Here is a 72,089-nt window from a genome sequence, read left to right as displayed (position 1 = left end):
TCTTATTGGAGATCTATGACTTAAGTCTGATAAATAGATTTTTCTTTATCCGATCGTCCGTAAAAAAAAAACATTTGTATATTTATATACAAGTTGCAATAATTACATAGAGTGGCTCGGCTCCAAAATTCAAAATCTCTTCGAGAGACGCATAAGATGACGGTACTGGGCCATAGTCATGCCCTGTTACATAAGTTCTCTAACTGCGAAGGGAGCTATTATTTTCTCCTTAGGGATAAATCGACTAAGAAGTTTATAAACTCGACATGAAAGTCTGAAATTTCGAGGTGTCGAATGATATAGAATGACACCACGCACCATTTTCAGCTTTAACAGGATCATAGTCAATGAGAGATTCTGCCACAGCATTGTATGGTGGTTGCAATGGGCGTGGACATATTGCCCTGCAAACCACTTATGTTGTATTCTCTCCGCTGGGGTAGGGAAATATAAATCCGCGAAATGGCGTGCGAGTCTTGCTCGGCTTGTTTGAGTTGAAGCGGAAGAGATGAGATGCTCGAAGGCAAATGCAATCATATCTTGAGACTGGGTGAGGTCGGGAATACCAGATAAATGGGGAACTTCCATCTATAAAAACAATTTCTTTGATTAAAATTTCTTCATTAAAGAAGCTTACGGAATGAAAATACATTATGAAAATGCTGTTTCTGAATTCTTATTACCAATTTCAGATAAGAATTTAATTATCTTTATTAGCTTTCAAAACCGCTCTGATACCAACTGTGAGATCCCTGTTCCCACCGAGCAACGGATTCGGGGTACTAGCAGCGGAAGTAGCACTTCTCGCGCGGGACAGGGGTCCCACACTCGGGGCCTCGCCCACGGATATCCGGACAAGAGACTAATCCGTCGGTTTGTCCAAAACCGAAACCGGAAAAACTTCCTTTACCCGGAAAGCACGGGCGATTCCACCAGGATAACTCTTTACTCTAACGTAGTCAAGATCATTACTGATCAAACTGATCTGACTGCACCTTTAACGGTACTTGGTCAAATCAAGGAAGAACTTGCACTTGGATCATTGGGATCAACGCTTTTTTCCCCATCAAGAGGCACAGCCGTTGATTCCTATCCATAGAACAATTTCTATCCGGGATTTACTTCATCTATCGTAATAATAGAAATTAAATCTCGATTTACGGATCCATCAGTCCAGCCTAACCCCATCCGATCCCATGGGTTAGCCAACCGCCCAACCACTGTAGTGATGGGATCCAATTTTGGAATTTGGTTAGGTTTTGTCCCGGGTACCAAGGAAAAGAGTTCCAAGGCCCCCTAGCCGGAAGTTCATGCAAACATAGAACTAGCCACACCACTTACACACCCAATATGAAATTGCCTTTTTCTTAGCATCAACTAACTTTAAAACAATCCTTTAATGAAACCATAGTACCACTGATCATAATCTTCCAATTTATCCGGTTGATTCATAATTTCCTATCATTCCTTCATCAGAGTATCTATGGCATCATTGGCAACTAGAACGCTCACCACCTGTCCACACAGGGGGCCTTTTCAATAGTTCCTAGCCCATAATACTCGGCAATATAATCACTTATAAAAATCAAGATGGACTCTCGTTGAAGATCAGCAAGATCAACCAACAGATCCATATAAAGAGCCATGGACTCATCCATTGAAGACCAGCAAGGTCAATCAACCAGATCCATGCCCGGTTTCACAAAACAACTCTTACTCCTTGTTCCAATATCTTCCACGACGCACGTGTGGGTATCTTCGGCGACCCAGAGCCCGAGCACCGTATGGTCAGCACCCTCTAGGATCCTTCGCAGGTGACCTAGCGCTTCACTCATAGGCCGCTTCCTTGGTCCCTCATCCACCGTACCGGAAGCTCACCATTTAAATCGAGCCGAGGCTGGTCAAGACCTCGATCGACCTTGCTACGCGAGACGTCCTCCATTGACTCTCCGTCAGCAGTTGCAACTTTAACAGTTAGGTCTTCATGACCTTAATCCACAAGATGGTCAAAATGCTTCCCCAGCATTCTTGACATAAAACAGTCATTTACAAACAGTCACAAAATACAGTTTCTAAATCAAACTCTCGTCTTTCCACATTATCCCTCCTTAGTCCACATTACTTATTCCACATTCCATTCAATGTGTACTCATTCTCATCCATTTCCTCATATCGACGACACATTAATTCACATTCACATTCATACATCCACATTTACATGGATACATCCATTTTCACATCCTCATTTATACATCCACATCCCATATCCACATTCATACATACACATCCATATCCACATCCATACATCCACATTCACATCCACATTCACATTCACATCCACATTCACATCCTCATTTATACATCCACATCCACATCCATATTCACATCCATACATCCACATCTACATGCATACCTCCATTTTCACATCCTCATTTATACATCCACATCCCTTATCTACATTCATACATACACATCCATATCCACATCCATACATCCACATTCACGTCCTCATTCATACATCCACATCCACATACATACATACATCCACATCCACATACATACATACATCCACATCCACATTCCCATTCACATCTATACATCCACATCTACATCCACATACATACATACATCCACATCCACATTCCCATTCACATCTATACATCCACATCTACATCCACATTCATATACATCCACATCCACATTCCCATTCACATCTATACATTCACATCTACATCCACATGCATACATACATCCACATCCACATTCCCATTCACATCTATACATCCACATCTACATCCACATTCACATCTATGCATATACATCTTCATGCATACATCCATTTTCACATTCATACATCCATACTCCTATCTCCACATCCACACATCCACATACATACATCCATTTCCACATTCCCATTCATGTAACCCCATATGTCTTCACATCTAATCTTTTACATCACATCATTTCTCGCCCTATCACAACCCATATACATCCTATTCTATCACATACACTTCTTACCTCATCCCATACACATCTTATCACATCCTATCACTTTCCATACGCATCTTATCAATTCTTATCACATCTCATACACCTCTTATCACATCTTATCACATTTCATATCTTTTTTTTTTTTAAAGAGAATTCTTATATTTAATATAAGATTTCTCTACACATTTATTTATACATAAATTCCATTTAAGGAGACTAACACTTTCGAAATTAAAATCAATCTTTTATGCATCTTCTTATGCATAAATTCAGTTTGGTAGGAAATTACACTTTTAGAATAAAAGAATTTCTCTTATGTATCTAAGTTAAGCATAAAATCCATTTATGAGAAAAATCACACTTTTAGTATAAAAAGAATATCTTTTATGCATACCTATATGCATGAAATCCAATATGATAAAAGTAACACTTTTGATATAAAATTTTTTTCCTTTATGCATACTTCTATGCATGAAAATTAAAAATGATAAAAGTAACACTTTTGATATAAAAAATTTTCCTTTATGCATACTTCTATGCATGAAAACTAAAAATGATAAAAGTAACACTTTTGATATAAAATTTTTCTTTTATGCATGAAAATTAAAAATGATAAAAGTAACACTTTTGATATAAAAAATTTTCTTTTATGCATACTTCTATGCATGAAAATTAAAAATGATAAAAGTAACACTTTTGATATAAAAATTTCTTTTATGCATACTTCTATGCATGAAAATTAAAAATGATAAAAATAACACTTTTGATATAAAAATTTATCCATTATGCATACTTCTATGCATGAAATAAAAATGGTAAAAATAACACTTTTGATATAAAAACTTATCCTTTATGCATGATATTAAAATTCAATTTCTCCATGATTGTAATGAAATTTTTTCAATTAATCTAGGATAATAATTCCTAGAATATGGTAGGAAGTCCTCTTTTTATGCTTTGAATGAGATTATTTTATGCATAATTTTTATAAAAATTTTGCCATAGCTCCGCTGCTATGACTGATAAATCTCAATTTTTCTAAGGGATAAAATAATCTCTAATTGGATTATTAATCCATAATGGATTGAATCATTAATATACATAAACTAAAAGCATAGAAAAAAGCCAATAATTTGGCCTCAAGCATAGCTTAATCTTGGGTTAAGGAAAAGCTTTATGAAAAGCTTGATTTGGATTGAGAATGGGTCATGAGTATGACCATTTCTTGAGTGAGAGAGGGAATTTACATAAAAATCATTAGAATTTAAACATAAATGAAAATTAACTTCAATAGCATTATGTAACTCTTCACTACTATTCAAACTTCATTAGCATTTTAAAAAAAACCATACCAATTAAACTTCTCAAGCTTGAGAGGGGTTGAGAAGAGAGAAACATTGAGAAATTATAGAAAGATCAATATTCACTAATTACCTTACAAATTGCTTGATTCTTTGTTCACGGTAGAGGCCCCCAACCAATCAATTGGTTAAGTATGTTGATGGAGCCACTAATGGGGATTGAAGAAAGAGGGAAGCTCCAAAAACTAGTGAATTATTAAATGAATTCACAGTTCTTGGCTTAGGTGGAGTAGAGTAACGATGCATAAACACTATATATTTTTCAACAAGGGGGAGGCTTCTATTTATAGGAAAAATTGAGCTCCTAACCAAACAAACTGATTCTAGAATTTTCTAAATCAGTTTGGTCAATATTTGACCATTTTTAGGTCAGTTAAGCTAACTTTTTGGAACTAGACTTAAATGAGGAGAGAGGAGAGATGAAATATCTCAATTTTTATGAGTTTAAAACTCATTCAAGCATGTGAAATATGCACCTCCTTTAAAGAACTCTCTTTCCTTACATATGTGTCATAATGGAATCATTTTAATATTGCTCATAGTTTTTTACTAATAAATCTTGTACATTTTCAACTCTTCATCTTATGTGAAATATGCACATCCTTTAAAGAACTCCCCTTCCTTACATATGTGTCATAATGGAATCATTTTAATATTGCTCATAGTTTTTTACTAATAAACCTTGTACATTTTCAACTCTTCATCTTATGTGAGCATTTAAGGGACTCCCCTTCCTTACATATGTGTCATAATAAAATCATTATTCCCAAAATATCTCATATTTTTAATATTGCTCATAGTTTTTTACTAATAAACCTTGTACATTTTCAACTCTTCACCTTATGTGAGCATTTACTCATTTTTGGGTATCTTCTTTTTTACAAATTGGATTTATCTACTCCCTACACATGGATTGATGCTATTGGCCCATAGGAACCTTAATTGGACCATAGTCTAAAGATTTCTGAAAATCTAGACCCTTAGACTAAGGTTCTTTATACCTATTTCCAATTAATTCCAATTGCACATTGGAAAATTCTTTTTGAATTTCTGTTTCAAGGGAACTCATCTGAATTATAAGAGATATTTTTCTATCCAAAAATATTCAAAATCTGAATATTCTCTCTCTAGAATATTTTCTCTCTCTAGTTAGAAACAAGGCCTTTATATTTCTGAAGAGGGGTTGATTACAGGGGAAGATACTAGACATCAAAAAGGGGTTGGGAGAGGAATCTTACAGATGTAATGCACTCATGAAAGGGTGCATTTACAAAATAACAAAAAATAAGGGTGAGCATTAATTGTATGGTCTCAAATCACATGGTTGGCATGAGATGATGCAAGTACGTACATAGCTGTATTTATTTTTGGGCACTCCTCGGTTTATGTTGTGTAGACTCTATATTGATCTTTTATTGTTTTCAAAAATTGATTGCATTGTTCATACTTCCAAATCAATTGGTGGGTGCGGAGAAGAGAAGGCTCGGAATGTCATCTATAAATTAGGTGGATTGGCGAGGTGAGTTCCAATCAAAACTATAGATTTGTGCATTTGGCATAACATATAGCTTTGAAATGATCTATTATTCTTTAATTTATCATTTATTCCTTTGTTGAATAGGTGGATAGTGTCAAAGGAGATTCATCCAGATTCCATTGTGAGAAGGCTCGAGCTGAGTTAATTGAGGAGGTATATATGATTGAAGAAAGCTTTCCAAGAAGCATACTCACAACTTAATTGCACCTCCTAGTAAATTTGGTGGATGAGGTGGCTATATGTGGTGTTGTTCATAGCCGGTGGATGTTTTTTCTTGAACGCTTCATGAAAACCTTGAAGGGATTTGTGAAGCAAAGGGCAAGGCTAGAAGGAAGCATGGCAGAGGGATGGTTGGTGCAAGAATCCCTCGTATACATCTCTGAATATTTGAACCAAATCGATCCATCTATGCCTAGATTCATGCATAACGATGAGGATGAACGAATGGTGTCACATGTGCCACATGAAAAAGGACGCATTCAAAAGATGGATGAGTCCATGCACAAAAAGGTCATTACATTTTGTCTTCTTAACACTTCTTGAATGGAAAAGTGGATTGAGAAATATGCAAAAAAGATAAGGACAGAGGAGAGAAGAGCATTTAAGAGTTCAACACAAAGGCACATGGCATACCCACCCAACCTACAGGCTCTACCAAAGGATTGCAATATTGAATGGCTGAGAGATGCCCCCGAGCAAGCCGAAAGGATGGGAGAGGAGATTACAAGAGAAGAATAGCCGAAAGGATGGGAGAGGAGATTACAAGAGAAGAATGGGAATATGCAAGGGGATGTGACTACCATGTAAGTAAAGATGTTTTGCTAAGATATATAATGTTGAATACTAAATTGCTTACATATAGACACATATACTTATACCTATACCTATATAGACACGTGTATTTAAAAATATAAATACAAATATCAACATAATTTAATTAATTTTGATTAAATTTCAATGTGCAGAGATGGGTGATAAGCTGTGGTCACTTTTAAATATATAGATAGATATATCATACACACATCGAAACACACACACACACACACACACACACACACACACACACACACACACACACACATGTATATACATATACATACATACATACATACATTTAATGGATTTAATATATATATATAAGAAACTCAATAAGTAAATGGTTTGATGGCGACAACTAATTGTGAGCTCCAATGCATCTAGGCGTGTGGGAAAGAAACCCCCAAACACTTGACTTCTCTTCTCCTTTCTCCTTTTCAAAAATTCTCCCTCCTTTCTCCACGTAAAGGGGTGAGGGCTCTTCCTTTATCTTGTAATAGATACCCTTACCCCAGTTATGATGAAAAGACACTTTTTTCTAGCCACATGCTTTGGTAACAACCTGTTATGGGCGACAGTGTACAGGCAGAGTGAGAGACGCACCATGCAAGGCCATGATAATCATCTGACTATTGACATGGCAATGGGGCTTCTGTCTCAGCAAGACAGTTGACGATGAGGCCCAACTTCCTCGCCCTACATGGTAATCGGCCTCCCCTCACCGGTAGACCAGTAGGAGAGCCCGCAACCCATATAATGCCGATCACAGGGGTGGGGGTTAAAAGAAGGGCACATCAGCCATGGAGCTTGCGATTTATCCTAACTCAATTTTCTGTGTCCACGGTGCAATGTGTGCCCAGAGTTTGCTCTCACAATCTTCCCTACAACATCTCCGTGTTGTAGCCGTTGGGGAAGGTGTAGATTAAACTCTATGCCTAGAGCTCAATATATAGATTAAGATAATAAGCTTTATGCATAGAGCTTAATCTATGCTCTAAGCTCTATGCATAGATTAAGTTCTATGCATAGAGCAATTAAGCTCTATGTATGAAGCTTAATTTATGCATTAAGTTTAAGCTAAGCTAATCTTAAATTTTGACACCCAAGGGTTAAACATAATAGAAGCAAACCTAATCATTAGGTCACACCATCACTTGTAGAGTGATGGATAGGAAAAGAAAGAGGATTAGCAAGGGGAAGGGGAAGGGGAAGGGGAAGGGGAAGGGGAAGAAGAACCATAAACAAATGCATTAGAATAAAACATAAGAGAAAAATACCTTCAAGAGCTTACACCATAACCATTTGGAGATGAAGAGAAAGAGTCTCATGAAGAGGAAGGGGAAGGAGAATATAAAGAGTAAAAATGCTTGTGAGGAAAGCTAGCTTGGTTGAAGTGAGGAGTCGGTGCAGGAACTCAAGGAAAGGAGTGGAGAAAATTTTTTTGGAAGAGAAAAATAGGCGTCGGCGATGTCGCAAGCTCAAAAAGTTAATTTTGTCAGCGTCGCTAAAAATGACGCTTAACGGCGCTTATAGTGACACTATGTAAATTTTAGAGAGCAAGCCTATGCATATACCATTGACACTACTAAATTTAGTGCATGTATTTATATTAACTGCACATTTTTTGTGCCTAGTATAGATGTCTTCTACTAGTTCGGATAGTGATGGGTCACCAACCAATTGGAGATCCAGAGTGGTTGTGAAGAAGAATCCCTTGTTCATGTGCAAGAATTTTTGTGTACGTGAACGTCGAGTGACATTCGAGCATATTAGAAAATGGGGATCGTTTGAACCAATGCCAACCAACTTGATGTTGCAAGCCAATTCCTCGGTTAGTATATAAACTTATGCCTTGAAATGTAAACTCGTGGTTTGCCGTATATAATGTTGAGTGTCATTTTTAAATATGGTTCATTAGGATGAGGAGGGCATGGACATTCGTGCACAAGTACTACACAATATACCTCATTATTCGATCATTGGGAGAAACTTGAGAGGAAGGAATACAAGCATTGTAAGGAGCACTTGGAAAGTGGAGCATGTTCAGTACATTTGGAAGACCCAAGATTTCCTTCACATGAGATAGAGGAAGAAGATGCCATGGAGGAGATGATCACTCACTTTTTTCAAAGCGAGGGTGACGAAGAGACACCTGACTTTGAAACACATGAAAGAAAGAATGTGTTACACACCATTGTAGGAGGATGCAAAGTACTCAACTTTGCAGGCATGCTTGGAAATCCTCAACTTACACAAACAACATATGGAGCGATAATAGTGTGAATAGCCTACTTCGGTTATTAAAGAAGATGCTCCCAAAACCAACAAACAATTTGATGCCCGCAAGAAGAAGTGATGCTTGAAGAATCCTTTCCAAGCTTGATATGGATTACACTCGAATCCATGCATGTCATAATGATTGTGTACTATTCAAGGGTACCTTTGCCAATGTCATATAATGTCCAATTTGTGGAGAGGATCATTACAGGAAGGATTTACAAGATGCAAAAATTCCCCGAAAGGTATTGAGGCACTTTCCTGTTATACCTCGCATTCAACCTATGTTCCGATGTGAATCCATCGCCGAGTTAATGACATAACATGTGAACCATTGTTCAACCGATGACATGATGAGGATTCCCTCACCAGCTTGGGCTCACATTGAGGATAGATAGCCATAGTTCAAAGATGGGTATGGATGGGGTGAACCCGTTTGGATTGAGGTATACACCATGGTCCACATGGCCTATTGTTGTTGTGAATCACAATATTCCTCCGTGGATGTCCATCAAGAAGGGTCATGTGTGATACTTGCACTTCTTATGCCCGGGAAGCACAAGGTAAAGAACATGGATGCATACCTTGACCCCTTGATTGATGAGCTCGAGCAATTATGGAGAGGCATAAGGGTGCATGATGTTTCTCGTCCAAAAACATGCCGCAATACAATGGTCAAGGATATCTTGATGTGGACTATGCATGATTTTTCGGGCTATACGGAGTGCTCAGGTAGTACGTCATACTCATAAATTAATTCTTATCTAAGCATGCACAAATAAATGATTCATTTATAACTGTAATGTATTATAATGTCTATTAACTTTCAGTTCTTACATGGCAATTTTGTAGGTCTCACAACTACAGGATATAATGCATGTCCAATTTGTAGTCCATCACTTATTTCCAAACAAGCACATGCACAAAAGAAAGTGGTGTATGATGAACATCATCGATTTCTTCCTCCAAACCACCTAGATTATGCTCCATCAGAGGTTTCTCCGATTATGATGAGAGGTGTGGAGTGGAAGACCATGTGGCATTTGCCTCCTACAATGCCATTGGAGGGAAGGTGGAGAGATGGAGGGTGACTCTCATCACAGCACCCGCGGGAATGAAAAGGTACTCAATCTTCTATCGTCTACCATAGTGGAGAGAGTTAAAAATAAATCATCTTTTGGTTCTTATAAATTGATTCTTATCTAAGCATGCACAAACCATTCATTTATAACTGTAATGTATTATAATTACTAACTTTCAATTCTTACATGGCAATTTCGTAGGTCTCACAACTGCAGGATATAATGCATGTCCAATTGGTGGTAGTCCATCACTTGTTTCCAACAAGCACATGCACAAAAGAAAGTGGCGTATGATGAACATCATCGATTTCTTCCTCCAAACCACCTAAATTATGCTCCATCAGAGGTTTCTCCGATTGTGTGATGAGAGGTGTGGAGTGGAAGACCATGTGGCATTCGCCTCCTACAATGCCATTGGAGGGAAGGTGGAGAGATGGAGAGTGGGACGAGAGATGGAGGGTGACTCTCATCACAGTCCCGCGGGCATGAAAAGGTACTCAATCTTCTATCGTCTACCATATTAAACAGAGTTAAAAATAAATCATCTTTTGGATCCAATGCACATTTTTTAAGAATGTGGCATCAATGATCTGGGACCATCTAATTGATAAAAAAGACACCCATGCAATAAGAGATGACTTAAAGGATATCATACACATGGAAAATGCATAGCTATCCAAGGGTAGTCAATGACAAGGTGATTTTACCAAAAGTGCCATGGAAGTTGACGAGGCAAGAGGAAAAAAAAGTCAAGAATCAAATTTCATCTTTTCGTACACCAACCGATGTAATGCACTCATGAAAGGGTGCATTTACAAAATAACAAAAAATAAGGGTGAGCATTAATTGTATGGTCTCAAATCACATGGTTGGCATGAGATGATGCAAGTACGTACATAGCTGTATTTATTTTTGGGCACTCCTCGGTTTATGTTGTGTAGACTCTATATTGATCTTTTATTGTTTTCAAAAATTGATTGCATTGTTCATACTTCCAAATCAATTGGTGGGTGCGGAGAAGAGAAGGCTCGGAATGTCATCTATAAATAGGGTGGATTGGCGAGGTGAGTTCCAATCAAAACTATAGATTTGTGCATTTGGCATAACATATAGCTTTGAAATTATCTATTATTCTTTAATTTATCATTTATTCCTTTGTTGAATAGGTGGATAGTGTCAAAGGAGATTCATCCAGATTCCATTGTGAGAAGGCTCGAGCTGAGTTAATTGAGGAGGTATATATGATTGAAGAAAGCTTTCCAAGAAGCATACTCACAACTTAATTGCACCTCCTAGTAAATTTGGTGGATGAGGTGGCTATATGTGGTGTTGTTCATAGCCGGTGGATGTTTTTTCTTGAACGCTTCATGAAAACCTTGAAGGGATTTGTGAAGCAAAGGGCAAGGCTAGAAGGAAGCATGGCAGAGGGATGGTTGGTGCAAGAATCCCTCGTATACATCTCTGAATATTTGAACCAAATCGATCCATCTATGCCTAGATTCATGCATAACGATGAGGATGAACGAATGGTGTCACATGTGCCACATGAAAAAGGACGCATTCAAAAGATGGATGAGTCCATGCACAAAAAGGTCATTACATTTTGTCTTCTTAACACTTCTTGAATGGAAAAGTGGATTGAGAAATATGCAAAAAAGATAAGGACAGAGGAGAGAAGAGCATTTAAGAGTTCAACACAAAGGCACATGGCATACCCACCCAACCTACAGGCTCTACCAAAGGATTGCAATATTGAATGGCTGAGAGATGCCCCCGAGCAAGCCGAAAGGATGGGAGAGGAGATTACAAGAGAAGAATAGCCGAAAGGATGGGAGAGGAGATTACAAGAGAAGAATGGGAATATGCAAGGGGATGCGACTACCATGTAAGTAAAGATGTTTTGCTAAGATATATAATGTTGAATACTAAATTGCTTACATATAGACACATATACTTATACCTATACCTATATAGACACGTGTATTTAAAAATATAAATACAAATATCAACATAATTTAATTAATTTTGATTAAATTTCAATGTGCAGAGATGGGTGATAAGCTGTGGTCACTTTTAAATATATAGATAGATATATCATACACACATCGAAACACACACACACACACACACACACACACACACACACATGTATATACATATACATACATACATACATACATTTACTTTCTAATGGATTTAATATATATATATAAGAAACTCAATAAGTAAATGGTTTGATGGTGACAACTAATTGTGAGCTCCAATGCATCTAGGCGTGTGGGAAAGAAACCCCCAAACACTTGACTTCTCTTCTCCTTTCTCCTTTTCAAAAATTCTCCCTCCTTTCTCCACGTAAAGGGGTGAGGGCTCTTCCTTTATCTTGTAATAGATACCCTTACCCCAGTTATGATGAAAAGACACTTTTTTCTAGCCACATGCTTTGGTAAGAACCTGTTATGGGCGACAGTGTACAGGCAGAGTGAGAGACGCACCATGCAAGGCCATGATAATCATTTGACTATTGACATGGCAATGGGGCTTCTGTCTCAGCAAGACAGTTGACGATGAGGCCCAACTTCCTCGCCCTACATGGTAATCGGCCTCCCCTCACCGGTAGACCAGTAGGAGAGCCCGCAACCCATATAATGCCGATCACAGGGGTGGGGGTTAAAAGAAGGGCACATCAGCCATGGAGCTTGCGATTTATCCTAACTCAATTTTCTGTGTCCACGGTGCAATGTGTGCCCAGAGTTTGCTCTCACAATCTTCCCTACAACATCTCCGTGTTGTAGCCGTTGGGGAAGGTGTAGATTAAACTCTATGCATAGAGCTCAATATATAGATTAAGATAATAAGCTTTATGCATAGAGCTTAATCTATGCTCTAAGCTCTATGCATAGATTAAGTTCTATGCATAGAGCAATTAAGCTCTATGTATGAAGCTTAATTTATGCATTAAGTTTAAGCTAAGCTAATCTTAAATTTTGACACCCAAGGGTTAAACATAATAGAAGCAAACCTAATCATTAGGTCACACCATCACTTGTAGAGTGATGGATAGGAAAAGAAAGAGGATTAGCAAGGGGAAGGGGAAGGGGAAGGGGAAGGGGAAGGGGAAGAAGAACCATAAACAAATGCATTAGAATAAAACATAAGAGAAAAATACCTTCAAGAGCTTACACCATAACCATTTGGAGATGAAGAGAAAGAGTCTCATGAAGAGGAAGGGGAAGGAGAATATAAAGAGTAAAAATGCTTGTGAGGAAAGCTAGCTTGGTTGAAGTGAGGAGTCGGTGCAGGAACTCAAGGAAAGGAGTGGAGAAAATTTTTTTGGAAGAGAAAAATAGGCGTCGGCGATGTCGCAAGCTCAAAAAGTTAATTTTGTCAGCGTCGCTAAAAATGACGCTTAACGGCGCTTATAGTGACACTATGTAAATTTTAGAGAGCAAGCCTATGCATATACCATTGACACTACTAAATTTAGTGCATGTATTTATATTAACTGCACATTTTTTGTGCCTAGTATAGATGTCTTCTACTAGTTCGGATAGTGATGGGTCACCAACCAATTGGAGATCCAGAGTGGTTGTGAAGAAGAATCCCTTGTTCATGTGCAAGAATTTTTGTGTACGTGAACGTCGAGTGACATTCGAGCATATTAGAAAATGGGGATCGTTTGAACCAATGCCAACCAACTTGATGTTGCAAGCCAATTCCTCGGTTAGTATATAAACTTATGCCTTGAAATGTAAACTCGTGGTTTGCCGTATATAATGTTGAGTGTCATTTTTAAATATGGTTCATTAGGATGAGGAGGGCATGGACATTCGTGCACAAGTACTACACAATATACCTCATTATTCGATCATTGGGAGAAACTTGAGAGGAAGGAATACAAGCATTGTAAGGAGCACTTGGAAAGTGGAGCATGTTCAGTACATTTGGAAGACCCAAGATTTCCTTCACATGAGATAGAGGAAGAGGATGCCATGGAGGAGATGATCACTCACTTTTTTCAAAGCGAGGGTGACGAAGAGACACCTGACTTTGAAACACATGAAAGAAAGAATGTGTTACACACCATTGTAGGAGGATGCAAAGTACTCAACTTTGCAGGCATGCTTGGAAATCCTCAACTTACACAAACAACATATGGAGCGATAATAGTGTGAATAGCCTACTTCGGTTATTAAAGAAGATGCTCCCAAAACCAACAAACAATTTGATGCCCGCAAGAAGAAGTGATGCTTGAAGAATCCTTTCCAAGCTTGATATGGATTACACTCGAATCCATGCATGTCATAATGATTGTGTACTATTCAAGGGTACCTTTGCCAATGTCATATAATGTCCAATTTGTGGAGAGGATCATTACAGGAAGGATTTACAAGATGCAAAAATTCCCCGAAAGGTATTGAGGCACTTTCCTGTTATACCTCGCATTCAACCTATGTTCCGATGTGAATCCATCGCCGAGTTAATGACATAACATGTGAACCATTGTTCAACCGATGACATGATGAGGATTCCCTCACCAGCTTGGGCTCACATTGAGGATAGATAGCCATAGTTCAAAGATGGGTATGGATGGGGTGAACCCGTTTGGATTGAGGTATACACCATGGTCCACATGGCCTATTGTTGTTGTGAATCACAATATTCCTCCGTGGATGTCCATCAAGAAGGGTCATGTGTGATACTTGCACTTCTTATGCCCGGGAAGCACAAGGTAAAGAACATGGATGCATACCTTGACCCCTTGATTGATGAGCTCGAGCAATTATGGAGAGGCATAAGGGTGCATGATGTTTCTCGTCCAAAAACATGCCGCAATACAATGGTCAAGGATATCTTGATGTGGACTATGCATGATTTTTCGGGCTATACGGAGTGCTCAGGTAGTACGTCATACTCATAAATTAATTCTTATCTAAGCATGCACAAATAAATGATTCATTTATAACTGTAATGTATTATAATGTCTATTAACTTTCAGTTCTTACATGGCAATTTTGTAGGTCTCACAACTACAGGATATAATGCATGTCCAATTTGTAGTCCATCACTTATTTCCAAACAAGCACATGCACAAAAGAAAGTGGTGTATGATGAACATCATCGATTTCTTCCTCCAAACCACCTAGATTATGCTCCATCAGAGGTTTCTCCGATTATGATGAGAGGTGTGGAGTGGAAGACCATGTGGCATTTGCCTCCTACAATGCCATTGGAGGGAAGGTGGAGAGATGGAGGGTGACTCTCATCACAGCACCCGCGGGAATGAAAAGGTACTCAATCTTCTATCGTCTACCATAGTGGAGAGAGTTAAAAATAAATCATCTTTTGGTTCTTATAAATTGATTCTTATCTAAGCATGCACAAACCATTCATTTATAACTGTAATGTATTATAATTACTAACTTTCAATTCTTACATGGCAATTTCGTAGGTCTCACAACTGCAGGATATAATGCATGTCCAATTGGTGGTAGTCCATCACTTGTTTCCAACAAGCACATGCACAAAAGAAAGTGGCGTATGATGAACATCATCGATTTCTTCCTCCAAACCACCTAAATTATGCTCCATCAGAGGTTTCTCCGATTGTGTGATGAGAGGTGTGGAGTGGAAGACCATGTGGCATTCGCCTCCTACAATGCCATTGGAGGGAAGGTGGAGAGATGGAGAGTGGGACGAGAGATGGAGGGTGACTCTCATCACAGTCCCGCGGGCATGAAAAGGTACTCAATCTTCTATCGTCTACCATATTAAACAGAGTTAAAAATAAATCATCTTTTGGATCCAATGCACATTTTTTAAGAATGTGGCATCAATGATCTGGGACCATCTAATTGATAAAAAAGACACCCATGCAATAAGAGATGACTTAAAGGATATCATACACATGGAAAATGCATAGCTATCCAAGGGTAGTCAATGACAAGGTGATTTTACCAAAAGTGCCATGGAAGTTGACGAGGCAAGAGGAAAAAAAAGTCAAGAATCAAATTTCATCTTTTCGTACACCAACCGATGTAATGCACTCATGAAAGGGTGCATTTACAAAATAACAAAAAATAAGGGTGAGCATTAATTGTATGGTCTCAAATCACATGGTTGGCATGAGATGATGCAAGTACGTACATAGCTGTATTTATTTTTGGGCACTCCTCGGTTTATGTTGTGTAGACTCTATATTGATCTTTTATTGTTTTCAAAAATTGATTGCATTGTTCATACTTCCAAATCAATTGGTGGGTGCGGAGAAGAGAAGGCTCGGAATGTCATCTATAAATAGGGTGGATTGGCGAGGTGAGTTCCAATCAAAACTATAGATTTGTGCATTTGGCATAACATATAGCTTTGAAATTATCTATTATTCTTTAATTTATCATTTATTCCTTTGTTGAATAGGTGGATAGTGTCAAAGGAGATTCATCCAGATTCCATTGTGAGAAGGCTCGAGCTGAGTTAATTGAGGAGGTATATATGATTGAAGAAAGCTTTCCAAGAAGCATACTTACAACTTAATTGCACCTCCTAGTAAATTTGGTGGATGAGGTGGCTATATGTGGTGTTGTTCATAGCCGGTGGATGTTTTTTCTTGAACGCTTCATGAAAACCTTGAAGGGATTTGTGAAGCAAAGGGCAAGGCTAGAAGGAAGCATGGCAGAGGGATGGTTGGTGCAAGAATCCCTCGTATACATCTCTGAATATTTGAACCAAATCGATCCATCTATGCCTAGATTCATGCATAACGATGAGGATGAACGAATGGTGTCACATGTGCCACATGAAAAAGGACGCATTCAAAAGATGGATGAGTCCATGCACAAAAAGGTCATTACATTTTGTCTTCTTAACACTTCTTGAATGGAAAAGTGGATTGAGAAATATGCAAAAAAGATAAGGACAGAGGAGAGAAGAGCATTTAAGAGTTCAACACAAAGGCACATGGCATACCCACCCAACCTACAGGCTCTACCAAAGGATTGCAATATTGAATGGCTGAGAGATGCCCCCGAGCAAGCCGAAAGGATGGGAGAGGAGATTACAAGAGAAGAATAGCCGAAAGGATGGGAGAGGAGATTACAAGAGAAGAATGGGAATATGCAAGGGGATGCGACTACCATGTAAGTAAAGATGTTTTGCTAAGATATATAATGTTGAATACTAAATTGCTTACATATAGACACATATACTTATACCTATACCTATATAGACACGTGTATTTAAAAATATAAATACAAATATCAACATAATTTAATTAATTTTGATTAAATTTCAATGTGCAGAGATGGGTGATAAGCTGTGGTCACTTTTAAATATATAGATAGATATATCATACACACATCGAAACACACACACACACACACACACACACACACACACACATGTATATACATATACATACATACATACATACATTTACTTTCTAATGGATTTAATATATATATATAAGAAACTCAATAAGTAAATGGTTTGATGGTGACAACTAATTGTGAGCTCCAATGCATCTAGGCGTGTGGGAAAGAAACCCCCAAACACTTGACTTCTCTTCTCCTTTCTCCTTTTCAAAAATTCTCCCTCCTTTCTCCACGTAAAGGGGTGAGGGCTCTTCCTTTATCTTGTAATAGATACCCTTACCCCAGTTATGATGAAAAGACACTTTTTTCTAGCCACATGCTTTGGTAAGAACCTGTTATGGGCGACAGTGTACAGGCAGAGTGAGAGACGCACCATGCAAGGCCATGATAATCATTTGACTATTGACATGGCAATGGGGCTTCTGTCTCAGCAAGACAGTTGACGATGAGGCCCAACTTCCTCGCCCTACATGGTAATCGGCCTCCCCTCACCGGTAGACCAGTAGGAGAGCCCGCAACCCATATAATGCCGATCACAGGGGTGGGGGTTAAAAGAAGGGCACATCAGCCATGGAGCTTGCGATTTATCCTAACTCAATTTTCTGTGTCCACGGTGCAATGTGTGCCCAGAGTTTGCTCTCACAATCTTCCCTACAACATCTCCGTGTTGTAGCCGTTGGGGAAGGTGTAGATTAAACTCTATGCATAGAGCTCAATATATAGATTAAGATAATAAGCTTTATGCATAGAGCTTAATCTATGCTCTAAGCTCTATGCATAGATTAAGTTCTATGCATAGAGCAATTAAGCTCTATGTATGAAGCTTAATTTATGCATTAAGTTTAAGCTAAGCTAATCTTAAATTTTGACACCCAAGGGTTAAACATAATAGAAGCAAACCTAATCATTAGGTCACACCATCACTTGTAGAGTGATGGATAGGAAAAGAAAGAGGATTAGCAAGGGGAAGGGGAAGGGGAAGGGGAAGGGGAAGGGGAAGAAGAACCATAAACAAATGCATTAGAATAAAACATAAGAGAAAAATACCTTCAAGAGCTTACACCATAACCATTTGGAGATGAAGAGAAAGAGTCTCATGAAGAGGAAGGGGAAGGAGAATATAAAGAGTAAAAATGCTTGTGAGGAAAGCTAGCTTGGTTGAAGTGAGGAGTCGGTGCAGGAACTCAAGGAAAGGAGTGGAGAAAATTTTTTTGGAAGAGAAAAATAGGCGTCGGCGATGTCGCAAGCTCAAAAAGTTAATTTTGTCAGCGTCGCTAAAAATGACGCTTAACGGCGCTTATAGTGACACTATGTAAATTTTAGAGAGCAAGCCTATGCATATACCATTGACACTACTAAATTTAGTGCATGTATTTATATTAACTGCACATTTTTTGTGCCTAGTATAGATGTCTTCTACTAGTTCGGATAGTGATGGGTCACCAACCAATTGGAGATCCAGAGTGGTTGTGAAGAAGAATCCCTTGTTCATGTGCAAGAATTTTTGTGTACGTGAACGTCGAGTGACATTCGAGCATATTAGAAAATGGGGATCGTTTGAACCAATGCCAACCAACTTGATGTTGCAAGCCAATTCCTCGGTTAGTATATAAACTTATGCCTTGAAATGTAAACTCGTGGTTTGCCGTATATAATGTTGAGTGTCATTTTTAAATATGGTTCATTAGGATGAGGAGGGCATGGACATTCGTGCACAAGTACTACACAATATACCTCATTATTCGATCATTGGGAGAAACTTGAGAGGAAGGAATACAAGCATTGTAAGGAGCACTTGGAAAGTGGAGCATGTTCAGTACATTTGGAAGACCCAAGATTTCCTTCACATGAGATAGAGGAAGAGGATGCCATGGAGGAGATGATCACTCACTTTTTTCAAAGCGAGGGTGACGAAGAGACACCTGACTTTGAAACACATGAAAGAAAGAATGTGTTACACACCATTGTAGGAGGATGCAAAGTACTCAACTTTGCAGGCATGCTTGGAAATCCTCAACTTACACAAACAACATATGGAGCGATAATAGTGTGAATAGCCTACTTCGGTTATTAAAGAAGATGCTCCCAAAACCAACAAACAATTTGATGCCCGCAAGAAGAAGTGATGCTTGAAGAATCCTTTCCAAGCTTGATATGGATTACACTCGAATCCATGCATGTCATAATGATTGTGTACTATTCAAGGGTACCTTTGCCAATGTCATATAATGTCCAATTTGTGGAGAGGATCATTACAGGAAGGATTTACAAGATGCAAAAATTCCCCGAAAGGTATTGAGGCACTTTCCTGTTATACCTCGCATTCAACCTATGTTCCGATGTGAATCCATCGCCGAGTTAATGACATAACATGTGAACCATTGTTCAACCGATGACATGATGAGGATTCCCTCACCAGCTTGGGCTCACATTGAGGATAGATAGCCATAGTTCAAAGATGGGTATGGATGGGGTGAACCCGTTTGGATTGAGGTATACACCATGGTCCACATGGCCTATTGTTGTTGTGAATCACAATATTCCTCCGTGGATGTCCATCAAGAAGGGTCATGTGTGATACTTGCACTTCTTATGCCCGGGAAGCACAAGGTAAAGAACATGGATGCATACCTTGACCCCTTGATTGATGAGCTCGAGCAATTATGGAGAGGCATAAGGGTGCATGATGTTTCTCGTCCAAAAACATGCCGCAATACAATGGTCAAGGATATCTTGATGTGGACTATGCATGATTTTTCGGGCTATACGGAGTGCTCAGGTAGTACGTCATACTCATAAATTAATTCTTATCTAAGCATGCACAAATAAATGATTCATTTATAACTGTAATGTATTATAATGTCTATTAACTTTCAGTTCTTACATGGCAATTTTGTAGGTCTCACAACTACAGGATATAATGCATGTCCAATTTGTAGTCCATCACTTATTTCCAAACAAGCACATGCACAAAAGAAAGTGGTGTATGATGAACATCATCGATTTCTTCCTCCAAACCACCTAGATTATGCTCCATCAGAGGTTTCTCCGATTATGATGAGAGGTGTGGAGTGGAAGACCATGTGGCATTTGCCTCCTACAATGCCATTGGAGGGAAGGTGGAGAGATGGAGGGTGACTCTCATCACAGCACCCGCGGGAATGAAAAGGTACTCAATCTTCTATCGTCTACCATAGTGGAGAGAGTTAAAAATAAATCATCTTTTGGTTCTTATAAATTGATTCTTATCTAAGCATGCACAAACCATTCATTTATAACTGTAATGTATTATAATTACTAACTTTCAATTCTTACATGGCAATTTCGTAGGTCTCACAACTGCAGGATATAATGCATGTCCAATTGGTGGTAGTCCATCACTTGTTTCCAACAAGCACATGCACAAAAGAAAGTGGCGTATGATGAACATCATCGATTTCTTCCTCCAAACCACCTAAATTATGCTCCATCAGAGGTTTCTCCGATTGTGTGATGAGAGGTGTGGAGTGGAAGACCATGTGGCATTCGCCTCCTACAATGCCATTGGAGGGAAGGTGGAGAGATGGAGAGTGGGACGAGAGATGGAGGGTGACTCTCATCACAGTCCCGCGGGCATGAAAAGGTACTCAATCTTCTATCGTCTACCATATTAAACAGAGTTAAAAATAAATCATCTTTTGGATCCAATGCACATTTTTTAAGAATGTGGCATCAATGATCTGGGACCATCTAATTGATAAAAAAGACACCCATGCAATAAGAGATGACTTAAAGGATATCATACACATGGAAAATGCATAGCTATCCAAGGGTAGTCAATGACAAGGTGATTTTACCAAAAGTGCCATGGAAGTTGACGAGGCAAGAGGAAAAAAAAGTCAAGAATCAAATTTCATCTTTTCGTACACCAACCGATGTAATGCACTCATGAAAGGGTGCATTTACAAAATAACAAAAAATAAGGGTGAGCATTAATTGTATGGTCTCAAATCACATGGTTGGCATGAGATGATGCAAGTACGTACATAGCTGTATTTATTTTTGGGCACTCCTCGGTTTATGTTGTGTAGACTCTATATTGATCTTTTATTGTTTTCAAAAATTGATTGCATTGTTCATACTTCCAAATCAATTGGTGGGTGCGGAGAAGAGAAGGCTCGGAATGTCATCTATAAATTAGGTGGATTGGCGAGGTGAGTTCCAATCAAAACTATAGATTTGTGCATTTGGCATAACATATAGCTTTGAAATTATCTATTATTCTTTAATTTATCATTTATTCCTTTGTTGAATAGGTGGATAGTGTCAAAGGAGATTCATCCAGATTCCATTGTGAGAAGGCTCGAGCTGAGTTAATTGAGGAGGTATATATGATTGAAGAAAGCTTTCCAAGAAGCATACTCACAACTTAATTGCACCTCCTAGTAAATTTGGTGGATGAGGTGGCTATATGTGGTGTTGTTCATAGCCGGTGGATGTTTTTTCTTGAACGCTTCATGAAAACCTTGAAGGGATTTGTGAAGCAAAGGGCAAGGCTAGAAGGAAGCATGGCAGAGGGATGGTTGGTGCAAGAATCCCTCGTATACATCTCTGAATATTTGAACCAAATCGATCCATCTATGCCTAGATTCATGCATAACGATGAGGATGAACGAATGGTGTCACATGTGCCACATGAAAAAGGACGCATTCAAAAGATGGATGAGTCCATGCACAAAAAGGTCATTACATTTTGTCTTCTTAACACTTCTTGAATGGAAAAGTGGATTGAGAAATATGCAAAAAAGATAAGGACAGAGGAGAGAAGAGCATTTAAGAGTTCAACACAAAGGCACATGGCATACCCACCCAACCTATAGGCTCTACCAAAGGATTGCAATATTGAATGGCTGAGAGATGCCCCCGAGCAAGCCGAAAGGATGGGAGAGGAGATTACAAGAGAAGAATAGCCGAAAGGATGGGAGAGGAGATTACAAGAGAAGAATGGGAATATGCAAGGGGATGCGACTACCATGTAAGTAAAGATGTTTTGCTAAGATATATAATGTTGAATACTAAATTGCTTACATATAGACACATATACTTATACCTATACCTATATAGACACGTGTATTTAAAAATATAAATACAAATATCAACATAATTTAATTAATTTTGATTAAATTTCAATGTGCAGAGATGGGTGATAAGCTGTGGTCACTTTTAAATATATAGATAGATATATCATACACACATCGAAACACACACACACACACACACACACACACACACACACATGTATATACATATACATACATACATACATACATTTACTTTCTAATGGATTTAATATATATATATAAGAAACTCAATAAGTAAATGGTTTGATGGTGACAACTAATTGTGAGCTCCAATGCATCTAGGCGTGTGGGAAAGAAACCCCCAAACACTTGACTTCTCTTCTCCTTTCTCCTTTTCAAAAATTCTCCCTCCTTTCTCCACGTAAAGGGGTGAGGGCTCTTCCTTTATCTTGTAATAGATACCCTTACCCCAGTTATGATGAAAAGACACTTTTTTCTAGCCACATGCTTTGGTAAGAACCTGTTATGGGCGACAGTGTACAGGCAGAGTGAGAGACGCACCATGCAAGGCCATGATAATCATTTGACTATTGACATGGCAATGGGGCTTCTGTCTCAGCAAGACAGTTGACGATGAGGCCCAACTTCCTCGCCCTACATGGTAATCGGCCTCCCCTCACCGGTAGACCAGTAGGAGAGCCCGCAACCCATATAATGCCGATCACAGGGGTGGGGGTTAAAAGAAGGGCACATCAGCCATGGAGCTTGCGATTTATCCTAACTCAATTTTCTGTGTCCACGGTGCAATGTGTGCCCAGAGTTTGCTCTCACAATCTTCCCTACAACATCTCCGTGTTGTAGCCGTTGGGGAAGGTGTAGATTAAACTCTATGCATAGAGCTCAATATATAGATTAAGATAATAAGCTTTATGCATAGAGCTTAATCTATGCTCTAAGCTCTATGCATAGATTAAGTTCTATGCATAGAGCAATTAAGCTCTATGTATGAAGCTTAATTTATGCATTAAGTTTAAGCTAAGCTAATCTTAAATTTTGACACCCAAGGGTTAAACATAATAGAAGCAAACCTAATCATTAGGTCACACCATCACTTGTAGAGTGATGGATAGGAAAAGAAAGAGGATTAGCAAGGGGAAGGGGAAGGGGAAGGGGAAGGGGAAGGGGAAGAAGAACCATAAACAAATGCATTAGAATAAAACATAAGAGAAAAATACCTTCAAGAGCTTACACCATAACCATTTGGAGATGAAGAGAAAGAGTCTCATGAAGAGGAAGGGGAAGGAGAATATAAAGAGTAAAAATGCTTGTGAGGAAAGCTAGCTTGGTTGAAGTGAGGAGTCGGTGCAGGAACTCAAGGAAAGGAGTGGAGAAAATTTTTTTGGAAGAGAAAAATAGGCGTCGGCGATGTCGCAAGCTCAAAAAGTTAATTTTGTCAGCGTCGCTAAAAATGACGCTTAACGGCGCTTATAGTGACACTATGTAAATTTTAGAGAGCAAGCCTATGCATATACCATTGACACTACTAAATTTAGTGCATGTATTTATATTAACTGCACATTTTTTGTGCCTAGTATAGATGTCTTCTACTAGTTCGGATAGTGATGGGTCACCAACCAATTGGAGATCCAGAGTGGTTGTGAAGAAGAATCCCTTGTTCATGTGCAAGAATTTTTGTGTACGTGAACGTCGAGTGACATTCGAGCATATTAGAAAATGGGGATCGTTTGAACCAATGCCAACCAACTTGATGTTGCAAGCCAATTCCTCGGTTAGTATATAAACTTATGCCTTGAAATGTAAACTCGTGGTTTGCCGTATATAATGTTGAGTGTCATTTTTAAATATGGTTCATTAGGATGAGGAGGGCATGGACATTCGTGCACAAGTACTACACAATATACCTCATTATTCGATCATTGGGAGAAACTTGAGAGGAAGGAATACAAGCATTGTAAGGAGCACTTGGAAAGTGGAGCATGTTCAGTACATTTGGAAGACCCAAGATTTCCTTCACATGAGATAGAGGAAGAGGATGCCATGGAGGAGATGATCACTCACTTTTTTCAAAGCGAGGGTGACGAAGAGACACCTGACTTTGAAACACATGAAAGAAAGAATGTGTTACACACCATTGTAGGAGGATGCAAAGTACTCAACTTTGCAGGCATGCTTGGAAATCCTCAACTTACACAAACAACATATGGAGCGATAATAGTGTGAATAGCCTACTTCGGTTATTAAAGAAGATGCTCCCAAAACCAACAAACAATTTGATGCCCGCAAGAAGAAGTGATGCTTGAAGAATCCTTTCCAAGCTTGATATGGATTACACTCGAATCCATGCATGTCATAATGATTGTGTACTATTCAAGGGTACCTTTGCCAATGTCATATAATGTCCAATTTGTGGAGAGGATCATTACAGGAAGGATTTACAAGATGCAAAAATTCCCCGAAAGGTATTGAGGCACTTTCCTGTTATACCTCGCATTCAACCTATGTTCCGATGTGAATCCATCGCCGAGTTAATGACATAACATGTGAACCATTGTTCAACCGATGACATGATGAGGATTCCCTCACCAGCTTGGGCTCACATTGAGGATAGATAGCCATAGTTCAAAGATGGGTATGGATGGGGTGAACCCGTTTGGATTGAGGTATACACCATGGTCCACATGGCCTATTGTTGTTGTGAATCACAATATTCCTCCGTGGATGTCCATCAAGAAGGGTCATGTGTGATACTTGCACTTCTTATGCCCGGGAAGCACAAGGTAAAGAACATGGATGCATACCTTGACCCCTTGATTGATGAGCTCGAGCAATTATGGAGAGGCATAAGGGTGCATGATGTTTCTCGTCCAAAAACATGCCGCAATACAATGGTCAAGGATATCTTGATGTGGACTATGCATGATTTTTCGGGCTATACGGAGTGCTCAGGTAGTACGTCATACTCATAAATTAATTCTTATCTAAGCATGCACAAATAAATGATTCATTTATAACTGTAATGTATTATAATGTCTATTAACTTTCAGTTCTTACATGGCAATTTTGTAGGTCTCACAACTACAGGATATAATGCATGTCCAATTTGTAGTCCATCACTTATTTCCAAACAAGCACATGCACAAAAGAAAGTGGTGTATGATGAACATCATCGATTTCTTCCTCCAAACCACCTAGATTATGCTCCATCAGAGGTTTCTCCGATTATGATGAGAGGTGTGGAGTGGAAGACCATGTGGCATTTGCCTCCTACAATGCCATTGGAGGGAAGGTGGAGAGATGGAGGGTGACTCTCATCACAGCACCCGCGGGAATGAAAAGGTACTCAATCTTCTATCGTCTACCATAGTGGAGAGAGTTAAAAATAAATCATCTTTTGGTTCTTATAAATTGATTCTTATCTAAGCATGCACAAACCATTCATTTATAACTGTAATGTATTATAATTACTAACTTTCAATTCTTACATGGCAATTTCGTAGGTCTCACAACTGCAGGATATAATGCATGTCCAATTGGTGGTAGTCCATCACTTGTTTCCAACAAGCACATGCACAAAAGAAAGTGGCGTATGATGAACATCATCGATTTCTTCCTCCAAACCACCTAAATTATGCTCCATCAGAGGTTTCTCCGATTGTGTGATGAGAGGTGTGGAGTGGAAGACCATGTGGCATTCGCCTCCTACAATGCCATTGGAGGGAAGGTGGAGAGATGGAGAGTGGGACGAGAGATGGAGGGTGACTCTCATCACAGTCCCGCGGGCATGAAAAGGTACTCAATCTTCTATCGTCTACCATATTAAACAGAGTTAAAAATAAATCATCTTTTGGATCCAATGCACATTTTTTAAGAATGTGGCATCAATGATCTGGGACCATCTAATTGATAAAAAAGACACCCATGCAATAAGAGATGACTTAAAGGATATCATACACATGGAAAATGCATAGCTATCCAAGGGTAGTCAATGACAAGGTGATTTTACCAAAAGTGCCATGGAAGTTGACGAGGCAAGAGGAAAAAAAAGTCAAGAATCAAATTTCATCTTTTCGTACACCAACCGATGTAATGCACTCATGAAAGGGTGCATTTACAAAATAACAAAAAATAAGGGTGAGCATTAATTGTATGGTCTCAAATCACATGGTTGGCATGAGATGATGCAAGTACGTACATAGCTGTATTTATTTTTGGGCACTCCTCGGTTTATGTTGTGTAGACTCTATATTGATCTTTTATTGTTTTCAAAAATTGATTGCATTGTTCATACTTCCAAATCAATTGGTGGGTGCGGAGAAGAGAAGGCTCGGAATGTCATCTATAAATAGGGTGGATTGGCGAGGTGAGTTCCAATCAAAACTATAGATTTGTGCATTTGGCATAACATATAGCTTTGAAATTATCTATTATTCTTTAATTTATCATTTATTCCTTTGTTGAATAGGTGGATAGTGTCAAAGGAGATTCATCCAGATTCCATTGTGAGAAGGCTCGAGCTGAGTTAATTGAGGAGGTATATATGATTGAAGAAAGCTTTCCAAGAAGCATACTCACAACTTAATTGCACCTCCTAGTAAATTTGGTGGATGAGGTGGCTATATGTGGTGTTGTTCATAGCCGGTGGATGTTTTTTCTTGAACGCTTCATGAAAACCTTGAAGGGATTTGTGAAGCAAAGGGCAAGGCTAGAAGGAAGCATGGCAGAGGGATGGTTGGTGCAAGAATCCCTCGTATACATCTCTGAATATTTGAACCAAATCGATCCATCTATGCCTAGATTCATGCATAACGATGAGGATGAACGAATGGTGTCACATGTGCCACATGAAAAAGGACGCATTCAAAAGATGGATGAGTCCATGCACAAAAAGGTCATTACATTTTGTCTTCTTAACACTTCTTGAATGGAAAAGTGGATTGAGAAATATGCAAAAAAGATAAGGACAGAGGAGAGAAGAGCATTTAAGAGTTCAACACAAAGGCACATGGCATACCCACCCAACCTACAGGCTCTACCAAAGGATTGCAATATTGAATGGCTGAGAGATGCCCCCGAGCAAGCCGAAAGGATGGGAGAGGAGATTACAAGAGAAGAATAGCCGAAAGGATGGGAGAGGAGATTACAAGAGAAGAATGGGAATATGCAAGGGGATGCGACTACCATGTAAGTAAAGATGTTTTGCTAAGATATATAATGTTGAATACTAAATTGCTTACATATAGACACATATACTTATACCTATACCTATATAGACACGTGTATTTAAAAATATAAATACAAATATCAACATAATTTAATTAATTTTGATTAAATTTCAATGTGCAGAGATGGGTGATAAGCTGTGGTCACTTTTAAATATATAGATAGATATATCATACACACATCGAAACACACACACACACACACACACACACACATGTATATACATATACATACATACATACATACATTTACTTTCTAATAGATTTAATATATATATATAAGAAACTCAATAAGTAAATGGTTTGATGGTGACAACTAATTGTGAGCTCCAATGCATCTAGGCGTGTGGGAAAGAAACCCCCAAACACTTGACTTCTCTTCTCCTTTCTCCTTTTCAAAAATTCTCCCTCCTTTCTCCACGTAAAGGGGTGAGGGCTCTTCCTTTATCTTGTAATAGATACCCTTACCCCAGTTATGATGAAAAGACACTTTTTTCTAGCCACATGCTTTGGTAAGAACCTGTTATGGGCGACAGTGTACAGGCAGAGTGAGAGACGCACCATGCAAGGCCATGATAATCATTTGACTATTGACATGGCAATGGGGCTTCTGTCTCAGCAAGACAGTTGACGATGAGGCCCAACTTCCTCGCCCTACATGGTAATCGGCCTCCCCTCACCGGTAGACCAGTAGGAGAGCCCGCAACCCATATAATGCCGATCACAGGGGTGGGGGTTAAAAGAAGGGCACATCAGCCATGGAGCTTGCGATTTATCCTAACTCAATTTTCTGTGTCCACGGTGCAATGTGTGCCCAGAGTTTGCTCTCACAATCTTCCCTACAACATCTCCGTGTTGTAGCCGTTGGGGAAGGTGTAGATTAAACTCTATGCATAGAGCTCAATATATAGATTAAGATAATAAGCTTTATGCATAGAGCTTAATCTATGCTCTAAGCTCTATGCATAGATTAAGTTCTATGCATAGAGCAATTAAGCTCTATGTATGAAGCTTAATTTATGCATTAAGTTTAAGCTAAGCTAATCTTAAATTTTGACACCCAAGGGTTAAACATAATAGAAGCAAACCTAATCATTAGGTCACACCATCACTTGTAGAGTGATGGATAGGAAAAGAAAGAGGATTAGCAAGGGGAAGGGGAAGGGGAAGGGGAAGGGGAAGGGGAAGAAGAACCATAAACAAATGCATTAGAATAAAACATAAGAGAAAAATACCTTCAAGAGCTTACACCATAACCATTTGGAGATGAAGAGAAAGAGTCTCATGAAGAGGAAGGGGAAGGAGAATATAAAGAGTAAAAATGCTTGTGAGGAAAGCTAGCTTGGTTGAAGTGAGGAGTCGGTGCAGGAACTCAAGGAAAGGAGTGGAGAAAATTTTTTTGGAAGAGAAAAATAGGCGTCGGCGATGTCGCAAGCTCAAAAAGTTAATTTTGTCAGCGTCGCTAAAAATGACGCTTAACGGCGCTTATAGTGACACTATGTAAATTTTAGAGAGCAAGCCTATGCATATACCATTGACACTACTAAATTTAGTGCATGTATTTATATTAACTGCACATTTTTTGTGCCTAGTATAGATGTCTTCTACTAGTTCGGATAGTGATGGGTCACCAACCAATTGGAGATCCAGAGTGGTTGTGAAGAAGAATCCCTTGTTCATGTGCAAGAATTTTTGTGTACGTGAACGTCGAGTGACATTCGAGCATATTAGAAAATGGGGATCGTTTGAACCAATGCCAACCAACTTGATGTTGCAAGCCAATTCCTCGGTTAGTATATAAACTTATGCCTTGAAATGTAAACTCGTGGTTTGCCGTATATAATGTTGAGTGTCATTTTTAAATATGGTTCATTAGGATGAGGAGGGCATGGACATTCGTGCACAAGTACTACACAATATACCTCATTATTCGATCATTGGGAGAAACTTGAGAGGAAGGAATACAAGCATTGTAAGGAGCACTTGGAAAGTGGAGCATGTTCAGTACATTTGGAAGACCCAAGATTTCCTTCACATGAGATAGAGGAAGAGGATGCCATGGAGGAGATGATCACTCACTTTTTTCAAAGCGAGGGTGACGAAGAGACACCTGACTTTGAAACACATGAAAGAAAGAATGTGTTACACACCATTGTAGGAGGATGCAAAGTACTCAACTTTGCAGGCATGCTTGGAAATCCTCAACTTACACAAACAACATATGGAGCGATAATAGTGTGAATAGCCTACTTCGGTTATTAAAGAAGATGCTCCCAAAACCAACAAACAATTTGATGCCCGCAAGAAGAAGTGATGCTTGAAGAATCCTTTCCAAGCTTGATATGGATTACACTCGAATCCATGCATGTCATAATGATTGTGTACTATTCAAGGGTACCTTTGCCAATGTCATATAATGTCCAATTTGTGGAGAGGATCATTACAGGAAGGATTTACAAGATGCAAAAATTCCCCGAAAGGTATTGAGGCACTTTCCTGTTATACCTCGCATTCAACCTATGTTCCGATGTGAATCCATCGCCGAGTTAATGACATAACATGTGAACCATTGTTCAACCGATGACATGATGAGGATTCCCTCACCAGCTTGGGCTCACATTGAGGATAGATAGCCATAGTTCAAAGATGGGTATGGATGGGGTGAACCCGTTTGGATTGAGGTATACACCATGGTCCACATGGCCTATTGTTGTTGTGAATCACAATATTCCTCCGTGGATGTCCATCAAGAAGGGTCATGTGTGATACTTGCACTTCTTATGCCCGGGAAGCACAAGGTAAAGAACATGGATGCATACCTTGACCCCTTGATTGATGAGCTCGAGCAATTATGGAGAGGCATAAGGGTGCATGATGTTTCTCGTCCAAAAACATGCCGCAATACAATGGTCAAGGATATCTTGATGTGGACTATGCATGATTTTTCGGGCTATACGGAGTGCTCAGGTAGTACGTCATACTCATAAATTAATTCTTATCTAAGCATGCACAAATAAATGATTCATTTATAACTGTAATGTATTATAATGTCTATTAACTTTCAGTTCTTACATGGCAATTTTGTAGGTCTCACAACTACAGGATATAATGCATGTCCAATTTGTAGTCCATCACTTATTTCCAAACAAGCACATGCACAAAAGAAAGTGGTGTATGATGAACATCATCGATTTCTTCCTCCAAACCACCTAGATTATGCTCCATCAGAGGTTTCTCCGATTATGATGAGAGGTGTGGAGTGGAAGACCATGTGGCATTTGCCTCCTACAATGCCATTGGAGGGAAGGTGGAGAGATGGAGGGTGACTCTCATCACAGCACCCGCGGGAATGAAAAGGTACTCAATCTTCTATCGTCTACCATAGTGGAGAGAGTTAAAAATAAATCATCTTTTGGTTCTTATAAATTGATTCTTATCTAAGCATGCACAAACCATTCATTTATAACTGTAATGTATTATAATTACTAACTTTCAATTCTTACATGGCAATTTCGTAGGTCTCACAACTGCAGGATATAATGCATGTCCAATTGGTGGTAGTCCATCACTTGTTTCCAACAAGCACATGCACAAAAGAAAGTGGCGTATGATGAACATCATCGATTTCTTCCTCCAAACCACCTAAATTATGCTCCATCAGAGGTTTCTCCGATTGTGTGATGAGAGGTGTGGAGTGGAAGACCATGTGGCATTCGCCTCCTACAATGCCATTGGAGGGAAGGTGGAGAGATGGAGAGTGGGACGAGAGATGGAGGGTGACTCTCATCACAGTCCCGCGGGCATGAAAAGGTACTCAATCTTCTATCGTCTACCATATTAAACAGAGTTAAAAATAAATCATCTTTTGGATCCAATGCACATTTTTTAAGAATGTGGCATCAATGATCTGGGACCATCTAATTGATAAAAAAGACACCCATGCAATAAGAGATGACTTAAAGGATATCATACACATGGAAAATGCATAGCTATCCAAGGGTAGTCAATGACAAGGTGATTTTACCAAAAGTGCCATGGAAGTTGACGAGGCAAGAGGAAAAAAAAGTCAAGAATCAAATTTCATCTTTTCGTACACCAACCGATGTAATGCACTCATGAAAGGGTGCATTTACAAAATAACAAAAAATAAGGGTGAGCATTAATTGTATGGTCTCAAATCACATGGTTGGCATGAGATGATGCAAGTACGTACATAGCTGTATTTATTTTTGGGCACTCCTCGGTTTATGTTGTGTAGACTCTATATTGATCTTTTATTGTTTTCAAAAATTGATTGCATTGTTCATACTTCCAAATCAATTGGTGGGTGCGGAGAAGAGAAGGCTCGGAATGTCATCTATAAATAGGGTGGATTGGCGAGGTGAGTTCCAATCAAAACTATAGATTTGTGCATTTGGCATAACATATAGCTTTGAAATTATCTATTATTCTTTAATTTATCATTTATTCCTTTGTTGAATAGGTGGATAGTGTCAAAGGAGATTCATCCAGATTCCATTGTGAGAAGGCTCGAGCTGAGTTAATTGAGGAGGTATATATGATTGAAGAAAGCTTTCCAAGAAGCATACTCACAACTTAATTGCACCTCCTAGTAAATTTGGTGGATGAGGTGGCTATATGTGGTGTTGTTCATAGCCGGTGGATGTTTTTTCTTGAACGCTTCATGAAAACCTTGAAGGGATTTGTGAAGCAAAGGGCAAGGCTAGAAGGAAGCATGGCAGAGGGATGGTTGGTGCAAGAATCCCTCGTATACATCTCTGAATATTTGAACCAAATCGATCCATCTATGCCTAGATTCATGCATAACGATGAGGATGAACGAATGGTGTCACATGTGCCACATGAAAAAGGACGCATTCAAAAGATGGATGAGTCCATGCACAAAAAGGTCATTACATTTTGTCTTCTTAACACTTCTTGAATGGAAAAGTGGATTGAGAAATATGCAAAAAAGATAAGGACAGAGGAGAGAAGAGCATTTAAGAGTTCAACACAAAGGCACATGGCATACCCACCCAACCTACAGGCTCTACCAAAGGATTGCAATATTGAATGGCTGAGAGATGCCCCCGAGCAAGCCGAAAGGATGGGAGAGGAGATTACAAGAGAAGAATAGCCGAAAGGATGGGAGAGGAGATTACAAGAGAAGAATGGGAATATGCAAGGGGATGCGACTACCATGTAAGTAAAGATGTTTTGCTAAGATATATAATGTTGAATACTAAATTGCTTACATATAGACACATATACTTATACCTATACCTATATAGACACGTGTATTTAAAAATATAAATACAAATATCAACATAATTTAATTAATTTTGATTAAATTTCAATGTGCAGAGATGGGTGATAAGCTGTGGTCACTTTTAAATATATAGATAGATATATCATACACACATCGAAACACACACACACACACACACACACACACACACACACACACATGTATATACATATACATACATACATACATACATTTACTTTCTAATGGATTTAATATATATATATAAGAAACTCAATAAGTAAATGGTTTGATGGTGACAACTAATTGTGAGCTCCAATGCATCTAGGCGTGTGGGAAAGAAACCCCCAAACACTTGACTTCTCTTCTCCTTTCTCCTTTTCAAAAATTCTCCCTCCTTTCTCCACGTAAAGGGGTGAGGGCTCTTCCTTTATCTTGTAATAGATACCCTTACCCCAGTTATGATGAAAAGACACTTTTTTCTAGCCACATGCTTTGGTAAGAACCTGTTATGGGCGACAGTGTACAGGCAGAGTGAGAGACGCACCATGCAAGGCCATGATAATCATTTGACTATTGACATGGCAATGGGGCTTCTGTCTCAGCAAGACAGTTGACGATGAGGCCCAACTTCCTCGCCCTACATGGTAATCGGCCTCCCCTCACCGGTAGACCAGTAGGAGAGCCCGCAACCCATATAATGCCGATCACAGGGGTGGGGGTTAAAAGAAGGGCACATCAGCCATGGAGCTTGCGATTTATCCTAACTCAATTTTCTGTGTCCACGGTGCAATGTGTGCCCAGAGTTTGCTCTCACAATCTTCCCTACAACATCTCCGTGTTGTAGCCGTTGGGGAAGGTGTAGATTAAACTCTATGCATAGAGCTCAATATATAGATTAAGATAATAAGCTTTATGCATAGAGCTTAATCTATGCTCTAAGCTCTATGCATAGATTAAGTTCTATGCATAGAGCAATTAAGCTCTATGTATGAAGCTTAATTTATGCATTAAGTTTAAGCTAAGCTAATCTTAAATTTTGACACCCAAGGGTTAAACATAATAGAAGCAAACCTAATCATTAGGTCACACCATCACTTGTAGAGTGATGGATAGGAAAAGAAAGAGGATTAGCAAGGGGAAGGGGAAGGGGAAGGGGAAGGGGAAGGGGAAGAAGAACCATAAACAAATGCATTAGAATAAAACATAAGAGAAAAATACCTTCAAGAGCTTACACCATAACCATTTGGAGATGAAGAGAAAGAGTCTCATGAAGAGGAAGGGGAAGGAGAATATAAAGAGTAAAAATGCTTGTGAGGAAAGCTAGCTTGGTTGAAGTGAGGAGTCGGTGCAGGAACTCAAGGAAAGGAGTGGAGAAAATTTTTTTGGAAGAGAAAAATAGGCGTCGGCGATGTCGCAAGCTCAAAAAGTTAATTTTGTCAGCGTCGCTAAAAATGACGCTTAACGGCGCTTATAGTGACACTATGTAAATTTTAGAGAGCAAGCCTATGCATATACCATTGACACTACTAAATTTAGTGCATGTATTTATATTAACTGCACATTTTTTGTGCCTAGTATAGATGTCTTCTACTAGTTCGGATAGTGATGGGTCACCAACCAATTGGAGATCCAGAGTGGTTGTGAAGAAGAATCCCTTGTTCATGTGCAAGAATTTTTGTGTACGTGAACGTCGAGTGACATTCGAGCATATTAGAAAATGGGGATCGTTTGAACCAATGCCAACCAACTTGATGTTGCAAGCCAATTCCTCGGTTAGTATATAAACTTATGCCTTGAAATGTAAACTCGTGGTTTGCCGTATATAATGTTGAGTGTCATTTTTAAATATGGTTCATTAGGATGAGGAGGGCATGGACATTCGTGCACAAGTACTACACAATATACCTCATTATTCGATCATTGGGAGAAACTTGAGAGGAAGGAATACAAGCATTGTAAGGAGCACTTGGAAAGTGGAGCATGTTCAGTACATTTGGAAGACCCAAGATTTCCTTCACATGAGATAGAGGAAGAGGATGCCATGGAGGAGATGATCACTCACTTTTTTCAAAGCGAGGGTGACGAAGAGACACCTGACTTTGAAACACATGAAAGAAAGAATGTGTTACACACCATTGTAGGAGGATGCAAAGTACTCAACTTTGCAGGCATGCTTGGAAATCCTCAACTTACACAAACAACATATGGAGCGATAATAGTGTGAATAGCCTACTTCGGTTATTAAAGAAGATGCTCCCAAAACCAACAAACAATTTGATGCCCGCAAGAAGAAGTGATGCTTGAAGAATCCTTTCCAAGCTTGATATGGATTACACTCGAATCCATGCATGTCATAATGATTGTGTACTATTCAAGGGTACCTTTGCCAATGTCATATAATGTCCAATTTGTGGAGAGGATCATTACAGGAAGGATTTACAAGATGCAAAAATTCCCCGAAAGGTATTGAGGCACTTTCCTGTTATACCTCGCATTCAACCTATGTTCCGATGTGAATCCATCGCCGAGTTAATGACATAACATGTGAACCATTGTTCAACCGATGACATGATGAGGATTCCCTCACCAGCTTGGGCTCACATTGAGGATAGATAGCCATAGTTCAAAGATGGGTATGGATGGGGTGAACCCGTTTGGATTGAGGTATACACCATGGTCCACATGGCCTATTGTTGTTGTGAATCACAATATTCCTCCGTGGATGTCCATCAAGAAGGGTCATGTGTGATACTTGCACTTCTTATGCCCGGGAAGCACAAGGTAAAGAACATGGATGCATACCTTGACCCCTTGATTGATGAGCTCGAGCAATTATGGAGAGGCATAAGGGTGCATGATGTTTCTCGTCCAAAAACATGCCGCAATACAATGGTCAAGGATATCTTGATGTGGACTATGCATGATTTTTCGGGCTATACGGAGTGCTCAGGTAGTACGTCATACTCATAAATTAATTCTTATCTAAGCATGCACAAATAAATGATTCATTTATAACTGTAATGTATTATAATGTCTATTAACTTTCAGTTCTTACATGGCAATTTTGTAGGTCTCACAACTACAGGATATAATGCATGTCCAATTTGTAGTCCATCACTTATTTCCAAACAAGCACATGCACAAAAGAAAGTGGTGTATGATGAACATCATCGATTTCTTCCTCCAAACCACCTAGATTATGCTCCATCAGAGGTTTCTCCGATTATGATGAGAGGTGTGGAGTGGAAGACCATGTGGCATTTGCCTCCTACAATGCCATTGGAGGGAAGGTGGAGAGATGGAGGGTGACTCTCATCACAGCACCCGCGGGAATGAAAAGGTACTCAATCTTCTATCGTCTACCATAGTGGAGAGAGTTAAAAATAAATCATCTTTTGGTTCTTATAAATTGATTCTTATCTAAGCATGCACAAACCATTCATTTATAACTGTAATGTATTATAATTACTAACTTTCAATTCTTACATGGCAATTTCGTAGGTCTCACAACTGCAGGATATAATGCATGTCCAATTGGTGGTAGTCCATCACTTGTTTCCAACAAGCACATGCACAAAAGAAAGTGGCGTATGATGAACATCATCGATTTCTTCCTCCAAACCACCTAAATTATGCTCCATCAGAGGTTTCTCCGATTGTGTGATGAGAGGTGTGGAGTGGAAGACCATGTGGCATTCGCCTCCTACAATGCCATTGGAGGGAAGGTGGAGAGATGGAGAGTGGGACGAGAGATGGAGGGTGACTCTCATCACAGTCCCGCGGGCATGAAAAGGTACTCAATCTTCTATCGTCTACCATATTAAACAGAGTTAAAAATAAATCATCTTTTGGATCCAATGCACATTTTTTAAGAATGTGGCATCAATGATCTGGGACCATCTAATTGATAAAAAAGACACCCATGCAATAAGAGATGACTTAAAGGATATCATACACATGGAAAATGCATAGCTATCCAAGGGTAGTCAATGACAAGGTGATTTTACCAAAAGTGCCATGGAAGTTGACGAGGCAAGAGGAAAAAAAAGTCAAGAATCAAATTTCATCTTTTCGTACACCAACCGATGTAATGCACTCATGAAAGGGTGCATTTACAAAATAACAAAAAATAAGGGTGAGCATTAATTGTATGGTCTCAAATCACATGGTTGGCATGAGATGATGCAAGTACGTACATAGCTGTATTTATTTTTGGGCACTCCTCGGTTTATGTTGTGTAGACTCTATATTGATCTTTTATTGTTTTCAAAAATTGATTGCATTGTTCATACTTCCAAATCAATTGGTGGGTGCGGAGAAGAGAAGGCTCGGAATGTCATCTATAAATAGGGTGGATTGGCGAGGTGAGTTCCAATCAAAACTATAGATTTGTGCATTTGGCATAACATATAGCTTTGAAATTATCTATTATTCTTTAATTTATCATTTATTCCTTTGTTGAATAGGTGGATAGTGTCAAAGGAGATTCATCCAGATTCCATTGTGAGAAGGCTCGAGCTGAGTTAATTGAGGAGGTATATATGATTGAAGAAAGCTTTCCAAGAAGCATACTCACAACTTAATTGCACCTCCTAGTAAATTTGGTGGATGAGGTGGCTATATGTGGTGTTGTTCATAGCCGGTGGATGTTTTTTCTTGAACGCTTCATGAAAACCTTGAAGGGATTTGTGAAGCAAAGGGCAAGGCTAGAAGGAAGCATGGCAGAGGGATGGTTGGTGCAAGAATCCCTCGTATACATCTCTGAATATTTGAACCAAATCGATCCATCTATGCCTAGATTCATGCATAACGATGAGGATGAACGAATGGTGTCACATGTGCCACATGAAAAAGGACGCATTCAAAAGATGGATGAGTCCATGCACAAAAAGGTCATTACATTTTGTCTTCTTAACACTTCTTGAATGGAAAAGTGGATTGAGAAATATGCAAAAAAGATAAGGACAGAGGAGAGAAGAGCATTTAAGAGTTCAACACAAAGGCACATGGCATACCCACCCAACCTACAGGCTCTACCAAAGGATTGCAATATTGAATGGCTGAGAGATGCCCCCGAGCAAGCCGAAAGGATGGGAGAGGAGATTACAAGAGAAGAATAGCCGAAAGGATGGGAGAGGAGATTACAAGAGAAGAATGGGAATATGCAAGGGGATGCGACTACCATGTAAGTAAAGATGTTTTGCTAAGATATATAATGTTGAATACTAAATTGCTTACATATAGACACATATACTTATACCTATACCTATATAGACACGTGTATTTAAAAATATAAATACAAATATCAACATAATTTAATTAATTTTGATTAAATTTCAATGTGCAGAGATGGGTGATAAGCTGTGGTCACTTTTAAATATATAGATAGATATATCATACACACATCGAAACACACACACACACACACACACACACACACACACACATGTATATACATATACATACATACATACATACATTTACTTTCTAATGGATTTAATATATATATATAAGAAACTCAATAAGTAAATGGTTTGATGGTGACAACTAATTGTGAGCTCCAATGCATCTAGGCGTGTGGGAAAGAAACCCCCAAACACTTGACTTCTCTTCTCCTTTCTCCTTTTCAAAAATTCTCCCTCCTTTCTCCACGTAAAGGGGTGAGGGCTCTTCCTTTATCTTGTAATAGATACCCTTACCCCAGTTATGATGAAAAGACACTTTTTTCTAGCCACATGCTTTGGTAAGAACCTGTTATGGGCGACAGTGTACAGGCAGAGTGAGAGACGCACCATGCAAGGCCATGATAATCATTTGACTATTGACATGGCAATGGGGCTTCTGTCTCAGCAAGACAGTTGACGATGAGGCCCAACTTCCTCGCCCTACATGGTAATCGGCCTCCCCTCACCGGTAGACCAGTAGGAGAGCCCGCAACCCATATAATGCCGATCACAGGGGTGGGGGTTAAAAGAAGGGCACATCAGCCATGGAGCTTGCGATTTATCCTAACTCAATTTTCTGTGTCCACGGTGCAATGTGTGCCCAGAGTTTGCTCTCACAATCTTCCCTACAACATCTCCGTGTTGTAGCCGTTGGGGAAGGTGTAGATTAAACTCTATGCATAGAGCTCAATATATAGATTAAGATAATAAGCTTTATGCATAGAGCTTAATCTATGCTCTAAGCTCTATGCATAGATTAAGTTCTATGCATAGAGCAATTAAGCTCTATGTATGAAGCTTAATTTATGCATTAAGTTTAAGCTAAGCTAATCTTAAATTTTGACACCCAAGGGTTAAACATAATAGAAGCAAACCTAATCATTAGGTCACACCATCACTTGTAGAGTGATGGATAGGAAAAGAAAGAGGATTAGCAAGGGGAAGGGGAAGGGGAAGGGGAAGGGGAAGGGGAAGAAGAACCATAAACAAATGCATTAGAATAAAACATAAGAGAAAAATACCTTCAAGAGCTTACACCATAACCATTTGGAGATGAAGAGAAAGAGTCTCATGAAGAGGAAGGGGAAGGAGAATATAAAGAGTAAAAATGCTTGTGAGGAAAGCTAGCTTGGTTGAAGTGAGGAGTCGGTGCAGGAACTCAAGGAAAGGAGTGGAGAAAATTTTTTTGGAAGAGAAAAATAGGCGTCGGCGATGTCGCAAGCTCAAAAAGTTAATTTTGTCAGCGTCGCTAAAAATGACGCTTAACGGCGCTTATAGTGACACTATGTAAATTTTAGAGAGCAAGCCTATGCATATACCATTGACACTACTAAATTTAGTGCATGTATTTATATTAACTGCACATTTTTTGTGCCTAGTATAGATGTCTTCTACTAGTTCGGATAGTGATGGGTCACCAACCAATTGGAGATCCAGAGTGGTTGTGAAGAAGAATCCCTTGTTCATGTGCAAGAATTTTTGTGTACGTGAACGTCGAGTGACATTCGAGCATATTAGAAAATGGGGATCGTTTGAACCAATGCCAACCAACTTGATGTTGCAAGCCAATTCCTCGGTTAGTATATAAACTTATGCCTTGAAATGTAAACTCGTGGTTTGCCGTATATAATGTTGAGTGTCATTTTTAAATATGGTTCATTAGGATGAGGAGGGCATGGACATTCGTGCACAAGTACTACACAATATACCTCATTATTCGATCATTGGGAGAAACTTGAGAGGAAGGAATACAAGCATTGTAAGGAGCACTTGGAAAGTGGAGCATGTTCAGTACATTTGGAAGACCCAAGATTTCCTTCACATGAGATAGAGGAAGAGGATGCCATGGAGGAGATGATCACTCACTTTTTTCAAAGCGAGGGTGACGAAGAGACACCTGACTTTGAAACACATGAAAGAAAGAATGTGTTACACACCATTGTAGGAGGATGCAAAGTACTCAACTTTGCAGGCATGCTTGGAAATCCTCAACTTACACAAACAACATATGGAGCGATAATAGTGTGAATAGCCTACTTCGGTTATTAAAGAAGATGCTCCCAAAACCAACAAACAATTTGATGCCCGCAAGAAGAAGTGATGCTTGAAGAATCCTTTCCAAGCTTGATATGGATTACACTCGAATCCATGCATGTCATAATGATTGTGTACTATTCAAGGGTACCTTTGCCAATGTCATATAATGTCCAATTTGTGGAGAGGATCATTACAGGAAGGATTTACAAGATGCAAAAATTCCCCGAAAGGTATTGAGGCACTTTCCTGTTATACCTCGCATTCAACCTATGTTCCGATGTGAATCCATCGCCGAGTTAATGACATAACATGTGAACCATTGTTCAACCGATGACATGATGAGGATTCCCTCACCAGCTTGGGCTCACATTGAGGATAGATAGCCATAGTTCAAAGATGGGTATGGATGGGGTGAACCCGTTTGGATTGAGGTATACACCATGGTCCACATGGCCTATTGTTGTTGTGAATCACAATATTCCTCCGTGGATGTCCATCAAGAAGGGTCATGTGTGATACTTGCACTTCTTATGCCCGGGAAGCACAAGGTAAAGAACATGGATGCATACCTTGACCCCTTGATTGATGAGCTCGAGCAATTATGGAGAGGCATAAGGGTGCATGATGTTTCTCGTCCAAAAACATGCCGCAATACAATGGTCAAGGATATCTTGATGTGGACTATGCATGATTTTTCGGGCTATACGGAGTGCTCAGGTAGTACGTCATACTCATAAATTAATTCTTATCTAAGCATGCACAAATAAATGATTCATTTATAACTGTAATGTATTATAATGTCTATTAACTTTCAGTTCTTACATGGCAATTTTGTAGGTCTCACAACTACAGGATATAATGCATGTCCAATTTGTAGTCCATCACTTATTTCCAAACAAGCACATGCACAAAAGAAAGTGGTGTATGATGAACATCATCGATTTCTTCCTCCAAACCACCTAGATTATGCTCCATCAGAGGTTTCTCCGATTATGATGAGAGGTGTGGAGTGGAAGACCATGTGGCATTTGCCTCCTACAATGCCATTGGAGGGAAGGTGGAGAGATGGAGGGTGACTCTCATCACAGCACCCGCGGGAATGAAAAGGTACTCAATCTTCTATCGTCTACCATAGTGGAGAGAGTTAAAAATAAATCATCTTTTGGTTCTTATAAATTGATTCTTATCTAAGCATGCACAAACCATTCATTTATAACTGTAATGTATTATAATTACTAACTTTCAATTCTTACATGGCAATTTCGTAGGTCTCACAACTGCAGGATATAATGCATGTCCAATTGGTGGTAGTCCATCACTTGTTTCCAACAAGCACATGCACAAAAGAAAGTGGCGTATGATGAACATCATCGATTTCTTCCTCCAAACCACCTAAATTATGCTCCATCAGAGGTTTCTCCGATTGTGTGATGAGAGGTGTGGAGTGGAAGACCATGTGGCATTCGCCTCCTACAATGCCATTGGAGGGAAGGTGGAGAGATGGAGAGTGGGACGAGAGATGGAGGGTGACTCTCATCACAGTCCCGCGGGCATGAAAAGGTACTCAATCTTCTATCGTCTACCATATTAAACAGAGTTAAAAATAAATCATCTTTTGGATCCAATGCACATTTTTTAAGAATGTGGCATCAATGATCTGGGACCATCTAATTGATAAAAAAGACACCCATGCAATAAGAGATGACTTAAAGGATATCATACACATGGAAAATGCATAGCTATCCAAGGGTAGTCAATGACAAGGTGATTTTACCAAAAGTGCCATGGAAGTTGACGAGGCAAGAGGAAAAAAAAGTCAAGAATCAAATTTCATCTTTTCGTACACCAACCGATGTAATGCACTCATGAAAGGGTGCATTTACAAAATAACAAAAAATAAGGGTGAGCATTAATTGTATGGTCTCAAATCACATGGTTGGCATGAGATGATGCAAGTACGTACATAGCTGTATTTATTTTTGGGCACTCCTCGGTTTATGTTGTGTAGACTCTATATTGATCTTTTATTGTTTTCAAAAATTGATTGCATTGTTCATACTTCCAAATCAATTGGTGGGTGCGGAGAAGAGAAGGCTCGGAATGTCATCTATAAATAGGGTGGATTGGCGAGGTGAGTTCCAATCAAAACTATAGATTTGTGCATTTGGCATAACATATAGCTTTGAAATTATCTATTATTCTTTAATTTATCATTTATTCCTTTGTTGAATAGGTGGATAGTGTCAAAGGAGATTCATCCAGATTCCATTGTGAGAAGGCTCGAGCTGAGTTAATTGAGGAGGTATATATGATTGAAGAAAGCTTTCCAAGAAGCATACTTACAACTTAATTGCACCTCCTAGTAAATTTGGTGGATGAGGTGGCTATATGTGGTGTTGTTCATAGCCGGTGGATGTTTTTTCTTGAACGCTTCATGAAAACCTTGAAGGGATTTGTGAAGCAAAGGGCAAGGCTAGAAGGAAGCATGGCAGAGGGATGGTTGGTGCAAGAATCCCTCGTATACATCTCTGAATATTTGAACCAAATCGATCCATCTATGCCTAGATTCATGCATAACGATGAGGATGAACGAATGGTGTCACATGTGCCACATGAAAAAGGACGCATTCAAAAGATGGATGAGTCCATGCACAAAAAGGTCATTACATTTTGTCTTCTTAACACTTCTTGAATGGAAAAGTGGATTGAGAAATATGCAAAAAAGATAAGGACAGAGGAGAGAAGAGCATTTAAGAGTTCAACACAAAGGCACATGGCATACCCACCCAACCTACAGGCTCTACCAAAGGATTGCAATATTGAATGGCTGAGAGATGCCCCCGAGCAAGCCGAAAGGATGGGAGAGGAGATTACAAGAGAAGAATAGCCGAAAGGATGGGAGAGGAGATTACAAGAGAAGAATGGGAATATGCAAGGGGATGCGACTACCATGTAAGTAAAGATGTTTTGCTAAGATATATAATGTTGAATACTAAATTGCTTACATATAGACACATATACTTATACCTATACCTATATAGACACGTGTATTTAAAAATATAAATACAAATATCAACATAATTTAATTAATTTTGATTAAATTTCAATGTGCAGAGATGGGTGATAAGCTGTGGTCACTTTTAAATATATAGATAGATATATCATACACACATCGAAACACACACACACACACACACACACACACACACACACATGTATATACATATACATACATACATACATACATTTACTTTCTAATGGATTTAATATATATATATAAGAAACTCAATAAGTAAATGGTTTGATGGTGACAACTAATTGTGAGCTCCAATGCATCTAGGCGTGTGGGAAAGAAACCCCCAAACACTTGACTTCTCTTCTCCTTTCTCCTTTTCAAAAATTCTCCCTCCTTTCTCCACGTAAAGGGGTGAGGGCTCTTCCTTTATCTTGTAATAGATACCCTTACCCCAGTTATGATGAAAAGACACTTTTTTCTAGCCACATGCTTTGGTAAGAACCTGTTATGGGCGACAGTGTACAGGCAGAGTGAGAGACGCACCATGCAAGGCCATGATAATCATTTGACTATTGACATGGCAATGGGGCTTCTGTCTCAGCAAGACAGTTGACGATGAGGCCCAACTTCCTCGCCCTACATGGTAATCGGCCTCCCCTCACCGGTAGACCAGTAGGAGAGCCCGCAACCCATATAATGCCGATCACAGGGGTGGGGGTTAAAAGAAGGGCACATCAGCCATGGAGCTTGCGATTTATCCTAACTCAATTTTCTGTGTCCACGGTGCAATGTGTGCCCAGAGTTTGCTCTCACAATCTTCCCTACAACATCTCCGTGTTGTAGCCGTTGGGGAAGGTGTAGATTAAACTCTATGCATAGAGCTCAATATATAGATTAAGATAATAAGCTTTATGCATAGAGCTTAATCTATGCTCTAAGCTCTATGCATAGATTAAGTTCTATGCATAGAGCAATTAAGCTCTATGTATGAAGCTTAATTTATGCATTAAGTTTAAGCTAAGCTAATCTTAAATTTTGACACCCAAGGGTTAAACATAATAGAAGCAAACCTAATCATTAGGTCACACCATCACTTGTAGAGTGATGGATAGGAAAAGAAAAAGGATTAGCAAGGGGAAGGGGAAGGGGAAGGGGAAGGGGAAGGGGAAGAAGAACCATAAACAAATGCATTAGAATAAAACATAAGAGAAAAATACCTTCAAGAGCTTACACCATAACCATTTGGAGATGAAGAGAAAGAGTCTCATGAAGAGGAAGGGGAAGGAGAATATAAAGAGTAAAAATGCTTGTGAGGAAAGCTAGCTTGGTTGAAGTGAGGAGTCGGTGCAGGAACTCAAGGAAAGGAGTGGAGAAAATTTTTTTGGAAGAGAAAAATAGGCGTCGGCGATGTCGCAAGCTCAAAAAGTTAATTTTGTCAGCGTCGCTAAAAATGACGCTTAACGGCGCTTATAGTGACACTATGTAAATTTTAGAGAGCAAGCCTATGCATATACCATTGACACTACTAAATTTAGTGCATGTATTTATATTAACTGCACATTTTTTGTGCCTAGTATAGATGTCTTCTACTAGTTCGGATAGTGATGGGTCACCAACCAATTGGAGATCCAGAGTGGTTGTGAAGAAGAATCCCTTGTTCATGTGCAAGAATTTTTGTGTACGTGAACGTCGAGTGACATTCGAGCATATTAGAAAATGGGGATCGTTTGAACCAATGCCAACCAACTTGATGTTGCAAGCCAATTCCTCGGTTAGTATATAAACTTATGCCTTGAAATGTAAACTCGTGGTTTGCCGTATATAATGTTGAGTGTCATTTTTAAATATGGTTCATTAGGATGAGGAGGGCATGGACATTCGTGCACAAGTACTACACAATATACCTCATTATTCGATCATTGGGAGAAACTTGAGAGGAAGGAATACAAGCATTGTAAGGAGCACTTGGAAAGTGGAGCATGTTCAGTACATTTGGAAGACCCAAGATTTCCTTCACATGAGATAGAGGAAGAGGATGCCATGGAGGAGATGATCACTCACTTTTTTCAAAGCGAGGGTGACGAAGAGACACCTGACTTTGAAACACATGAAAGAAAGAATGTGTTACACACCATTGTAGGAGGATGCAAAGTACTCAACTTTGCAGGCATGCTTGGAAATCCTCAACTTACACAAACAACATATGGAGCGATAATAGTGTGAATAGCCTACTTCGGTTATTAAAGAAGATGCTCCCAAAACCAACAAACAATTTGATGCCCGCAAGAAGAAGTGATGCTTGAAGAATCCTTTCCAAGCTTGATATGGATTACACTCGAATCCATGCATGTCATAATGATTGTGTACTATTCAAGGGTACCTTTGCCAATGTCATATAATGTCCAATTTGTGGAGAGGATCATTACAGGAAGGATTTACAAGATGCAAAAATTCCCCGAAAGGTATTGAGGCACTTTCCTGTTATACCTCGCATTCAACCTATGTTCCGATGTGAATCCATCGCCGAGTTAATGACATAACATGTGAACCATTGTTCAACCGATGACATGATGAGGATTCCCTCACCAGCTTGGGCTCACATTGAGGATAGATAGCCATAGTTCAAAGATGGGTATGGATGGGGTGAACCCGTTTGGATTGAGGTATACACCATGGTCCACATGGCCTATTGTTGTTGTGAATCACAATATTCCTCCGTGGATGTCCATCAAGAAGGGTCATGTGTGATACTTGCACTTCTTATGCCCGGGAAGCACAAGGTAAAGAACATGGATGCATACCTTGACCCCTTGATTGATGAGCTCGAGCAATTATGGAGAGGCATAAGGGTGCATGATGTTTCTCGTCCAAAAACATGCCGCAATACAATGGTCAAGGATATCTTGATGTGGACTATGCATGATTTTTCGGGCTATACGGAGTGCTCAGGTAGTACGTCATACTCATAAATTAATTCTTATCTAAGCATGCACAAATAAATGATTCATTTATAACTGTAATGTATTATAATGTCTATTAACTTTCAGTTCTTACATGGCAATTTTGTAGGTCTCACAACTACAGGATATAATGCATGTCCAATTTGTAGTCCATCACTTATTTCCAAACAAGCACATGCACAAAAGAAAGTGGTGTATGATGAACATCATCGATTTCTTCCTCCAAACCACCTAGATTATGCTCCATCAGAGGTTTCTCCGATTATGATGAGAGGTGTGGAGTGGAAGACCATGTGGCATTTGCCTCCTACAATGCCATTGGAGGGAAGGTGGAGAGATGGAGGGTGACTCTCATCACAGCACCCGCGGGAATGAAAAGGTACTCAATCTTCTATCGTCTACCATAGTGGAGAGAGTTAAAAATAAATCATCTTTTGGTTCTTATAAATTGATTCTTATCTAAGCATGCACAAACCATTCATTTATAACTGTAATGTATTATAATTACTAACTTTCAATTCTTACATGGCAATTTCGTAGGTCTCACAACTGCAGGATATAATGCATGTCCAATTGGTGGTAGTCCATCACTTGTTTCCAACAAGCACATGCACAAAAGAAAGTGGCGTATGATGAACATCATCGATTTCTTCCTCCAAACCACCTAAATTATGCTCCATCAGAGGTTTCTCCGATTGTGTGATGAGAGGTGTGGAGTGGAAGACCATGTGGCATTCGCCTCCTACAATGCCATTGGAGGGAAGGTGGAGAGATGGAGAGTGGGACGAGAGATGGAGGGTGACTCTCATCACAGTCCCGCGGGCATGAAAAGGTACTCAATCTTCTATCGTCTACCATATTAAACAGAGTTAAAAATAAATCATCTTTTGGATCCAATGCACATTTTTTAAGAATGTGGCATCAATGATCTGGGACCATCTAATTGATAAAAAAGACACCCATGCAATAAGAGATGACTTAAAGGATATCATACACATGGAAAATGCATAGCTATCCAAGGGTAGTCAATGACAAGGTGATTTTACCAAAAGTGCCATGGAAGTTGACGAGGCAAGAGGAAAAAAAAGTCAAGAATCAAATTTCATCTTTTCGTACACCAACCGATGTAATGCACTCATGAAAGGGTGCATTTACAAAATAACAAAAAATAAGGGTGAGCATTAATTGTATGGTCTCAAATCACATGGTTGGCATGAGATGATGCAAGTACGTACATAGCTGTATTTATTTTTGGGCACTCCTCGGTTTATGTTGTGTAGACTCTATATTGATCTTTTATTGTTTTCAAAAATTGATTGCATTGTTCATACTTCCAAATCAATTGGTGGGTGCGGAGAAGAGAAGGCTCGGAATGTCATCTATAAATTAGGTGGATTGGCGAGGTGAGTTCCAATCAAAACTATAGATTTGTGCATTTGGCATAACATATAGCTTTGAAATTATCTATTATTCTTTAATTTATCATTTATTCCTTTGTTGAATAGGTGGATAGTGTCAAAGGAGATTCATCCAGATTCCATTGTGAGAAGGCTCGAGCTGAGTTAATTGAGGAGGTATATATGATTGAAGAAAGCTTTCCAAGAAGCATACTCACAACTTAATTGCACCTCCTAGTAAATTTGGTGGATGAGGTGGCTATATGTGGTGTTGTTCATAGCCGGTGGATGTTTTTTCTTGAACGCTTCATGAAAACCTTGAAGGGATTTGTGAAGCAAAGGGCAAGGCTAGAAGGAAGCATGGCAGAGGGATGGTTGGTGCAAGAATCCCTCGTATACATCTCTGAATATTTGAACCAAATCGATCCATCTATGCCTAGATTCATGCATAACGATGAGGATGAACGAATGGTGTCACATGTGCCACATGAAAAAGGACGCATTCAAAAGATGGATGAGTCCATGCACAAAAAGGTCATTACATTTTGTCTTCTTAACACTTCTTGAATGGAAAAGTGGATTGAGAAATATGCAAAAAAGATAAGGACAGAGGAGAGAAGAGCATTTAAGAGTTCAACACAAAGGCACATGGCATACCCACCCAACCTATAGGCTCTACCAAAGGATTGCAATATTGAATGGCTGAGAGATGCCCCCGAGCAAGCCGAAAGGATGGGAGAGGAGATTACAAGAGAAGAATAGCCGAAAGGATGGGAGAGGAGATTACAAGAGAAGAATGGGAATATGCAAGGGGATGCAACTACCATGTAAGTAAAGATGTTTTGCTAAGATATATAATGTTGAATACTAAATTGCTTACATATAGACACATATACTTATACCTATACCTATATAGACACGTGTATTTAAAAATATAAATACAAATATCAACATAATTTAATTAATTTTGATTAAATTTCAATGTGCAGAGATGGGTGATAAGCTGTGGTCACTTTTAAATATATAGATAGATATATCATACACACATCGAAACACACACACACACACACACACACACACACACACACATGTATATACATATACATACATACATACATACATTTACTTTCTAATGGATTTAATATATATATATAAGAAACTCAATAAGTAAATGGTTTGATGGTGACAACTAATTGTGAGCTCCAATGCATCTAGGCGTGTGGGAAAGAAACCCCCAAACACTTGACTTCTCTTCTCCTTTCTCCTTTTCAAAAATTCTCCCTCCTTTCTCCACGTAAAGGGGTGAGGGCTCTTCCTTTATCTTGTAATAGATACCCTTACCCCAGTTATGATGAAAAGACACTTTTTTCTAGCCACATGCTTTGGTAAGAACCTGTTATGGGCGACAGTGTACAGGCAGAGTGAGAGACGCACCATGCAAGGCCATGATAATCATTTGACTATTGACATGGCAATGGGGCTTCTGTCTCAGCAAGACAGTTGACGATGAGGCCCAACTTCCTCGCCCTACATGGTAATCGGCCTCCCCTCACCGGTAGACCAGTAGGAGAGCCCGCAACCCATATAATGCCGATCACAGGGGTGGGGGTTAAAAGAAGGGCACATCAGCCATGGAGCTTGCGATTTATCCTAACTCAATTTTCTGTGTCCACGGTGCAATGTGTGCCCAGAGTTTGCTCTCACAATCTTCCCTACAACATCTCCGTGTTGTAGCCGTTGGGGAAGGTGTAGATTAAACTCTATGCATAGAGCTCAATATATAGATTAAGATAATAAGCTTTATGCATAGAGCTTAATCTATGCTCTAAGCTCTATGCATAGATTAAGTTCTATGCATAGAGCAATTAAGCTCTATGTATGAAGCTTAATTTATGCATTAAGTTTAAGCTAAGCTAATCTTAAATTTTGACACCCAAGGGTTAAACATAATAGAAGCAAACCTAATCATTAGGTCACACCATCACTTGTAGAGTGATGGATAGGAAAAGAAAGAGGATTAGCAAGGGGAAGGGGAAGGGGAAGGGGAAGGGGAAGGGGAAGAAGAACCATAAACAAATGCATTAGAATAAAACATAAGAGAAAAATACCTTCAAGAGCTTACACCATAACCATTTGGAGATGAAGAGAAAGAGTCTCATGAAGAGGAAGGGGAAGGAGAATATAAAGAGTAAAAATGCTTGTGAGGAAAGCTAGCTTGGTTGAAGTGAGGAGTCGGTGCAGGAACTCAAGGAAAGGAGTGGAGAAAATTTTTTTGGAAGAGAAAAATAGGCGTCGGCGATGTCGCAAGCTCAAAAAGTTAATTTTGTCAGCGTCGCTAAAAATGACGCTTAACGGCGCTTATAGTGACACTATGTAAATTTTAGAGAGCAAGCCTATGCATATACCATTGACACTACTAAATTTAGTGCATGTATTTATATTAACTGCACATTTTTTGTGCCTAGTATAGATGTCTTCTACTAGTTCGGATAGTGATGGGTCACCAACCAATTGGAGATCCAGAGTGGTTGTGAAGAAGAATCCCTTGTTCATGTGCAAGAATTTTTGTGTACGTGAACGTCGAGTGACATTCGAGCATATTAGAAAATGGGGATCGTTTGAACCAATGCCAACCAACTTGATGTTGCAAGCCAATTCCTCGGTTAGTATATAAACTTATGCCTTGAAATGTAAACTCGTGGTTTGCCGTATATAATGTTGAGTGTCATTTTTAAATATGGTTCATTAGGATGAGGAGGGCATGGACATTCGTGCACAAGTACTACACAATATACCTCATTATTCGATCATTGGGAGAAACTTGAGAGGAAGGAATACAAGCATTGTAAGGAGCACTTGGAAAGTGGAGCATGTTCAGTACATTTGGAAGACCCAAGATTTCCTTCACATGAGATAGAGGAAGAGGATGCCATGGAGGAGATGATCACTCACTTTTTTCAAAGCGAGGGTGACGAAGAGACACCTGACTTTGAAACACATGAAAGAAAGAATGTGTTACACACCATTGTAGGAGGATGCAAAGTACTCAACTTTGCAGGCATGCTTGGAAATCCTCAACTTACACAAACAACATATGGAGCGATAATAGTGTGAATAGCCTACTTCGGTTATTAAAGAAGATGCTCCCAAAACCAACAAACAATTTGATGCCCGCAAGAAGAAGTGATGCTTGAAGAATCCTTTCCAAGCTTGATATGGATTACACTCGAATCCATGCATGTCATAATGATTGTGTACTATTCAAGGGTACCTTTGCCAATGTCATATAATGTCCAATTTGTGGAGAGGATCATTACAGGAAGGATTTACAAGATGCAAAAATTCCCCGAAAGGTATTGAGGCACTTTCCTGTTATACCTCGCATTCAACCTATGTTCCGATGTGAATCCATCGCCGAGTTAATGACATAACATGTGAACCATTGTTCAACCGATGACATGATGAGGATTCCCTCACCAGCTTGGGCTCACATTGAGGATAGATAGCCATAGTTCAAAGATGGGTATGGATGGGGTGAACCCGTTTGGATTGAGGTATACACCATGGTCCACATGGCCTATTGTTGTTGTGAATCACAATATTCCTCCGTGGATGTCCATCAAGAAGGGTCATGTGTGATACTTGCACTTCTTATGCCCGGGAAGCACAAGGTAAAGAACATGGATGCATACCTTGACCCCTTGATTGATGAGCTCGAGCAATTATGGAGAGGCATAAGGGTGCATGATGTTTCTCGTCCAAAAACATGCCGCAATACAATGGTCAAGGATATCTTGATGTGGACTATGCATGATTTTTCGGGCTATACGGAGTGCTCAGGTAGTACGTCATACTCATAAATTAATTCTTATCTAAGCATGCACAAATAAATGATTCATTTATAACTGTAATGTATTATAATGTCTATTAACTTTCAGTTCTTACATGGCAATTTTGTAGGTCTCACAACTACAGGATATAATGCATGTCCAATTTGTAGTCCATCACTTATTTCCAAACAAGCACATGCACAAAAGAAAGTGGTGTATGATGAACATCATCGATTTCTTCCTCCAAACCACCTAGATTATGCTCCATCAGAGGTTTCTCCGATTATGATGAGAGGTGTGGAGTGGAAGACCATGTGGCATTTGCCTCCTACAATGCCATTGGAGGGAAGGTGGAGAGATGGAGGGTGACTCTCATCACAGCACCCGCGGGAATGAAAAGGTACTCAATCTTCTATCGTCTACCATAGTGGAGAGAGTTAAAAATAAATCATCTTTTGGTTCTTATAAATTGATTCTTATCTAAGCATGCACAAACCATTCATTTATAACTGTAATGTATTATAATTACTAACTTTCAATTCTTACATGGCAATTTCGTAGGTCTCACAACTGCAGGATATAATGCATGTCCAATTGGTGGTAGTCCATCACTTGTTTCCAACAAGCACATGCACAAAAGAAAGTGGCGTATGATGAACATCATCGATTTCTTCCTCCAAACCACCTAAATTATGCTCCATCAGAGGTTTCTCCGATTGTGTGATGAGAGGTGTGGAGTGGAAGACCATGTGGCATTCGCCTCCTACAATGCCATTGGAGGGAAGGTGGAGAGATGGAGAGTGGGACGAGAGATGGAGGGTGACTCTCATCACAGTCCCGCGGGCATGAAAAGGTACTCAATCTTCTATCGTCTACCATATTAAACAGAGTTAAAAATAAATCATCTTTTGGATCCAATGCACATTTTTTAAGAATGTGGCATCAATGATCTGGGACCATCTAATTGATAAAAAAGACACCCATGCAATAAGAGATGACTTAAAGGATATCATACACATGGAAAATGCATAGCTATCCAAGGGTAGTCAATGACAAGGTGATTTTACCAAAAGTGCCATGGAAGTTGACGAGGCAAGAGGAAAAAAAAGTCAAGAATCAAATTTCATCTTTTCGTACACCAACCGATGTAATGCACTCATGAAAGGGTGCATTTACAAAATAACAAAAAATAAGGGTGAGCATTAATTGTATGGTCTCAAATCACATGGTTGGCATGAGATGATGCAAGTACGTACATAGCTGTATTTATTTTTGGGCACTCCTCGGTTTATGTTGTGTAGACTCTATATTGATCTTTTATTGTTTTCAAAAATTGATTGCATTGTTCATACTTCCAAATCAATTGGTGGGTGCGGAGAAGAGAAGGCTCGGAATGTCATCTATAAATAGGGTGGATTGGCGAGGTGAGTTCCAATCAAAACTATAGATTTGTGCATTTGGCATAACATATAGCTTTGAAATTATCTATTATTCTTTAATTTATCATTTATTCCTTTGTTGAATAGGTGGATAGTGTCAAAGGAGATTCATCCAGATTCCATTGTGAGAAGGCTCGAGCTGAGTTAATTGAGGAGGTATATATGATTGAAGAAAGCTTTCCAAGAAGCATACTCACAACTTAATTGCACCTCCTAGTAAATTTGGTGGATGAGGTGGCTATATGTGGTGTTGTTCATAGCCGGTGGATGTTTTTTCTTGAACGCTTCATGAAAACCTTGAAGGGATTTGTGAAGCAAAGGGCAAGGCTAGAAGGAAGCATGGCAGAGGGATGGTTGGTGCAAGAATCCCTCGTATACATCTCTGAATATTTGAACCAAATCGATCCATCTATGCCTAGATTCATGCATAACGATGAGGATGAACGAATGGTGTCACATGTGCCACATGAAAAAGGACGCATTCAAAAGATGGATGAGTCCATGCACAAAAAGGTCATTACATTTTGTCTTCTTAACACTTCTTGAATGGAAAAGTGGATTGAGAAATATGCAAAAAAGATAAGGACAGAGGAGAGAAGAGCATTTAAGAGTTCAACACAAAGGCACATGGCATACCCACCCAACCTACAGGCTCTACCAAAGGATTGCAATATTGAATGGCTGAGAGATGCCCCCGAGCAAGCCGAAAGGATGGGAGAGGAGATTACAAGAGAAGAATAGCCGAAAGGATGGGAGAGGAGATTACAAGAGAAGAATGGGAATATGCAAGGGGATGCGACTACCATGTAAGTAAAGATGTTTTGCTAAGATATATAATGTTGAATACTAAATTGCTTACATATAGACACATATACTTATACCTATACCTATATAGACACGTGTATTTAAAAATATAAATACAAATATCAACATAATTTAATTAATTTTGATTAAATTTCAATGTGCAGAGATGGGTGATAAGCTGTGGTCACTTTTAAATATATAGATAGATATATCATACACACATCGAAACACACACACACACACACACACACACATGTATATACATATACATACATACATACATACATTTACTTTCTAATAGATTTAATATATATATATAAGAAACTCAATAAGTAAATGGTTTGATGGTGACAACTAATTGTGAGCTCCAATGCATCTAGGCGTGTGGGAAAGAAACCCCCAAACACTTGACTTCTCTTCTCCTTTCTCCTTTTCAAAAATTCTCCCTCCTTTCTCCACGTAAAGGGGTGAGGGCTCTTCCTTTATCTTGTAATAGATACCCTTACCCCAGTTATGATGAAAAGACACTTTTTTCTAGCCACATGCTTTGGTAAGAACCTGTTATGGGCGACAGTGTACAGGCAGAGTGAGAGACGCACCATGCAAGGCCATGATAATCATTTGACTATTGACATGGCAATGGGGCTTCTGTCTCAGCAAGACAGTTGACGATGAGGCCCAACTTCCTCGCCCTACATGGTAATCGGCCTCCCCTCACCGGTAGACCAGTAGGAGAGCCCGCAACCCATATAATGCCGATCACAGGGGTGGGGGTTAAAAGAAGGGCACATCAGCCATGGAGCTTGCGATTTATCCTAACTCAATTTTCTGTGTCCACGGTGCAATGTGTGCCCAGAGTTTGCTCTCACAATCTTCCCTACAACATCTCCGTGTTGTAGCCGTTGGGGAAGGTGTAGATTAAACTCTATGCATAGAGCTCAATATATAGATTAAGATAATAAGCTTTATGCATAGAGCTTAATCTATGCTCTAAGCTCTATGCATAGATTAAGTTCTATGCATAGAGCAATTAAGCTCTATGTATGAAGCTTAATTTATGCATTAAGTTTAAGCTAAGCTAATCTTAAATTTTGACACCCAAGGGTTAAACATAATAGAAGCAAACCTAATCATTAGGTCACACCATCACTTGTAGAGTGATGGATAGGAAAAGAAAGAGGATTAGCAAGGGGAAGGGGAAGGGGAAGGGGAAGGGGAAGGGGAAGAAGAACCATAAACAAATGCATTAGAATAAAACATAAGAGAAAAATACCTTCAAGAGCTTACACCATAACCATTTGGAGATGAAGAGAAAGAGTCTCATGAAGAGGAAGGGGAAGGAGAATATAAAGAGTAAAAATGCTTGTGAGGAAAGCTAGCTTGGTTGAAGTGAGGAGTCGGTGCAGGAACTCAAGGAAAGGAGTGGAGAAAATTTTTTTGGAAGAGAAAAATAGGCGTCGGCGATGTCGCAAGCTCAAAAAGTTAATTTTGTCAGCGTCGCTAAAAATGACGCTTAACGGCGCTTATAGTGACACTATGTAAATTTTAGAGAGCAAGCCTATGCATATACCATTGACACTACTAAATTTAGTGCATGTATTTATATTAACTGCACATTTTTTGTGCCTAGTATAGATGTCTTCTACTAGTTCGGATAGTGATGGGTCACCAACCAATTGGAGATCCAGAGTGGTTGTGAAGAAGAATCCCTTGTTCATGTGCAAGAATTTTTGTGTACGTGAACGTCGAGTGACATTCGAGCATATTAGAAAATGGGGATCGTTTGAACCAATGCCAACCAACTTGATGTTGCAAGCCAATTCCTCGGTTAGTATATAAACTTATGCCTTGAAATGTAAACTCGTGGTTTGCCGTATATAATGTTGAGTGTCATTTTTAAATATGGTTCATTAGGATGAGGAGGGCATGGACATTCGTGCACAAGTACTACACAATATACCTCATTATTCGATCATTGGGAGAAACTTGAGAGGAAGGAATACAAGCATTGTAAGGAGCACTTGGAAAGTGGAGCATGTTCAGTACATTTGGAAGACCCAAGATTTCCTTCACATGAGATAGAGGAAGAGGATGCCATGGAGGAGATGATCACTCACTTTTTTCAAAGCGAGGGTGACGAAGAGACACCTGACTTTGAAACACATGAAAGAAAGAATGTGTTACACACCATTGTAGGAGGATGCAAAGTACTCAACTTTGCAGGCATGCTTGGAAATCCTCAACTTACACAAACAACATATGGAGCGATAATAGTGTGAATAGCCTACTTCGGTTATTAAAGAAGATGCTCCCAAAACCAACAAACAATTTGATGCCCGCAAGAAGAAGTGATGCTTGAAGAATCCTTTCCAAGCTTGATATGGATTACACTCGAATCCATGCATGTCATAATGATTGTGTACTATTCAAGGGTACCTTTGCCAATGTCATATAATGTCCAATTTGTGGAGAGGATCATTACAGGAAGGATTTACAAGATGCAAAAATTCCCCGAAAGGTATTGAGGCACTTTCCTGTTATACCTCGCATTCAACCTATGTTCCGATGTGAATCCATCGCCGAGTTAATGACATAACATGTGAACCATTGTTCAACCGATGACATGATGAGGATTCCCTCACCAGCTTGGGCTCACATTGAGGATAGATAGCCATAGTTCAAAGATGGGTATGGATGGGGTGAACCCGTTTGGATTGAGGTATACACCATGGTCCACATGGCCTATTGTTGTTGTGAATCACAATATTCCTCCGTGGATGTCCATCAAGAAGGGTCATGTGTGATACTTGCACTTCTTATGCCCGGGAAGCACAAGGTAAAGAACATGGATGCATACCTTGACCCCTTGATTGATGAGCTCGAGCAATTATGGAGAGGCATAAGGGTGCATGATGTTTCTCGTCCAAAAACATGCCGCAATACAATGGTCAAGGATATCTTGATGTGGACTATGCATGATTTTTCGGGCTATACGGAGTGCTCAGGTAGTACGTCATACTCATAAATTAATTCTTATCTAAGCATGCACAAATAAATGATTCATTTATAACTGTAATGTATTATAATGTCTATTAACTTTCAGTTCTTACATGGCAATTTTGTAGGTCTCACAACTACAGGATATAATGCATGTCCAATTTGTAGTCCATCACTTATTTCCAAACAAGCACATGCACAAAAGAAAGTGGTGTATGATGAACATCATCGATTTCTTCCTCCAAACCACCTAGATTATGCTCCATCAGAGGTTTCTCCGATTATGATGAGAGGTGTGGAGTGGAAGACCATGTGGCATTTGCCTCCTACAATGCCATTGGAGGGAAGGTGGAGAGATGGAGGGTGACTCTCATCACAGCACCCGCGGGAATGAAAAGGTACTCAATCTTCTATCGTCTACCATAGTGGAGAGAGTTAAAAATAAATCATCTTTTGGTTCTTATAAATTGATTCTTATCTAAGCATGCACAAACCATTCATTTATAACTGTAATGTATTATAATTACTAACTTTCAATTCTTACATGGCAATTTCGTAGGTCTCACAACTGCAGGATATAATGCATGTCCAATTGGTGGTAGTCCATCACTTGTTTCCAACAAGCACATGCACAAAAGAAAGTGGCGTATGATGAACATCATCGATTTCTTCCTCCAAACCACCTAAATTATGCTCCATCAGAGGTTTCTCCGATTGTGTGATGAGAGGTGTGGAGTGGAAGACCATGTGGCATTCGCCTCCTACAATGCCATTGGAGGGAAGGTGGAGAGATGGAGAGTGGGACGAGAGATGGAGGGTGACTCTCATCACAGTCCCGCGGGCATGAAAAGGTACTCAATCTTCTATCGTCTACCATATTAAACAGAGTTAAAAATAAATCATCTTTTGGATCCAATGCACATTTTTTAAGAATGTGGCATCAATGATCTGGGACCATCTAATTGATAAAAAAGACACCCATGCAATAAGAGATGACTTAAAGGATATCATACACATGGAAAATGCATAGCTATCCAAGGGTAGTCAATGACAAGGTGATTTTACCAAAAGTGCCATGGAAGTTGACGAGGCAAGAGGAAAAAAAAGTCAAGAATCAAATTTCATCTTTTCGTACACCAACCGATGTAATGCACTCATGAAAGGGTGCATTTACAAAATAACAAAAAATAAGGGTGAGCATTAATTGTATGGTCTCAAATCACATGGTTGGCATGAGATGATGCAAGTACGTACATAGCTGTATTTATTTTTGGGCACTCCTCGGTTTATGTTGTGTAGACTCTATATTGATCTTTTATTGTTTTCAAAAATTGATTGCATTGTTCATACTTCCAAATCAATTGGTGGGTGCGGAGAAGAGAAGGCTCGGAATGTCATCTATAAATAGGGTGGATTGGCGAGGTGAGTTCCAATCAAAACTATAGATTTGTGCATTTGGCATAACATATAGCTTTGAAATTATCTATTATTCTTTAATTTATCATTTATTCCTTTGTTGAATAGGTGGATAGTGTCAAAGGAGATTCATCCAGATTCCATTGTGAGAAGGCTCGAGCTGAGTTAATTGAGGAGGTATATATGATTGAAGAAAGCTTTCCAAGAAGCATACTCACAACTTAATTGCACCTCCTAGTAAATTTGGTGGATGAGGTGGCTATATGTGGTGTTGTTCATAGCCGGTGGATGTTTTTTCTTGAACGCTTCATGAAAACCTTGAAGGGATTTGTGAAGCAAAGGGCAAGGCTAGAAGGAAGCATGGCAGAGGGATGGTTGGTGCAAGAATCCCTCGTATACATCTCTGAATATTTGAACCAAATCGATCCATCTATGCCTAGATTCATGCATAACGATGAGGATGAACGAATGGTGTCACATGTGCCACATGAAAAAGGACGCATTCAAAAGATGGATGAGTCCATGCACAAAAAGGTCATTACATTTTGTCTTCTTAACACTTCTTGAATGGAAAAGTGGATTGAGAAATATGCAAAAAAGATAAGGACAGAGGAGAGAAGAGCATTTAAGAGTTCAACACAAAGGCACATGGCATACCCACCCAACCTACAGGCTCTACCAAAGGATTGCAATATTGAATGGCTGAGAGATGCCCCCGAGCAAGCCGAAAGGATGGGAGAGGAGATTACAAGAGAAGAATAGCCGAAAGGATGGGAGAGGAGATTACAAGAGAAGAATGGGAATATGCAAGGGGATGCGACTACCATGTAAGTAAAGATGTTTTGCTAAGATATATAATGTTGAATACTAAATTGCTTACATATAGACACATATACTTATACCTATACCTATATAGACACGTGTATTTAAAAATATAAATACAAATATCAACATAATTTAATTAATTTTGATTAAATTTCAATGTGCAGAGATGGGTGATAAGCTGTGGTCACTTTTAAATATATAGATAGATATATCATACACACATCGAAACACACACACACACACACACACACACATGTATATACATATACATACATACATACATACATTTACTTTCTAATAGATTTAATATATATATATAAGAAACTCAATAAGTAAATGGTTTGATGGTGACAACTAATTGTGAGCTCCAATGCATCTAGGCGTGTGGGAAAGAAACCCCCAAACACTTGACTTCTCTTCTCCTTTCTCCTTTTCAAAAATTCTCCCTCCTTTCTCCACGTAAAGGGGTGAGGGCTCTTCCTTTATCTTGTAATAGATACCCTTACCCCAGTTATGATGAAAAGACACTTTTTTCTAGCCACATGCTTTGGTAAGAACCTGTTATGGGCGACAGTGTACAGGCAGAGTGAGAGACGCACCATGCAAGGCCATGATAATCATTTGACTATTGACATGGCAATGGGGCTTCTGTCTCAGCAAGACAGTTGACGATGAGGCCCAACTTCCTCGCCCTACATGGTAATCGGCCTCCCCTCACCGGTAGACCAGTAGGAGAGCCCGCAACCCATATAATGCCGATCACAGGGGTGGGGGTTAAAAGAAGGGCACATCAGCCATGGAGCTTGCGATTTATCCTAACTCAATTTTCTGTGTCCACGGTGCAATGTGTGCCCAGAGTTTGCTCTCACAATCTTCCCTACAACATCTCCGTGTTGTAGCCGTTGGGGAAGGTGTAGATTAAACTCTATGCATAGAGCTCAATATATAGATTAAGATAATAAGCTTTATGCATAGAGCTTAATCTATGCTCTAAGCTCTATGCATAGATTAAGTTCTATGCATAGAGCAATTAAGCTCTATGTATGAAGCTTAATTTATGCATTAAGTTTAAGCTAAGCTAATCTTAAATTTTGACACCCAAGGGTTAAACATAATAGAAGCAAACCTAATCATTAGGTCACACCATCACTTGTAGAGTGATGGATAGGAAAAGAAAGAGGATTAGCAAGGGGAAGGGGAAGGGGAAGGGGAAGGGGAAGGGGAAGAAGAACCATAAACAAATGCATTAGAATAAAACATAAGAGAAAAATACCTTCAAGAGCTTACACCATAACCATTTGGAGATGAAGAGAAAGAGTCTCATGAAGAGGAAGGGGAAGGAGAATATAAAGAGTAAAAATGCTTGTGAGGAAAGCTAGCTTGGTTGAAGTGAGGAGTCGGTGCAGGAACTCAAGGAAAGGAGTGGAGAAAATTTTTTTGGAAGAGAAAAATAGGCGTCGGCGATGTCGCAAGCTCAAAAAGTTAATTTTGTCAGCGTCGCTAAAAATGACGCTTAACGGCGCTTATAGTGACACTATGTAAATTTTAGAGAGCAAGCCTATGCATATACCATTGACACTACTAAATTTAGTGCATGTATTTATATTAACTGCACATTTTTTGTGCCTAGTATAGATGTCTTCTACTAGTTCGGATAGTGATGGGTCACCAACCAATTGGAGATCCAGAGTGGTTGTGAAGAAGAATCCCTTGTTCATGTGCAAGAATTTTTGTGTACGTGAACGTCGAGTGACATTCGAGCATATTAGAAAATGGGGATCGTTTGAACCAATGCCAACCAACTTGATGTTGCAAGCCAATTCCTCGGTTAGTATATAAACTTATGCCTTGAAATGTAAACTCGTGGTTTGCCGTATATAATGTTGAGTGTCATTTTTAAATATGGTTCATTAGGATGAGGAGGGCATGGACATTCGTGCACAAGTACTACACAATATACCTCATTATTCGATCATTGGGAGAAACTTGAGAGGAAGGAATACAAGCATTGTAAGGAGCACTTGGAAAGTGGAGCATGTTCAGTACATTTGGAAGACCCAAGATTTCCTTCACATGAGATAGAGGAAGAGGATGCCATGGAGGAGATGATCACTCACTTTTTTCAAAGCGAGGGTGACGAAGAGACACCTGACTTTGAAACACATGAAAGAAAGAATGTGTTACACACCATTGTAGGAGGATGCAAAGTACTCAACTTTGCAGGCATGCTTGGAAATCCTCAACTTACACAAACAACATATGGAGCGATAATAGTGTGAATAGCCTACTTCGGTTATTAAAGAAGATGCTCCCAAAACCAACAAACAATTTGATGCCCGCAAGAAGAAGTGATGCTTGAAGAATCCTTTCCAAGCTTGATATGGATTACACTCGAATCCATGCATGTCATAATGATTGTGTACTATTCAAGGGTACCTTTGCCAATGTCATATAATGTCCAATTTGTGGAGAGGATCATTACAGGAAGGATTTACAAGATGCAAAAATTCCCCGAAAGGTATTGAGGCACTTTCCTGTTATACCTCGCATTCAACCTATGTTCCGATGTGAATCCATCGCCGAGTTAATGACATAACATGTGAACCATTGTTCAACCGATGACATGATGAGGATTCCCTCACCAGCTTGGGCTCACATTGAGGATAGATAGCCATAGTTCAAAGATGGGTATGGATGGGGTGAACCCGTTTGGATTGAGGTATACACCATGGTCCACATGGCCTATTGTTGTTGTGAATCACAATATTCCTCCGTGGATGTCCATCAAGAAGGGTCATGTGTGATACTTGCACTTCTTATGCCCGGGAAGCACAAGGTAAAGAACATGGATGCATACCTTGACCCCTTGATTGATGAGCTCGAGCAATTATGGAGAGGCATAAGGGTGCATGATGTTTCTCGTCCAAAAACATGCCGCAATACAATGGTCAAGGATATCTTGATGTGGACTATGCATGATTTTTCGGGCTATACGGAGTGCTCAGGTAGTACGTCATACTCATAAATTAATTCTTATCTAAGCATGCACAAATAAATGATTCATTTATAACTGTAATGTATTATAATGTCTATTAACTTTCAGTTCTTACATGGCAATTTTGTAGGTCTCACAACTACAGGATATAATGCATGTCCAATTTGTAGTCCATCACTTATTTCCAAACAAGCACATGCACAAAAGAAAGTGGTGTATGATGAACATCATCGATTTCTTCCTCCAAACCACCTAGATTATGCTCCATCAGAGGTTTCTCCGATTATGATGAGAGGTGTGGAGTGGAAGACCATGTGGCATTTGCCTCCTACAATGCCATTGGAGGGAAGGTGGAGAGATGGAGGGTGACTCTCATCACAGCACCCGCGGGAATGAAAAGGTACTCAATCTTCTATCGTCTACCATAGTGGAGAGAGTTAAAAATAAATCATCTTTTGGTTCTTATAAATTGATTCTTATCTAAGCATGCACAAACCATTCATTTATAACTGTAATGTATTATAATTACTAACTTTCAATTCTTACATGGCAATTTCGTAGGTCTCACAACTGCAGGATATAATGCATGTCCAATTGGTGGTAGTCCATCACTTGTTTCCAACAAGCACATGCACAAAAGAAAGTGGCGTATGATGAACATCATCGATTTCTTCCTCCAAACCACCTAAATTATGCTCCATCAGAGGTTTCTCCGATTGTGTGATGAGAGGTGTGGAGTGGAAGACCATGTGGCATTCGCCTCCTACAATGCCATTGGAGGGAAGGTGGAGAGATGGAGAGTGGGACGAGAGATGGAGGGTGACTCTCATCACAGTCCCGCGGGCATGAAAAGGTACTCAATCTTCTATCGTCTACCATATTAAACAGAGTTAAAAATAAATCATCTTTTGGATCCAATGCACATTTTTTAAGAATGTGGCATCAATGATCTGGGACCATCTAATTGATAAAAAAGACACCCATGCAATAAGAGATGACTTAAAGGATATCATACACATGGAAAATGCATAGCTATCCAAGGGTAGTCAATGACAAGGTGATTTTACCAAAAGTGCCATGGAAGTTGACGAGGCAAGAGGAAAAAAAAGTCAAGAATCAAATTTCATCTTTTCGTACACCAACCGATGTAATGCACTCATGAAAGGGTGCATTTACAAAATAACAAAAAATAAGGGTGAGCATTAATTGTATGGTCTCAAATCACATGGTTGGCATGAGATGATGCAAGTACGTACATAGCTGTATTTATTTTTGGGCACTCCTCGGTTTATGTTGTGTAGACTCTATATTGATCTTTTATTGTTTTCAAAAATTGATTGCATTGTTCATACTTCCAAATCAATTGGTGGGTGCGGAGAAGAGAAGGCTCGGAATGTCATCTATAAATAGGGTGGATTGGCGAGGTGAGTTCCAATCAAAACTATAGATTTGTGCATTTGGCATAACATATAGCTTTGAAATTATCTATTATTCTTTAATTTATCATTTATTCCTTTGTTGAATAGGTGGATAGTGTCAAAGGAGATTCATCCAGATTCCATTGTGAGAAGGCTCGAGCTGAGTTAATTGAGGAGGTATATATGATTGAAGAAAGCTTTCCAAGAAGCATACTCACAACTTAATTGCACCTCCTAGTAAATTTGGTGGATGAGGTGGCTATATGTGGTGTTGTTCATAGCCGGTGGATGTTTTTTCTTGAACGCTTCATGAAAACCTTGAAGGGATTTGTGAAGCAAAGGGCAAGGCTAGAAGGAAGCATGGCAGAGGGATGGTTGGTGCAAGAATCCCTCGTATACATCTCTGAATATTTGAACCAAATCGATCCATCTATGCCTAGATTCATGCATAACGATGAGGATGAACGAATGGTGTCACATGTGCCACATGAAAAAGGACGCATTCAAAAGATGGATGAGTCCATGCACAAAAAGGTCATTACATTTTGTCTTCTTAACACTTCTTGAATGGAAAAGTGGATTGAGAAATATGCAAAAAAGATAAGGACAGAGGAGAGAAGAGCATTTAAGAGTTCAACACAAAGGCACATGGCATACCCACCCAACCTACAGGCTCTACCAAAGGATTGCAATATTGAATGGCTGAGAGATGCCCCCGAGCAAGCCGAAAGGATGGGAGAGGAGATTACAAGAGAAGAATAGCCGAAAGGATGGGAGAGGAGATTACAAGAGAAGAATGGGAATATGCAAGGGGATGCGACTACCATGTAAGTAAAGATGTTTTGCTAAGATATATAATGTTGAATACTAAATTGCTTACATATAGACACATATACTTATACCTATACCTATATAGACACGTGTATTTAAAAATATAAATACAAATATCAACATAATTTAATTAATTTTGATTAAATTTCAATGTGCAGAGATGGGTGATAAGCTGTGGTCACTTTTAAATATATAGATAGATATATCATACACACATCGAAACACACACACACACACACACACACACACACACACACACACATGTATATACATATACATACATACATACATACATTTACTTTCTAATGGATTTAATATATATATATAAGAAACTCAATAAGTAAATGGTTTGATGGTGACAACTAATTGTGAGCTCCAATGCATCTAGGCGTGTGGGAAAGAAACCCCCAAACACTTGACTTCTCTTCTCCTTTCTCCTTTTCAAAAATTCTCCCTCCTTTCTCCACGTAAAGGGGTGAGGGCTCTTCCTTTATCTTGTAATAGATACCCTTACCCCAGTTATGATGAAAAGACACTTTTTTCTAGCCACATGCTTTGGTAAGAACCTGTTATGGGCGACAGTGTACAGGCAGAGTGAGAGACGCACCATGCAAGGCCATGATAATCATTTGACTATTGACATGGCAATGGGGCTTCTGTCTCAGCAAGACAGTTGACGATGAGGCCCAACTTCCTCGCCCTACATGGTAATCGGCCTCCCCTCACCGGTAGACCAGTAGGAGAGCCCGCAACCCATATAATGCCGATCACAGGGGTGGGGGTTAAAAGAAGGGCACATCAGCCATGGAGCTTGCGATTTATCCTAACTCAATTTTCTGTGTCCACGGTGCAATGTGTGCCCAGAGTTTGCTCTCACAATCTTCCCTACAACATCTCCGTGTTGTAGCCGTTGGGGAAGGTGTAGATTAAACTCTATGCATAGAGCTCAATATATAGATTAAGATAATAAGCTTTATGCATAGAGCTTAATCTATGCTCTAAGCTCTATGCATAGATTAAGTTCTATGCATAGAGCAATTAAGCTCTATGTATGAAGCTTAATTTATGCATTAAGTTTAAGCTAAGCTAATCTTAAATTTTGACACCCAAGGGTTAAACATAATAGAAGCAAACCTAATCATTAGGTCACACCATCACTTGTAGAGTGATGGATAGGAAAAGAAAGAGGATTAGCAAGGGGAAGGGGAAGGGGAAGGGGAAGGGGAAGGGGAAGAAGAACCATAAACAAATGCATTAGAATAAAACATAAGAGAAAAATACCTTCAAGAGCTTACACCATAACCATTTGGAGATGAAGAGAAAGAGTCTCATGAAGAGGAAGGGGAAGGAGAATATAAAGAGTAAAAATGCTTGTGAGGAAAGCTAGCTTGGTTGAAGTGAGGAGTCGGTGCAGGAACTCAAGGAAAGGAGTGGAGAAAATTTTTTTGGAAGAGAAAAATAGGCGTCGGCGATGTCGCAAGCTCAAAAAGTTAATTTTGTCAGCGTCGCTAAAAATGACGCTTAACGGCGCTTATAGTGACACTATGTAAATTTTAGAGAGCAAGCCTATGCATATACCATTGACACTACTAAATTTAGTGCATGTATTTATATTAACTGCACATTTTTTGTGCCTAGTATAGATGTCTTCTACTAGTTCGGATAGTGATGGGTCACCAACCAATTGGAGATCCAGAGTGGTTGTGAAGAAGAATCCCTTGTTCATGTGCAAGAATTTTTGTGTACGTGAACGTCGAGTGACATTCGAGCATATTAGAAAATGGGGATCGTTTGAACCAATGCCAACCAACTTGATGTTGCAAGCCAATTCCTCGGTTAGTATATAAACTTATGCCTTGAAATGTAAACTCGTGGTTTGCCGTATATAATGTTGAGTGTCATTTTTAAATATGGTTCATTAGGATGAGGAGGGCATGGACATTCGTGCACAAGTACTACACAATATACCTCATTATTCGATCATTGGGAGAAACTTGAGAGGAAGGAATACAAGCATTGTAAGGAGCACTTGGAAAGTGGAGCATGTTCAGTACATTTGGAAGACCCAAGATTTCCTTCACATGAGATAGAGGAAGAGGATGCCATGGAGGAGATGATCACTCACTTTTTTCAAAGCGAGGGTGACGAAGAGACACCTGACTTTGAAACACATGAAAGAAAGAATGTGTTACACACCATTGTAGGAGGATGCAAAGTACTCAACTTTGCAGGCATGCTTGGAAATCCTCAACTTACACAAACAACATATGGAGCGATAATAGTGTGAATAGCCTACTTCGGTTATTAAAGAAGATGCTCCCAAAACCAACAAACAATTTGATGCCCGCAAGAAGAAGTGATGCTTGAAGAATCCTTTCCAAGCTTGATATGGATTACACTCGAATCCATGCATGTCATAATGATTGTGTACTATTCAAGGGTACCTTTGCCAATGTCATATAATGTCCAATTTGTGGAGAGGATCATTACAGGAAGGATTTACAAGATGCAAAAATTCCCCGAAAGGTATTGAGGCACTTTCCTGTTATACCTCGCATTCAACCTATGTTCCGATGTGAATCCATCGCCGAGTTAATGACATAACATGTGAACCATTGTTCAACCGATGACATGATGAGGATTCCCTCACCAGCTTGGGCTCACATTGAGGATAGATAGCCATAGTTCAAAGATGGGTATGGATGGGGTGAACCCGTTTGGATTGAGGTATACACCATGGTCCACATGGCCTATTGTTGTTGTGAATCACAATATTCCTCCGTGGATGTCCATCAAGAAGGGTCATGTGTGATACTTGCACTTCTTATGCCCGGGAAGCACAAGGTAAAGAACATGGATGCATACCTTGACCCCTTGATTGATGAGCTCGAGCAATTATGGAGAGGCATAAGGGTGCATGATGTTTCTCGTCCAAAAACATGCCGCAATACAATGGTCAAGGATATCTTGATGTGGACTATGCATGATTTTTCGGGCTATACGGAGTGCTCAGGTAGTACGTCATACTCATAAATTAATTCTTATCTAAGCATGCACAAATAAATGATTCATTTATAACTGTAATGTATTATAATGTCTATTAACTTTCAGTTCTTACATGGCAATTTTGTAGGTCTCACAACTACAGGATATAATGCATGTCCAATTTGTAGTCCATCACTTATTTCCAAACAAGCACATGCACAAAAGAAAGTGGTGTATGATGAACATCATCGATTTCTTCCTCCAAACCACCTAGATTATGCTCCATCAGAGGTTTCTCCGATTATGATGAGAGGTGTGGAGTGGAAGACCATGTGGCATTTGCCTCCTACAATGCCATTGGAGGGAAGGTGGAGAGATGGAGGGTGACTCTCATCACAGCACCCGCGGGAATGAAAAGGTACTCAATCTTCTATCGTCTACCATAGTGGAGAGAGTTAAAAATAAATCATCTTTTGGTTCTTATAAATTGATTCTTATCTAAGCATGCACAAACCATTCATTTATAACTGTAATGTATTATAATTACTAACTTTCAATTCTTACATGGCAATTTCGTAGGTCTCACAACTGCAGGATATAATGCATGTCCAATTGGTGGTAGTCCATCACTTGTTTCCAACAAGCACATGCACAAAAGAAAGTGGCGTATGATGAACATCATCGATTTCTTCCTCCAAACCACCTAAATTATGCTCCATCAGAGGTTTCTCCGATTGTGTGATGAGAGGTGTGGAGTGGAAGACCATGTGGCATTCGCCTCCTACAATGCCATTGGAGGGAAGGTGGAGAGATGGAGAGTGGGACGAGAGATGGAGGGTGACTCTCATCACAGTCCCGCGGGCATGAAAAGGTACTCAATCTTCTATCGTCTACCATATTAAACAGAGTTAAAAATAAATCATCTTTTGGATCCAATGCACATTTTTTAAGAATGTGGCATCAATGATCTGGGACCATCTAATTGATAAAAAAGACACCCATGCAATAAGAGATGACTTAAAGGATATCATACACATGGAAAATGCATAGCTATCCAAGGGTAGTCAATGACAAGGTGATTTTACCAAAAGTGCCATGGAAGTTGACGAGGCAAGAGGAAAAAAAAGTCAAGAATCAAATTTCATCTTTTCGTACACCAACCGATGTAATGCACTCATGAAAGGGTGCATTTACAAAATAACAAAAAATAAGGGTGAGCATTAATTGTATGGTCTCAAATCACATGGTTGGCATGAGATGATGCAAGTACGTACATAGCTGTATTTATTTTTGGGCACTCCTCGGTTTATGTTGTGTAGACTCTATATTGATCTTTTATTGTTTTCAAAAATTGATTGCATTGTTCATACTTCCAAATCAATTGGTGGGTGCGGAGAAGAGAAGGCTCGGAATGTCATCTATAAATTAGGTGGATTGGCGAGGTGAGTTCCAATCAAAACTATAGATTTGTGCATTTGGCATAACATATAGCTTTGAAATTATCTATTATTCTTTAATTTATCATTTATTCCTTTGTTGAATAGGTGGATAGTGTCAAAGGAGATTCATCCAGATTCCATTGTGAGAAGGCTCGAGCTGAGTTAATTGAGGAGGTATATATGATTGAAGAAAGCTTTCCAAGAAGCATACTCACAACTTAATTGCACCTCCTAGTAAATTTGGTGGATGAGGTGGCTATATGTGGTGTTGTTCATAGCCGGTGGATGTTTTTTCTTGAACGCTTCATGAAAACCTTGAAGGGATTTGTGAAGCAAAGGGCAAGGCTAGAAGGAAGCATGGCAGAGGGATGGTTGGTGCAAGAATCCCTCGTATACATCTCTGAATATTTGAACCAAATCGATCCATCTATGCCTAGATTCATGCATAACGATGAGGATGAACGAATGGTGTCACATGTGCCACATGAAAAAGGACGCATTCAAAAGATGGATGAGTCCATGCACAAAAAGGTCATTACATTTTGTCTTCTTAACACTTCTTGAATGGAAAAGTGGATTGAGAAATATGCAAAAAAGATAAGGACAGAGGAGAGAAGAGCATTTAAGAGTTCAACACAAAGGCACATGGCATACCCACCCAACCTACAGGCTCTACCAAAGGATTGCAATATTGAATGGCTGAGAGATGCCCCCGAGCAAGCCGAAAGGATGGGAGAGGAGATTACAAGAGAAGAATAGCCGAAAGGATGGGAGAGGAGATTACAAGAGAAGAATGGGAATATGCAAGGGGATGCGACTACCATGTAAGTAAAGATGTTTTGCTAAGATATATAATGTTGAATACTAAATTGCTTACATATAGACACATATACTTATACCTATACCTATATAGACACGTGTATTTAAAAATATAAATACAAATATCAACATAATTTAATTAATTTTGATTAAATTTCAATGTGCAGAGATGGGTGATAAGCTGTGGTCACTTTTAAATATATAGATAGATGTAAGATCCCTGTTCCCACCGAGCAACGGATTCGGGGTACTGGCAGCGGAAGTAGCGCTTCTCGCGTGGGACAGGGGTCCCACACTCGGGGCCTCGCCCACGGATATCCGGATAAGAGACTAATCCGTCGGTTGTTCCAAAACCGAACCCGGAAAAACTTCCTTTACCGGAAGCACGGGCGATTCCACCAGGATAACTTTTTACTCTAACGTAGTCAAGATCATTTCTGATCGAGATGATCCGATTACATCTATAAGATACTTAGTCAGTTCAAGGAAGAAACTTGCACTTGGATCATTGGGATCAACGCTTTTTTCCCCATTCAAGAGGCACAGCCGTTGATTCCTATCCATAGAACAGTTACTGTCCGGGATTTATTTTTTTTTTTTTTCTATCGTAAAAACAAAAGTTTGAGTCTCGGTTTACGGATCCATCAGTCCAGCCTAACCCCATCCAATCCCATGGGTTAGCCAACCGCCCAACCACTGTAGTGATGGGATCCAATTAAAAATTTGGTTAGGTTTTGTCCCGGGTACCAAGGAAAAGAGTTCCAAGGCCCCCTAGCCGGATGTTCATGCAAAATAAAACTAGTCACACCACTCACACACCCAATATGAAATTGCCTTTTTTTCAACCAGATTCAACCAGTTTAAAACAATCCTTTAATAAAACCATAGTATCCTTGATCACCATCTTCCAATTTATCCAATTGATTCTTAATTTCCCATCATTCCTTCATCAGAGTATCTATGGCATCATTGGTAACTAGAACGCTCAGGAGCCGTTTCGATAGTTCCTAGCCCATAATACTTGGCAATATAATCACTTAACAAGATGGACTCTCGTTGAAGATCAGCAAGATCAACCAACAGATCCATATAAGGAGCCATGGACTCATCCATTGAAGACCAGCAAGGTCAATCAACCAGATCCATGCTCGATTTCAGAAAACAACTCCAACTCTGTTCCAATATCTTCCTCGACGCACGCGTGGGTATCCTAGGCAACCCAGAGCCCGAGCACCGTATGGTCAGCACCCTCTAGGATCCTTCGCAGGTAACCTAGCGCTTCACGCATAGGCCGCTTCCTTGGCCCCTCATCCACCGTACCGGAAGCTCACCATTTTAATCGCACCGAGGCTGGTCAAGACCTCGGCCGACCTTGCTACGCGAGACGTCCTTCATTGACTCCCCGTCAGCAGTTGCAACTTTACCATCACGACTTTAATCACAAGACGGTCAAAATGCTCCCCCCAGCATTCTTGACATAAAACAATCATTTACAAACAGCATTTACAAACAGTATTTACAAACAGTATTTTACAACAGTTTACAACACAATTTCTATTTTAACTTTCATTTTTCCACATTATCCTTTATCAATCTACATTACTTATTCCCTATTCCATTTATATGTATACTCATCCCATCACATCATTTCTATCTCATCACTTCAGATTCCCTCACATCGCATATCGTATATTCACATCTATACATCCACATCTATATGCGTACATTCACATCTACATGCATACATCTACATCTCTATGCATACATCCACATCCACATTCACATTCACCTCCATACATCTACATCTACATGTATACATCCACATCTCCATTCACATCTACATCTATACATCTACATCTACATGCATCCATCCACCTCCACATCCACATCTACATCTATACATCTACATCTACATGCATACATCCATATCTCCATTCCCATCTACATCTATACATCTACATCTACATGCATCCATCTACCTCCACATCCACATCTACATCTATACATCTACATCTACATGTATACATCCCCTCCATTCACATCTACATCTATACATCTACATCTACATGCATCCATCCACCTCCACATCCACATCTACATCTATACATCTACATCTACATGCATACATCCATATCTCCATTCCCATCTACATCTATACATCTACATGTACATGCATCCATCTACCTCCACATCCACATCTACATCTATACATCTACATCTACATGTATACATCCCCTCCATTCACATCTACATCTATACATCTACATCTACATGCATCCATCCACCTCCATATCCACATCTACATCTATACATCTACATCTACATGCAAACATCCACATCTCCATGCATGATAAAATTCTTTTAATTAATCTAGGATGATAGTTCCTAGAATATGGTAGAAAGTCCTCTTTTTATGCTTTGAATGAATTTATTTTAT

Source organism: Cibotium barometz, chromosome 18 (assembly GCF_041138505.1).
Source record: "Cibotium barometz isolate CiBa-2024 chromosome 18, ASM4113850v1, whole genome shotgun sequence".
Classification (NCBI taxonomy): Eukaryota; Viridiplantae; Streptophyta; class Polypodiopsida; order Cyatheales; family Cibotiaceae; genus Cibotium; species Cibotium barometz.
The sequence above is the reverse complement of the archived record's forward strand: the minus strand, read 5'-3'. Positions refer to the sequence as shown.